Source organism: Hyla sarda, chromosome 3 (assembly GCF_029499605.1).
Source record: "Hyla sarda isolate aHylSar1 chromosome 3, aHylSar1.hap1, whole genome shotgun sequence".
Lineage (NCBI taxonomy): Eukaryota > Metazoa > Chordata > Amphibia > Anura > Hylidae > Hyla > Hyla sarda.
In genome coordinates this window covers 360,884,767-360,956,855 of record NC_079191.1, presented here as the reverse complement: position 1 = coordinate 360,956,855, position 72,089 = coordinate 360,884,767, and positions in this window count along the sequence as shown.

Genomic DNA, 72,089 nt, shown 5'->3' with positions numbered 1-72,089 from the left:
TGAACTCTGTACCTATACAGTTGCATACATTAACTGAAAAGAGCCTATACTAATACAACAGTTATTTGGTATACATCAGATAAATCAGACAAAAAGTCTAGGGGTACGTTACTTTGTGAGCATTTCCACATGCATATGCCAAATGTAGTGTCCAATCATAACACAGTATATTTAGAGCCTAAGGTGAAATTATCCAATTTATATTGTATAATTGTATAATGTCAGGAACTGTCCAGGGCAGGAGAGGTTTGCTATGGGAATTTGTTCCTCCTCTGGACAATTTCTGTCCAGGTGTCAGCAGAGAGCACTGTGGTCAAACAGAAAAGAAATGCAAAAATAAAAGAACTTCCTCTGGAGCATACAGCAGCTGATAAGTACTGGGAGGATTAAGATTTTTAGATACAAGTAAGTCATAAATCTGTTTATTTTACACCAGTTATTTAAAAAATAAAGGTTTTCCACCGGAGTACCCCTTTAAGTGTGAAAAAATACCTTTCAGGTCCCTTCTAGCACAGCAGTGATTCCCAATCTCATTACAAAGATGAAGTCTTGTTTAATATTTAGCCCTTTTTTGCATCCAGGAAACATTGTAGACCTATATATTTTGTTAAATAGATTTTAATCAATAAAGAAAAGAAATAAGAACAATAAAAACAAGAGTTCTTGAGAAACAGGACAAGTAAATTTTTTTGATTACAAGTCCTAACCATTTAAGGAATCAGGGCGTATCTGTACGCCCTGAGTCCGCTCCCTTTCTATAATGCGGGGCCCTGCGGGTCTAACAACGGCCGGGACCTGTGGCTAATAGTGCGCAGCACTGATCGCGGTGCCTCGTGCTATTAACCCTTTTGATGCGGCGTTCAAAGTTGATCGCCGCATCTAAAGTGAAAGTAAACATATCCCGGCTAGTTAGTCGGCTGTTCAGGACCACCGCGGTGAAATTGCGGCATCCTCAACAGCTGGAACACACAAAGAGATCCAGGCAAGAGCAGTCAATCATCAGAATCATTGATCAATGTTATCCTACGGGATAACAATGATCAATGTAAAAGATCAGTGTGTGCAGTCTTATAGCCCCTTATGGGGGCTATAACATTGCAAAAAAAAAAGTGAAAAAATAAAAAGTTAATAAAGATCATTTAACCCCTTCCCTAATAAAAGTTTGAATCACCCACCTTTTCCCATTAAAAAACTGTATAAATAAAAATAAACATATGTGGTATCGTCTGAATTGTAAAAATATATAATTAATTAAACCGCACGGTCAATGGCGTACATACAAAAAAATTCCAAAGTCTAAAATAGCATATTTTTGGTAACTTTTTATATCATGAAAAGATGAATAAAAAGTGATCAAAAAGTCTGATTAATACAAAAATGGTACCGCTAAAATATTCAGATCACATCGCAAAAAATTAGCCCTCATACCGATTTGTACGCGGAAAAAATACAAGTTATAAGGGTCAGAAGATGACAATTTTAAACGTATTAATTTTCCTGCATGTAGTTATGATTTTTTCCAGAAGTACGACAAAATCAAAACTATATTTTTAATCGTATGGACCTACAGAATAAAGGGAAGGTGTCATTTTTACCAAAAAATGTACTGCGTAGAAACGGAAGCCCCCAAAATTACAAAATGGCATTTTTTCTTCAATTTTGTTGCACAATGATTTTTTTTCCTCGTTTCGCTGTAGATTTTTGGGTAAAATGACTGATGTCACTACAAAGTAGAATTGGTGGTGCAAAAAATAAGTCCTCATATGGATTTTTAGGTATAAGTTGAAAGAATTATGATTTTTTAAAGGGAAGGAGGAAAAAACGAAAGTGTAAAAACGGAAAAACCCTGAGTCCTTAAGGGGCTAAGCACATGCCTCACATAATTTTCCAGGATTAAACAGTGGCCCACCTGGCCTCAGGTTGTGTGTGGTATTACAACTCGACTCCCCTCACTTGAGTCCAACTGAATCGCAATACCACACACAACCTGATTATAAGTGTGGTGCTGATTCTGCTGTTGTTTGCTAATCAGACATAATCTCTTTAAAGCAATCTTGTCATGTCCACTATGATATCCTATCTGAGGGCATTATAGGTAGATGGGGGTGGGTTTGGGGGTATGCTAAATACATGTATATGATTTTCTATGATTTGTTTCAAAATATATTTGGATACTGAAGCACAGGTATGGACAAAGTCCAGTAAGTGAGTGTGGGCAAGTATCCTTTCTGACAGCACTCATTTGTGCTCTCACCTGTCTGATAGTACTCATCAGTGCTCTCACCTGTCTGATAGCACTCCTCTGTGCTCTCACCTGTCTGATAGTACTCCTCTGTGCTCTCTGCTCTCTCCTGTCTGATAGTACTCCTCTGTGCTCTCTCCTGTCTGATAGTACTCCTCTGTGCTCTCTGCTCTCTCCTGTCTGATAGTACTCCTCTGTGCTCTCTCCTGTCTGATAGCACTCCTCTGTGCTCTCACCTGTCTGATAGTACTCCTCTGTGCTCTCTCCTGTCTGATAGTACTCCTCTGTGCTCTCTCCTGTCTGATAGCACTCCTCTGTGCTCTGTTCTGTCTGATAGCACTCCTCTGTGCTCTCTCTTGTCTGATTGTACTCCTCTGTGCTCTCTCCTGTCTGACAGTAATCCTCTGTGCTCTCTCCTGTCTGATAGTACTCCTCTGTGCTCTCTCTTGTCTTATAGCACTCCTCTGTGCTCTCTCCTGTCTGATAGGACTCCTCTGCTTTCTCCTGTCTGAAAGTACTCCTCTGTGCTCTCTCTTGTCTGATAGTACTCCTCTTTACTCTCTCTTGTCTGATAGCACTCCTCTGTAATCTCTCTTATCTGCTAGCACTCTTCTGTGTTCTCTCCTGTCTGATATTACTCCTCTGTGCCCTCACCTGTCTGGTAGGACTCATCTGTGCTCTCTCCTGTCTGATAGCACTCCTCTGTGCTCTCTCCTGTCTGATATGACTTCTCTGTGCTCTCTCCTGTCTGATAGAACTACTCTGTGCTCTCTCCTGTCTGATAGCACTCCTCTCTACTCTTTCCTGTTTGATAGTACTCCTCTGTGCTCTCTCCTCTCTGACAGGACTCATTTGTGCTCTCTCCTGTTTGATAGTACTCCTTTGTGCTCTCTTCTGTCTGACAGGACTCCTCTGTGCTCTCTACTGTCTGATAGTACTCCTTTGTGCTCTCTTCTGTCTGACAGGACTCCTCTGTGCTCTCTCCTGTCTGATAGTACACCTCTGTGCTCTCTCCTGTCTGATATTACTCCTCTGTGTTCTCTCCTGTCTGACAGGACTCCTATTTGCTTTCTCTTGTCTTATAGGACTGCTCTGTGCTCTCTCCTGTCTGATAGGACTCCTCTGTGCTCTTTCCTGTCTGATAGTACTCCTCGGTGCTCTCACCTGTCTGATAGGACTCCTCTGTGCTCTCTCCTGTCTGATAGCACTCCTCTGTGCTCTTTCCTGTCTGACAGGACTCCTCTCTGCTCTCTCCTGTCTGATAGCACTCCTCTGTGCTCTCTCCTGTCTGATAGCACTCCTCTGTGCTCTCTCCTATCTGATAGCACTCCTCTGTGCTCTCTCCTGTCTGGTAGTACTCCTCTGTGCTCTCTCCTGTCTGATAGTACTCCTCTGTGCTCTCTTTTGTCTGATAGGACTCTTCTGTGCTCTCTCCTGTCCTATCAGACCCTCACTTACTGGACTTTGTCCATGCCTGTGCTTCAGCAGGGACAAAGCCATGATTTTATTAGCCATGATTTCCATAAAAAGGAAATAACATTTTCTTATGAAGTATATTAGAAAGGTCAATGTTTTGCCAAGACGTACTACGTATAAGAAGTTTTTGTATCTGACAGCGCCCATTTTATCATAGTCTACGATTAAGTACTGTTAGTGTGAAACATGTCAACCATTTTTACTGTTCCTGTTTGCATCCTTCAAGCAATATTGATCCTAAATAAAGCCAAGACACTGTTTTCTCTATACCCATGTGCTGGACAATATTTATTCTATCGTGGAGATGCTTTAAAGCTGGAGGCAGTGCTGTTAGTTCTTGTGCACATGTGATTGGAGTGTGATAGGGTGAGCTGTTTGTTCTACTAAAAGGTGCCTCTGACACTGTTCAATCAAATCAGTGCTGACAGTGACAAGCTATGTAGGGATACACCCCTTTGACCAGAGGAATGGTAACACCTAATTGTAAATGTATGACCACATTTCTAAAGTAATACCAGAAGACTGGCAAATCATGCTCCATCATTAATATTTCATGAAGGTTACAAGCAGATGTCAGTATTGGCAACAGGTGTTCTTTAAAGGGGTTATCCAGGAATAGAAAACCAGAGCTAATTTCTTTCCAAAACAGCTCCACGTCTGTTCCCAGGTTGTGTATGGTATTTTAAAGGAAAACTGTCAGCTTGCTCCCCCCGCACTAACCAGCGGTACTGGCTGGTAGTGCGGGGGACGCTGATCAGTTTGATGCTTACCGTGCTCGGATCCGCCGTGCCGTTTGGCCGTAATCTTCTATTTCTGGTATATGCTAATTAGGTGCTAACTTGCACCGGCTGGGCTAACTAGCAGTCTGACGTCAGCATTTTTGGCTGCAGCGCCGCCCAGCTCATCTATATTACTCCCCTCCCTCCGCCTCTCCCTCTTCATTACAAAGCGGGGAGAAGAGGGAGAGGCGGAGGAGGGATGGGAATATTGATGAGCTGGGCAGTGCTGCGGCCAAAAACGCTGACATCAGAGTGCTAGTTAGCCCGACCAGTGCAAGTTAGCAACCAATTAGCATATAATGAAAATAGAAGATTACGGCCAAACGGCACGGTGGATCCGGGCACGGTAAGATCAAACTGATCAGCTTCCCTCGCACTACCAGCCAGTACCGCTGGTTAGTGAGGGGGAGCAAGCTGACAGTTTTCCTTTAACTTGGCTCAATTCACTTCAATGGAACTGAGATGCAGAACCACCCCCAACCTGGGGACTGACAGGGAGTGTTTTTTTAAGGAAATTATCTCAACTTTTTTGATTCCTGGATAACCACTTTAAGCAGCTTTTTACATGAAAATGCTCAATAAAACATTCCTAAAGCTCAGTGCTGTCCTAAAATGGGATATTTGAGAGATCTTACATAACCACTTTAAGTCACATGTATAAAGGCTGTCTGTTTTAGTAGGTTTTATTTATTTCTGACAGTTCTCAATTTGTTAGTGTAATTCAGATGTTGCAAAGCCCAGAATAGATGTATGCAAGCAAAAAAAAAATTTCATTCATTTTGTCACGTTTTTGTGATATTTTAAGTTTTAGTTAGCACTAAAATCTAAAATGTCCACTTGTAATATTGGAAATATATTCTGGCTTTAAAAAAGAAAAAAAAAATATGATTGAAATGGTCCTTTCAGATGATCATCTTGGACCACTTGTAGATATCATTATGGTTCAATGAAACCTTCAAGTATGGGGTAGTGATAGGCTCCAATAGAAGTATATGGGGGCCCTACTGTATCTCTGTATGCTTAAAGGGGTACTCTGCCCCTAGACATCTTATCCCCTAACTAAAGGATAGGGGATAAGATGTCTGATCGCAGGGGTCCTGCTGCTGGGCCCCCGAGATCTCCCTGCTGCACCCGGCGCTCGTTTAGAGTTCGTTTGGGTGCAGCGGTGGAGGCTTGTGACATTACAACCACGCCCCCTCGTGACATCACAGCCATGCCCCCTCAATGCAATTCTATGGAAGGGGGCATGACATCCGTCACGCCCCCTCCCATAGACTTGCATTGAGGGGCCTGTCTGTGACATCACGAGGGGCGTGGCAGTGATGTCTCAAGCCTCCAGCCCCACATCGCCAGTCATCCGGCATGGAGCAAAGTTTGCCTACTGCACCGGATGACTGGGGTGGCGCAGCCGAGATCGCGGGGGTCCCCAGTGGCGGGACCCCTGCGAACAGACATCTTATCCCCTATCCTTTGGATAGTGGATAAGATGTCTAGGGGTGGAGAACCCCTTTAAAATGTCTTACAGAGGCATACTTAGTTTTTGTTCTGAACCTGGTAAAAAAAATATATATATTGACATTAGCAATTGCAAATTAAAAACATTGTTTCTAATTCTCTTTGGGATCCCTGTTTAGTATCCTCTGCATTATACTTGTGTACAAGCGGGCGGCCGTATTACACACAAATGGCACCATATGCAGCTCCATTACAAGAATAACTCTTAAGAGGCTAAATCTCCTCTGTGGTTATACTAAAAACAGGAAAACTAAACAAGCGTCCTGTTTATTTTGTCCATCTTACCATTGTTCTGTGTTTGAAGTGTTACTGGAAAAGGTTAATTAATGGGACATTAAACAGACTGAATGGCACTTACAGCCCGTAACCTGTGCTACTCATTTCTAAACATTTTGCATTAGTCAAAGAGTCATTTTTATGCAAAGCCATTTGTTCTCCATTCCCACTAAATATACACGAGCAGACAGTTATGCCAAAGTGAAATTAAAGTTGACACTAATGCAAACATTTACTGTGCATTTATTGCCCTGAGAATTTCCATGATGCTTTGGTTTTAATTAAGCCTTCAGATTCCATAATTATAAGTCAATGAAGGATGAGGAATATTTAACTAGAATGAAATAATAAACACCAAACCTTAAACTGCTGTGTGCCTATTCGCCTTCATCAAATCTTCCATGGTTCAATGTATATAGACTTTACCTTTCACTTTATTAATAACATCTATTCAAATAAAGTTTTTCAAATAAAGTTTACAACAACAAGATAAGTCACAGTTCTCCTTCCTTTGGAGCTAAAGAAGAATGTGATACAGAAACAGAACGTCATTTATTATTGCAAACTTTCCCATATATACAGTACATTGGGAAAGTTTTCAGACCCTTTCACTTTTTTTTTACAGTTTGTTATGTTGCAGCCTTGGGCCAAAATACAAAAAGAAATATCAAAAAAGATTTCCCCCATCATATGCAACAATGACAAGATACAAAAAGAATTTTAGACATTTTAGTAAATTTATTAAAAAGGAAAAACTTTAATTTTGCATGGACATAAGTATTTAGACCCTTTGCTATGACACTCGAAATGTAGCTCCGGGGTCTCCAATTTCTTTTGATCATCTTTGAGATGTTTCTAGACCTTGATTGGAGTCACCGGTGTAAATTTAGGGGATCGAACAGGATTTGGAAAGACACAACCCTGTCTATATAAGGTCTCACAGCTGACAATACATAGAGCGAAAACCAAGTCATGAGGGGTGAAGAAGTGCCTGTTGAGCTACAAAACAAGATTGTGTAAAGGCAAAGACCTGGAGAAGGGTACAAAAAATGTGACACCAATTTGGGCTTTATAGCAGAGTGGCCAGAAAGAAGTCTCTCCTCATCCTCAGGTTTTCAAAAAAACACCTAAAGGACTTTTAGACTATAAGAAACAAGATTCTATTATCTAATTAAACCATAATTGAACTTTTTGACCTCAATTCTAAGTGTCATCTCTGGAGGAAACTAGGCACGGCTTATCACTTGCTTAATGCCATCCCTACAGTGAAGCATTGTGGTTGCAGCATCATGCTGTGGGGGTCATTTTTTGCGGCTGGCATAGGAAGACTGGTCAGGGTTGGGGGACAACTAAATGGTCTAAAGTTCTCTGGACCTCAGACTAAACCAAAGATTCACCTTTTAACAAGACAATGGGGAAGATTCATCAAAACTTTTGCAAAGGAAAATTGTCCAGTGACCTATAGCAACCAATCAGATCACTTATTTCTTTTTTGAAATGGCCTCTGAAAAATAAAAGAAGCGATCTGATTGGTTGCTGTGGGCAACTGGTCCACTTTTCCTCAGCACAGGTTTTGATGGATCTGCCCCAATGACCCTTAGCACACAGCCAAGACAACACAGGAGTAGCTTAGGGACAACTCTGTTAGTGTCCTTGAGAGGCACAACGAGAGCCTTGACTAAGTCGAAATCTCTGGAGGGACCTATAAAAAGTCCACCAATGGTCCCCATACAACCCTACTGAACTTGAGAGGATCTGCAGAGAATAATGTAAAAAAAAAAATAATCCAGGGGTTATCAGATTTATCAAAACCTGTGCAGAATAAGAGAGGTGCAGTTGCCAATCAGATGGCTTCTTTAATTTTTGAGGCCTGAGAAAAATGAAAGGAGAAATCTGATTGGTTGCTATGGGCAACTGAACCATTCTTCCGCTACACAGGCTTTCATAAATCTCCCCCATGATCTTACCCTGAGTCCCCAAGGCAACTTGGTTAAAAATGTTCGGATTTTGACCTCTGTGGACCCGCTGTCACTCATTCCAAAATGGTCTCACTTCCTGGTTTGGGCAGAGCACTGTGCATTGCCCAAAACTACAGATCCCAACATTCCCCACTCGTCTTTCTGAGGATGTTCGGGCCCAATATATGTAATCACTCCCCCAAATGTACACAAGACATGCTCAGCCAATCCCAATACATATTTACAAGGTGGGATGGCCGACCTCGCAAGCGGGAAAAAGTGCCTTAGTCACATGATACAGTGACCTGTCAGGCCCAAAATGGTCATTGGAGCAAGAAAAGCGGTGGTCATCAGTCAGCATGAATGGAATGAACAACAATACTTCTGTCTGACCACACATACTGTAAACGAAAACATGAGCATGCGTTCTACATATGTGATAACTGTATATTAGAAAGTTATATACAGGGGTCAAGTCTTGGGAAAAAAGTGTGGGAACTCACCCAAGAGTTCCGCTCAAGGGCTGATCCTGCAGGACTACTGCTAATGGGGACAGTGTTCCTGCTGTGGAAAAAGTGCAGGAACTACGTTCCCATGTGTTCCTGCAGGACTAGAGCCCTGGTTATATAACTTTACATGCTGCAGCTGATTAAATGCATTTTGATTTATTGGACTTCCCCTTTAAGTCACTACTGTCTTAAGAGATTATATTATAACATTATTATTATATCACATTGTCATTATTATGACAATATTATGCTAGAACATTTTTATAAATGATTAGAGGGGTAGTGGTAGTGAGGAGTCCCTTAAAAGAACTCCTCTAACTAGACTTTGACATTTGGGAGGAGCATTGGGGGGGGGGGGGGATTTAAATCTCTTTCTGTTAGTTATATTGGGAGCAGCTGACCTATAGATAACAGATCAAGGCTTGGCCCAGATGTCCAGTTAAGCTGGATCTTTATATTGGGAGCTCCTGGCACCTGCTACTGTAATCTTTTCTAGGCATTTCAATGACATGACAGAGATACTTTAAGTGGGTTCAATGTACCCACATTTTAATCTGGGGGTACTACGGTGGACAACTTTTTTTTTAATTAACTGGTGCCAGAAAGTTAAACAGATTTAAACGTCTGTTTAAAAATCTTGATCCTTCCACTACTTATCAGCTGCTGTATGCTACAGAGGAAGTTGTTTTCTTTTTTAATTTATTTTCTCTGACCACAGTGCTCTCTGCTGACACCTCTGTCCATGTCAGGAACTGTCCAGAGCAGGAGCAAATCCCCATAGCAAACCTATCCTGCTCTGGACAGTTCCTGACATGGACAGAGGTGAGCACTGTGGACAGAAAAGAACAACTCCACTTTCTCTGTAGTATACAACAGCTGATAAGTACTGGAAGGATTAGAGCGTACCTGTCAGATCCAACAAAAACATAAAAAAAAACATATCTTTTTTTTTTTTTACATATTACTCAGTACCTAATCCTGACAATGTACATCTCATTTTTACATGTCTAGCACCTTTATTTTTTTATTACACTTTTATTGTAGCTCAGCAGCTTAACCCCTTAAGGACCGGGGTTTATTCCGTTTTTGCATTTTCGTTTTTTGCTCCTTGCCTTTAAAAAATCGTAACTCTTTCAATTTTGCACCTAAAAATCCATGTTATGGCTTATTTTTTGCGCCACCAATTCTACTTTGTAATGACGTCAGTCATTTTGCCCAAAAATCTACGGTGAAACGGAAAAAAAAATCATTGTGCGACAAAATTGAAAAAAAAACGCCATTTTGTAACTTTTGGGGGCTTCCGTTTCTACGTAGTACATTTTTCGGTAAAAATGACACCTTATCTTTATTCTGTAGGTCCATAAAATTAAAATGATACCCTACTTATACAGGTTTGAATTTGTCGCACTTCTGGAAAAAATCATAACTACATGCAGGAAAATGTATACGTTTAAAATTGTCAACTTCTGACCCCTATAACTTTTTTATTTTTCCGTGTATGGGGCGGTATGAGGGCTCATTTTTTGCGCCGTGATCTGATGTTTTTAACGGTTAAATTTTTGCATTGATAGGACTTATTGATCACTTTTTATTCATTTTTAAATGATATAAAAAGTGACCAAAAATGCACTATTTTGGACTTTGGATTTTTTTGCGCGCACGCCATTGACAGTGCGGTTTAATTAATGATATATTTTTATAATTTGGACATTTCCGCACGCGGTGATACCATATATGTTTATTTTTATTTTTATTTACACTGTGTTTTTTTTTTTTTATTGGTAAAGGGGGGTGATTCAAACTTTTAATTGGGGAGGAGTTAAATGATATTCATTCACTTTTTTTTTCCACTTTTTTTTTGCAGTGTTATAGGTCCCATAGGGACCTATAACACTGCACACACTGATCATTGTTATCCCATAGGGACCTATAACACTGCACACACTGATCTTCTATGTTGATCACTGGTTTCTCATAAGAAACCAGTGATCAACGATTCTGCCGCATGACTGCTCAGGCCTGGATCTCAGGCACTGAGCAGTCATTCGGTGATCGGACAGCGAGGAGGCAGGAAGGGGCCCTCCCGCTGTCCTGTCAGCTGTTCGGGATGCCGCGATTAGCCGCGGCTATCCCGAACAGCCCGACTGAGCTAGCCGGCAACTTTCACTTTCACTTTTAGCCGCGACCGGCGCTGCGCGCTATTAGAGGCGGGTCCCGGCTTCACTATGACGCCGGGCCCGCCATGATATGACGCGGGGTTACTGTGTAACCCCGCGTTATATCAGAAGAGCAGGACCAAGGACGTACCAGTACGTCCTTGGTCCTTAAGGGGTTAAATTCCTCTCCAAAGGAGGGGGCGTGGCCTCACTCTGCAGGCCTCAGCCCCCTCCCTCAGGTATGCTGTCTGCTTGCATCTCCCCTAGCTAGAGGTGAGCGGTGAGTGATTCGATTTGTCACAAACTTCTCGGCTCTGCAGTTGATGACTTTGCCTGCATAAATTAGTTCAGCTTTCAGGTGCTCCGGTGGGCTGGAAAAGGTGGATACAGTTCTAAAAGAGAAACTCCTAGGACTGTATCCACCTTTTCCAGCCCACCGGAGCACCTGAAAGCTGAACTAATTTATGCAGGATAAGTCATCAACTGCCGAGCCGAGAAGTTCGTGACGAATCGAATCACTATAACTTTGCTCATCTCTACCCCCTAGCATTAGCAAAACTACAACCCTCAGCATGTCCTCAATGTCATGGCATGCTGGGAGTTGGAGTTCTGCTAATGCAAGGGGAGATGTGAGCAGGCATCTGCCCAAGCATTAGCAAAACTACAACTCCCAGAATGTCCACAGTCAGGGCATGCTGGGAGTTGTAGTATTGCTAACCCTTGTTATACAGTATCAGTGCCACACGGGATAAGTAACATGAGGGAGACCAGCATCAGGGAGATGGGGTGTATGGGAAGATGGGAAGCATTTGATATACCGTGTTTCTCCGAAAATTGGACCGGGTCTTATATAAATTTTAGCACAAAAAACACACTAGGGCTAATTTTCAGGGTAGGGCTTATTTATCTATGGTATGCACATTGAACAACATGGCGGTTCCACTGTATTTACCCCCCCCCCATTATCATCATGTGATATGCGCAAGCTGCGCATATCACATGATGATAATGGGGGGGGGGGGGTGTAAATGCCCCCCAATGTCCCTAACCCCCCCCACCCCGCCGTTTTATCAGCCCAGAGCTGCACCCCACAATCCCCACATTGGGGTACTGATCATTTGTCACCCGCGAGCGCAGCTTCTCTCCCCCCCCTGCCAAATAATTATCAGCCGCTGCGCTGTATCTATTCCTGTGCCCGGGCTGCAAATATTAAAAAGCAATCTTTAACTTACCTTCGTCCTCTGTTCCCTCGTTGCTAAGGCACCGGCCTCATGGTCCCTCCGCTGTTCTTGCTGCTTCCTGGTGTTGTGACGTCTCAGAGCCTTCAGCCTATCACCGGCCGCAGCGATGTCCCACCTCGGCCGATGATAAGCTGAGCCGACTGTCATGTAAGAAGCCGGCCGGCGAGCGAGAACAGCGGAGGACAGCGAGGCCGGTTCCTTAGCAACGGGGGAACGGAGGTCGAAGGTAAGTTAAAGATTGCTTTTTAATGTTTGCAGCCCGGGCATTGCCTAGGTCAGTGGTCTTCAACCTGCAGACCTCCAGATGTTGCAAACATTTACAACATCTGGAGGTCCGCAGGTTGGAGACCACTGGTCTAGGTCTTATTATCGGGGTAGCTCTTATATTGCAGCCCATCCCGATAATCCGGCTAAGGCCTATTTTTGGGTAGGTACTATTTTCGGGGAAACACGGTATGGAGGTGGGGGAACATGTGAGTGCAGCAGAGTGTAGGTGATGACAGCTGGACACGGCTGGACTGGTATGTGTCTAAGCAGGCAGGGGGGCAGTTTTTTGACTGGCTCTTTTGGCATGAATTAGTGAAAATGTACCTAATGAAAGCAATTGCAAAACTTATTGTTTTACAATGATTTACAGCATATCAAAAAAATGTTTTTATCTGACATTGCCCATTTAAGATTTTTAAATAGAAGTCATTTACAAATCTGTATAACTTTCTGGAGCCAGTTGATTTGAGCAAAAAAATAAATAAAAAAATGTAGTTTTCCACCTGAGTACCCCTTTAACGTTTCCTATTCTATTTCTTATTGTGGACCTGTGAACATCATCCAAGACTAGATAAAGGTTGTTATTTTTTAGATTATTTTCTTAGATGCATTATTGCATGATGTGATTTTCACAGGTTGGCCGCTCCTGACAAGTCCAAAACTATACACTTTGCCAATTCAGAAGTTGGTGAACTACAACTCCCTGGTTTCCGTGCGCTGGTCTTGCTTGGTGTCTGGAGTGGCACAGATTGGTGTCTGGCCAATGATGGATATGCAGTGGAAAGATGGCAACAGTCCAGCGGTGAGTGTGAGCAGATTGTGTCCTCGTGTGTGTCCAGCGCTACAGAGTGCACGTCTGAGCGGTGGGCTGCAAATTGGGATGTTCCAGTGGTTTCAAATGCTGGAAATGCTGGAAGTAGTTGTTCCTTCAGGGTGATCTGTATAGATAGGGTAGGTAGGTATGCTAAATGCATTTTGGGGTGATCCCTTCCTCAGTAGCAATGTAATGGATACCCCATCTCTCTTTGAGTCTTATATACGGTAGTACGTATTTGATGATGTGGGTTAATTTTGGATGACGTGGGTTAATTTTTCGGTCTCTTGGTAAGATGTGGACTGGGTTCTTGAATTGGGAAAATATGGACTGGATTGTAAATAAATAACATCTGTAAAACTATCTTGTAAATTTAATATGCACAATTAATATGTACAATATATATGTGTATGGTGCAATAAACTGTGTATATGAGAGTAGGAGAATATTAAATAATTAATTGAAGGATATAAATAAAGTATATAAAATAAAGTGGAAACAGAAGTGATGAAAAACTTGAATTGCCATTAAATAGTGGAATAGATATCATGGAAATATAAATGTATAGTAGATAAAAATTAATTAAAAATATTGGCAAAAAGTGTACTGATACAACATAAATACAATAAAGATGAGCGTAAACATGAGTTCTGTGTGTATATAAATGCAAATGATGTGATTGGTGAAAAAAATAAAAAATTTAAAATATATGTAGTGTGGACATAAATGTAAATATAGACATATCGGAAGGGTCTCTATATGAAACCAAACATTTCCAATTCGGAATTTAATCCTTTTGGTTCTATCATTTCTAGTTCATGTATATTTTTTTATTTAACAGACTAGTATGTTTTAAAATGGGTTGAATAACTTTGTTCTTGAAATAAAGGCAATAAAAAAAATCAAAAACGTGTTGCGTGTTTACGTCAGTTTTCTTTGTTTAATTATTTTCTTTGAAAATACTTTATTAATTTTTTTAAATAATAAAGTGGTCAAATATTCAGTTAAAAAAAGGTTTTGAATTATTTTTTTTACAGCATTTCCCGTTTTCTTCATCTTGTACCTATTCTCCTTATACTTTTTAGAAATAATTTTATATCGAATACCCACCAACCTGGAATAATTATGCAGACTCACATCAAAGCTTTTCAGAGAAATTCTCTTTAACAATAATCCTTACCATTTGTCTGCTGCACTGCCTGGCTTATAGATTGCTACGATATCATGGCTACTAAATACATGATACTAAAAGAACACATGACCTCCATGAGGTTACATTCACTTCCATGGTTGGAGCCTTCTTCTGGACCCATGAATGAACAGTAAATCTGGTAACTTACTCTCTATAACCCCTATACAAGCCCACCTTCAAACCAGGAATGCAACCAGATTTCTTTGGTTATTTTCTTGAAAGACAATACACTGGTCCCACTTATATGAGGGGTGGGGATGATGGCTACAATACAGCCATTCTCAAACATTATACTCTACATCCTTTTTTAGTATTCTTGAGTAGTGTTGAGCGGCATAGGCCATATGGACGAATATTCGTCATATATTCCCTAAATTTACATATTTGTAATATTCGCGTTTTATTTTCGCATATCCGAAAATTAGCATATGCAAATTTTCACATATGCGAAAATTCGTACGCCAGTCTCACACAGTAGTATTAGAGCCTTCTTTACACCACACAAGCTGGAAGCAGAGAGGGATGATCACTGTGATGTGTACTGTGAAAAAAAGAAAAAAAAAAAAAGAATATTCGTAATTGCGAATATATAGTGCTATATCCGCGAATATTCGCGAATTCGCATTGTGAATATTCGTGAGCAACCCTATTCTTGAGCACTGTCTTCTTTCTTTTGGCTGAAGCATGAAAAGGTAAGACAGGTGTTTTTTTTTTTCACTGTGCTTTGGGCACTGTGACTGGTTCTGGAGTACTTTAGCAAACTGTGGTTGGCCCCATCATAGAGCACAGTAAAACCTAAGAAGTTTGCCTTAATACACTATGAACAATACACATCTCAGGTACAGTGCATAACTCACTTATGAGACTTGGACCAAGCTTTGTGTGATGTAGAAAAGAATAAGGTACGATAATCAGGTATTGAAGACCATGTCCATTGAGCAGAGAGAAGGACTCTCCTGTTTTATGGCTATGCCCAATGCGCACTCCTACAGGAACAACTTTTGAAGGGGAATTCCACTTCTGAACTTCTTATCCCCTATCCAGAGGACTGCTGGGACCCCTGCGATCTTCTGATTAGTACCACAGTGATCCTCATGCACGGATCCACCACTGTTTCGTTCAAAGAGTGGTGTCAACCACGCACAAACCGGTGATCGACATGTCCCCTCCATACATCTCTATGGAAGAGTCGAAGATAGACGAGTACATCATTCATGGGGAGCACTTACCTGGCGTCCTGCCACTGCAGGACTACTATGTGATTCTCTGTACCGACATCTTGGCATCCCAGCTGCATTTATCCACATTTGCATTTGATGATAGACCTTTGTATATGTGAGTATCTTCTTTTTAACCCATGTGACGGCTGCAACCATCTGCTAATCTTCTGGACAGAGGTACTATTATGTATTTTTCTGTTTGATTTTAGGAGTGGTAACATCATGGAGTAATGACTTGTGGAGCGGTACTGTATTTATTTAGCCTATCTATATAGCGGCCCAACATATAGGAGGGGGCTATTCCCTAAATTATCACCTTTGAACTAACTGTGTGATACACTCCAGAGTTGGGCTGTTGGGCATTATTGTATTACTGATATTCTCTAATCAGCACTCAATATGTGTTTGGTGACTACTTATGTTCCCCTGAGGATGCCCCGGGTAAAACCTAGGGGATAGAAACGTATGTTGGGAACTCCTTGGAATCTTAATGTGATATGTGCTGATAAGTGTTGCAACTATATATACTGAATAATTTTTAATAGACGTTAATGTTATTTATATGAAATTTATTCTTCCTTACATCATGTACATAACAGAATCATTTGCTGAAGTAATACCAAATATACCCTAATAGCATTGTACTGGGTTGTTGCTGATTTATTTACAGATCAGCTTTATAAAGACTGTATTATTGCCAATATTTTTTAGCTCACTCGGTTGGGGGAAATCTTTTCACCGTTGTGTTTGGCTGATTAGATATTTTAATGCATACCAATAAACTGTATGTATTAATAGGCACTCCCCCCCTTATTGTTTCTACATCGTTTATGTAGCCAGCTCTCCCACAGACTGTTCATGGGGGGAAGGTGTGCATGAGGAGAACTGATGTCTTAAAAACATATCTTCAGAACATCAGGATGCCGTGCACGAGATCGCCCAGGCTCCCAGCTGGTTGGACCTCGCGATTAGACACTTATTTCCTATCCTGTGGATTGGGGATAAAAATTTCAGTACCAGAGTTCTCCTTTAAATTAAAGGGTTATTCTTGGCTAAAACATCTTATCCCCTATCCAAAGGATAGGGGATAAGATGTCTGATCGCGGGGATGTCTGATCGCTGCTGGGACCCCCCGCAATCTCTCTGCAGCACCTGCATTCTATGCGGGGCTGCATCTCCAGTCTCGGAAACCTCCGGGGATGTCACGCCACGCCCCCTCCATTCATGTCTATGGGAGGGGGCGTGATGGACGTCACGTCCCCCTCCCATTGGCTTAATTGGGGGGGGGGGGGGGGGGGCGTGACGTCCCCAGTCCCAGAAACCCGGAGGTTTCTGAAACTGGAGATGCAGCCCCGCATAGAATGCGGGTGCTGCAGGGAGATCACGGGGGGTCCCAGCAGCGGGCCCCCCACAATCAGACATCTTATCCCCTATCCTTTGGATAGGGAATAAGATGTTTTTGCCGAGAATACCTTTTTAATCTCCTAAGCTACTGATTGCAAACATGGCTATATTCAGAACCTCCTTTACCATGAATATTACTAATATGGTGATCAAAAGTTATGACTTATATTCTTGTTTTTTAATAGCATTTTTCGGTTGTTAATTATTTACATTATTAATATTTACTGAAAATCCTCACTAGACAAGAAAATAAGCTAAACAGAAGGATAAACATTGGATAAACCTTTTAATACCGCCAATAGAAGCACAGAGTGAAGCCAATTCAATGGATGACTCATACAAAAGGTAATTTTAGACAATGCAAATTTGTGGGAGATATTATTAGAAAGACAGGTTTCCTTACACATTCTTCACATTTTATGTTCTTTTTCAAGCTGTCTTAATGGGTCACATCTTTATGAGTTTCACACTGGACACGGGTTGGATTTGTTTTTCAACCTTTTGGAAAGGTATTACCCATTGTTGATGAAGAAGTAACTGTGATTGTCAATGACAGATCCTTAAGCTACTGAGTAAACAGTATTATAGCGGTGGAAAAAGCTTATGAGTAGTAATAATAACCAGATCAATAGTATTACCAGATCTTCTGCATGAAACCTTTTATAAATTGTATTCCTACACTCTCCAAAAACAATCATTTGTATTGAATCTTTCAATAAGTAATACAGAAATAGGTAATACAGAAATAGAAAATATTAACTAAAGAATCGCACGTAACAAACTTATTTATTTGGTAATTGTCTGTTTTTTCCCATAGCAACCAATCATTGCTGATCTTTCACTTAACAAGAGCTCGTTAAGTTAAGAAAGATGAGCTGTGATTGGTTGCTGTGGGAAAATCCAGACAATTAGGGTTTCAGGCTGATTGATAAATCTCCACCTATATGCATATTTGTAATATATATTGGTTAAAATATGCGTATATTTTTAGCCCCTGAAGCTATTGTCTGCGTGTCTCTGTGAGGAGACCAAATATAGGAAGTGTGGGTGGACAAGCAGGGCTCTGTACACTGTGGACAAGCAGAGCTCCATACACTGAGGACAAGCAGTACTCTGTACACTGAGGACAAGCAGGGCTCCGTACACTGAGGACCAGCAGGGCTCCATACACTGAGGACAAGCAGGGCTCTGTACACTGTGGACAAGCAGGGCTCTGTACACTGAGGACAAGCAGGGCTCTGTACACTGAGGACAAGCAGGGCTCTGTACACTGAGGACAAGCTGGGCTCTGTACACTGAGGACAAGCAGGGCTCTGTATACTGAGGACAAGCAGGGCTCCTTACACTGAGGACAAGCAGGGCTCTGTACACTGTGGACAAGCAGGACTCTGTACACTGAGGACACGTAGGGCTCTGTGCACCGAGGACAAGCAGGACTCTGTGCATTGAGGACAAGCAGGGCTCTCTACACTGAGGACAAGCAGGGCTCTGTACACTGAGGACAATCAGGGCTCTGTGCACTGAGGATTAGCAGGGCCCTGCTTGTCCCAACCACACTTCATTTATTTAGTCTCCCCACAGAGACACACAGGCAATAGTTGCAAATATACACATTTTTTAACCAATGTATATTGCAAATATATATATATATATATATATATATATATATATATATATAATGGTATTATCTACATTACATAGACACTTTTGCTACACTTTCTATTGGTTGAATCAGATAAATATGATTTGTTTGTTAGCTCATGGAAGATAAAAGACAGATGTGGCATGATATTAACATTTAGAATGCCAGTAAATACGCCATATATTTTAGGTAGCACAGTATTCTAACCCTTTATGATTACAGATGAGAGTTGCATTTCGCAAACTAAGCAACTTAAAACCCATAATATACTGTATGGACTACAATACTTATTTCTATTGACTTCTTTCCAAATTGTGCACCTGAGAATCCAGACTATGCAGTGCTTAAAACAACATGAAGTGTTATGGCGTCATCCTCATCTCCAGATGAAGCATGTTGACGAAATTCACTCCTTGTTAGTCAATATATCATTATGTACCTTAACCTTATTTTAAAGTGGCAAGTGGGAAAGTAGATGAAATAAATGACTTACAATTGCCTAGATTTGGAAACTTGCCCTTTTGTATGTCATCTAATTTACGACAGTTACTTAAATTCTATTGCAAAAATACATTTCCTAGAAGGCTACTGAATTACAATCACTAAGTATATACTTTTGATTGAGAAATAGGTGGATGAAAGGGGTTTTATTGTATACACAGTTGTATACCTATGATTCACATAAGGTCTATAAAGCCTGCAAAATTATACGTAGCTTTCTTACACACAATATTAGTTATAATATTTCTCCTTTTATATAGTTGTTTCTGTCAGATCCTGACAGCCTTATCTTGTCTTTGTCTAATTAGCAACTAAATGGTAGGAAATTTCTAATGAAGACTATTTGGATATTTGCTATTTTTGCGTTCAGAAAACAAATCCCATACAAAACTTGACATGTCTGGAGATACTTTTGACATGTCTGGAGTACAGCGCTTGTGTATCTCCACCACTCCCATAAAGTATGTATGTGCCGACATTCTACTCCAGTCATAGAAAAAGATGATGCCCTGTTTTGGATATCATGGGTGATCAGATGCTAATTACCTGTGGATAGGAGATAAGTACTGGTATACACCTTTAGGGTATGTTCACACAAATGCAGATTTGATGCACAGGATTTGATGCACAGGATTTTCTGCTGCAGATTTTAATGTTAACTGAATGACTGAGCACAGCTTCTAATCGGCAGTTACAAATCCTGCTGTGGTGGCCCGGTACCGTATTACATACCATATCTAGTGTAGAGGTCCCCAAAGTCAGAGTAACTACGCTCAGGTAGGGTCCCTCAGGTGGGACAACCCCTAGTCGCCTCTTCTTAAGTCCAATTGTCTAATGTTAATATATGTATATATTTAATAACAGTATATATCTAGTATAAGGTATAGTACTTACCTTGTTTAGCGTTGCAGGACCTTCGGTCATGTGACCATGTTAATCTCCTCTATGGTATGTTGGAGGACCTTAGGAGATCCTTGGGTCACGTGTTACCCGCAAATCTTTGTAATGGTGATTGACATCAGTAATGGACCAATTAGCACTAGTCCAGCCCCTGCCCATATAAGGAAGCTGTAGCCAATTATCACTTTCTTGGGTTGCTGCTCTCGTAGATGCCGGACTAGCAGGACGGATCTGAGCAACTTTCAAAGACACGCTAGGCCTGAAAAACCTACCGGCCTCAGCAGAACTAAAACCGTGATTTCTAAACTACCCCTATAAGAATCGGGGGAGTGACATAATACTTAACTTTTAATAGTAGACTGATAAAAGTACACACAAAATATTTTGAGAGGGTAGACAGCCTGATAAATGCTGTCTAACAATAGATGCTCCAATGTAACACAGACTGTTAATATAAAACGCACAACTGCACGAGGTATGCAGTGTGCTGTGGTACTATGTAAGGCTATTTAAGCTAGGTACATACTTAGACCCGACGCGTTTCGGTCCTTAGTCACAGACCTCATCAGGGGTCAAAGCAATCTGGTAGTATGTGCCCAAAGCCTATACAAGGGGATAAGAAATCAAGCACAGTCCCCTAATAGTAGGATAACAAAACAGAGGTGGGGGTCATGGATACACCTGACCCCCCACTGTATATAAACGTGTACCCCTATGTCATCAGGGGCACACTGATCCGTGGTGCAGACAGTCCCAGGTAGGTAACCGGTTTCGGCGTCCGCATGAAGGTTCCTGTGCGTACCCTCAAGTAGCGGGGAGCCGTGCTGTCACCGCCGGCTGCCAAGCGCACATGTGTGCTTGGCAGCCGGAGGTGACATCACGGCTCCCCGCTACTTGCGGGTACGCACAGGAACCTTCATGCGGACGCCGAAACCGGTTGTTAACCTCAATCCTTACTAATGTAGTGTGGTAGTGCTACATTAACTCTTTGCCTGCTCGTGATTCTGAGAGGGGTAGAGGCTCTAGGCGAGGAGCAGGATGACATAGCAAGAGTTTCATCTGAGCTGTGACACTTATATTGCTTTAAAGTTTGTTTTCTTCTTCACAGACTTTCTGCAACATTCAAGAAATGTGCCTAGCAGGTCTGTGCTAAGACTGTTCAAGTTGTAACGTAACCATCAAGATTTTGTTCCTGGTCCTTAGACCAAGAGACTCCTAGCAGTAGGAGATTTGTAAGTGTGTGCCCGGTTAGAGCTGGTAGCCGTGAAGTTTAGACTCTTAGTGCAGGTGGACTGCTGATCCTTGCACGCTTGTTTACATGTATATACCTCAATAGTAACGCAACATTTTTGCGGAAAATTGCACTTATCAGGTGAATGCACCTGAACCCTGTTGGAGTGTTTAATAAATATTTGTGCTAGAGTAACAAAATGCAAATGGTTCTTGTACACAGAAAAATTAGCCTTGTACATGTGCACATAAAAAAGAATGTAAATAATTGGTGTTGTAGTAGTTGCTAGTAGGTGGCTTCTTCAGCTCCTCTGAGGAATAACAGTTTTGTCACCCATCACTAACACCGTCTCAAAGGTCCACTCAGGGAAAACTACCGTATTACATACCGTACCTAGTGTAGAGGTCCCCAAAGTCAGAGTAACTACGCTTAGGTAGGGTCCCTCAGGTGGGACAACCCCTAGTTGCCTCTTCTTAAGTCTAATTGTCTAATGTTAATATATGTATATATTTAACCCCTTAAGGACCAAGGACGTACCGGTACGTCCTTGGTCCTGCTCTTCTGATATAACGCGGGGTTACACAGTAACCCCGCGTCATATCATGGCGGGCCCGGCGTCATAGTGAAGCCGGGACCCGCCTCTAATAGCGCGCAGCGCCGATCGCGGCTAAAAGTGAAAGTTCCCGGCTAGCTCAGTCGGGCTGTTCGGGATAGCCGCGGCTAATCGCGGCATCCCGAACAGCTGACAGGACAGCGGGAGGGCCCCTTCCTGCCTCCTCGCTGTCCGATCGCCGAATGACTGCTCAGTGCCTGAGATCCAGGCATGAGCAGTCATCCGGCAGAATCGTTGATCACTGGTTTCTTATGAGAAACCAGTGATCAACATAGAAGATCAGTGTGTGCAGTGTTATAGGTCCCTATGGGACCTATAACACTGCAAAAAAAAAGTGCAAAAAAAAAGTGAATAAAGATCATTTAACTCCTCCCCTATTAAAAGTTTGAATCACCCCCCTTTTCCAATAAAAAAAAAACACAGTGTAAATAAAAATAAAAATAAACGTATGTGGTATCACCACGTGCGGAAATGTCCGAATTATAAAAATATATAATTAATTAAACCGCTCGGTCAATGGCGTGCGCGCAAAAAAATTCCAAAGTCCAAAATAGTGCATTTTTGGTCACTTTTTATATCATTTAAAAATGAATAAAAAGTGATCAATAAGTCCTATCAATGCAAAAATGGTACCGTTAAAAACTTCAGATCACGGCGCAAGAAATGAGTGCTCATACCGCTCCATACACGGAAAAATAAAAAAGTTATAAGGGTCAGAAGATGACAATTTTAAACATATTAATTTTCCTGCATGTAGTTATGATTTTTTCCAGAAGTCCGACAAAATCAAACCTATATAAGTAGGGTATCATTTTAATCGTATGGACCTACAGAATACATATCAGGTGTCATTTGTACCGAAAAATGTACTACGTAGAAACGGAGGCCCCCAAAAGTTACAAAACAGTGTTTTTTTTCAATTTTGTCGCACAATGATTTTTTTTCCCGCTTCACCATAGATTTTTGGGCAAAATGACTGACGTCATTACAAAGTAGAATTGGTGGCGCAAAAAATAAGCCATCATATGGATTTTTAGGTGTAAATTTGAAAGAGTTATGACTTTTTAAAGGCAAGGAGCAAAAAACGAAAATGCAAAAACGGAAAAACCTCCGGTCCTTAAGGGGTTAATAATAGTATATATTTAGGATAATGTATAGTACTTACCTTGTTTAGCGTCGCAGGACCTTCGGTCATGTGACCATGTTAATCTCCTCTATGGTATGTTGGAGGACCTTAGGAGGTCCTTGGGTCACGTGTTACCCACAAATCTTTGTAATGGTGATTGACATCAGTAATGGACCAATTAGCACTAGTCCAGCCCCTGCCCATATAAGGGAGCTGTAGCCAATTATCGCTCTCTTGGGTTGCTGCTCTCGAGGATGCCGGACTAGCAGGACGGATCTGCGCAACTTTCAAAGACACGCTAGGCCTGAGAAACCTACCGTCCTCAGCAGAACTAAAACCGTGAGTTCTAAACTACCCCCGCTAATGCTAGCGTGACTACTGGACCGCAACTAATCCCCTAAATCCAGTGGAACAGCGCATAATACTTAAAGAGTCTAACTTTGCATCAAATCTGTGCAGGTTCCTGTACGTGTGAACATACCCTTAAACTGTAGACCAGGTCTAAAGTGTTTTTTTTAATTTTTTTTTATTAAACTGTCCTGCAAAAGGGGATGATTTATTTAAAATCACACAAAAGTGGCCATTTTGTGGGGCATTTCTAGGTAGTTTGTGGGCTGTTCTGTGTGGTCTTTGTATATTTACATTGAATTATTATGAACACCAGGATCCATAAGTGTGCACTCAAGGAAAGAAAGGGAAACTGTGATTCGGAATGTTTTTGCTCCCGATAAACACACATCAAAACTATTTTTCGAAACACTCAACAAGGCCATCATAAAGACAAGCTTAACCACTTTATTTCTAGCTTTATGCACAGATTTGACTCTTTCTTAAAAGCTCAGTGAATCGACAAATAAGGAGGTAAAGAATAGTAGGAATGTGTATCAAGTCCTTCCACTTCTTCCAGAGTTCAAAGAAAGGTGATTGTCATTGCTGTACCAAAGAATGATTAGTATCCCAACTATGAATGAGGGATTAACATTTCTGAAAGAGTGTCAGCAAGACCATAGTCAGTTTTAAAACAAGATCAGTATAAAGAAAACAGGTCTATGTGTACAGTATGCATGCAGATGCCTGCAAGATCTTGCTGCCCACTTGTAAGTAAAGAATTCAGCAAACAAGCAAATAACAAATGTAATAGGTGGCAAAGTATGACAAAGTGTAAAAAATGGCAGCAATAATAATATTATAGGATATAACTTAAAGGGGTACTCCGCTGCCCTGCTTCTGGAGCTCCCCTCCCCAGCGTCCGGAAGTTTATTGTTCCGAACGGTGTGTGCGGGCTTCCGTGTTCAGGGAAGCCCCTCGTGGCATCATGCCTGCCCCCTCGTGACGTCACGCCTGCCCCCTCGTGATGTCACGCCCGCCCCCTCAACGAAAGTCTATGGGAAGGGGGCGCGACTGCCGTCGCGCCCCCTTCCCATAGACTTTCGTTGAGGGGGCGGGCATGACGTCATGAGGGGGCGGGCGTGACGTCACGAGGGGCGGCCCTGAACACGGAAGCCCCCACACAGCGTTCGGAACAATAAACTTCTGGACGCTGGGGAGCGGAGCTCCGGAAGCAGGGCAGCAGAGTACCCCTTTAACTTTACATTTATTGAGGATCCCATAATGAGACCACTTAGACCCCTGGGTACATAGGCACAAACACTTTATGTCTGTACTTTATGGGTCCTGCCCAACTCCTATGTAGTGAATAGTGTTGAGCGGCATAGGCCATATTCGAATTCGCGAATATATGGACGAATATTCGTCATATATTCGCGAATATTCGCATATTCGTTATAATCTCGTTTTATTTTCGCATATGCGTATATTCGCGTATGAGAAAATTAACATATGTGAATATTAGCATATACAAAATTAGCATACGCAAAAATTGGCATATGCGAATTTTCGCATATGCAAATTTTTGCACGCCAGTCTCACACAGAAGTATTACAGCCTTCTTTACACCACACAAGCTGGAAGCAGAGAGGGGTGATCACTGTGATGTGTACTGTGAAAAAAAAATAAAAAAAAAATAAACGAATATTAGTAATTACGAATATATAGCGCTATATTCGCGAAATTCGCGAATTCGCGAATATGCGATATTCGCGAATAATATTCGAATTGCGAATATTCGTGAGCAACACTAGTAGTGAACTGCAGCCCAGCTTCTTTTTTGAAGTTTAATCCAAACCAATCAGAAAATGATAGCATCTCCCTTTAACCCCTTAAGGACACAGCCCATTTTGGCTTTAAGAACACTGTCAAATTTAATTTTGCGTTTTTTTTCTCTCCTCTTATTTGAAGAGCCATATGAGGGTATGTTTTTTGTGAAACCAATTGGGCTTTGTAATGACACTGTCACGATGCCGGCTGGCAGGTAGTGGATCCTCTGTGCCAGAGAGGGATTGGCGTGGACCGTGCTAGTGGATCGGTTCTAAGTCACTACTGGTTTTCACCAGAGCCCGCCGCAAAGCGGGATGGTCTTGCTGCGGCGGTAGTGACCAGGTCGTATCCACTAGCAACGGCTCAACCTCTCTGACTGCTGAAGATAGGCGCGGTACAAGGGAGTAGACAGAAGCAAGGTCGGACGTAGCAGAAGGTCGGGGCAGGCAGCAAGGATCGTAGTCGGGGGCAACGGCAGGAGGTCTGGAACACAGGCTAGGAACACACAAGAAAACGCTTTCACTGGCACAATGGCAACAAGATCCGGCGAGGGAGTGAAGGGGAAGTGAGGTATAAATAGGGAGTGCACAGGTGAACACACTAATTGGAACCACTGCGCCAATCAGCGGCGCAGTGGCCCTTTAAATCGCAGAGACCCGGCGCGCGCGCCCTAGGGAGCGGGGCCGCGCGCGCCGGGACAGGACAGACGGAGAGCGAGTCAGGTACGGGAGCCGGGATGCGCATCGCGAGCGGGCGCTACCCGCATCGCGAATCGCATCCCGGCTGGAGACGGTATCGCAGCGCACCGGGTCAGTGGAGCTGCCCGGAGCGCTGCGGTAGCGAGAGAGAAGCGAGCGCTCCGGGGGGAGCGGGGACCCGGAGCGCTCGGCGTAACAGTACCCCCCCCTTGGGTCTCCCCCTCTTCTTAGAGCCTGAGAACCTGAGGAGCAGACTTTTGTCTAGGATGTTGTCCTCAGGTTCCCAGGATCTCTCTTCAGGTCCACAGCCCTCCCAATCCACCAAAAAGAACTTTTTTCCTCTGACCGTCTTGGAGGCCAGTATCTCTTTCACTGAGAAGACGTCAGAAGAACCGGAGACAGGAGTGGAAGAAACTAATTTGGGAGAGAAACGGTTGATGATGAGTGGTTTAAGAAGAGAGACATGAAAGGCATTAGGAATACGGAGAGAAGGAGGAAGAAGAAGTTTGTAAGAGACAGGATTAATTTGGCACAAGACTTTGAAGGGACCAAGATAGCGTGGACCCAGTTTGTAACTGGGGACACGAAAGCGGACATATTTAGCGGAGAGCCATACCTTGTCTCCGGGAGCAAAAATGGGGGGAGCTCTTCTTTTCTTATCGGCAAACTTTTTCATGCGAGATGAAGCCTGTAAAAGAGAAACTTGGGTCTCTTTCCATATGGTGGAAAGATCACGAGTCACTTCATCTACCGCGGGCAAACCAGAGGGCAAGGGAGTAGGGAGGGGGGGAAGAGGGTGACGGCCGTACACCACGAAAAATGGGGATTTGGAGGAAGATTCAGAGACTCTAAAGTTATACGAGAATTCGGCCCATGGTAGAAGATCTGCCCAATCATCCTGGCGGGAGGAAACAAAATGTCGTAAATAATCACCCAAGACCTGGTTAATTCTTTCTACTTGTCCATTGGATTGAGGATGATATGCAGAAGAAAAGTTTAATTTAATCTTGAGTTGTTTACAGAGAGCCCTCCAGAATTTTGACACGAATTGGACGCCTCTATCCGAGACTATTTGTGTGGGCAACCCGTGAAGACGAAAAATGTGTACAAAAAATTGTTTAGCCAACTGAGGCGCTGAAGGAAGACCAGGAAGAGGGATGAAATGTGCCATCTTGGAGAATCGATCAACGACCACCCAAACAACAGTGTTGCCACGGGATGGGGGTAGGTCTGTAATAAAATCCATACCAATCAGAGACCAAGGCTGTTCAGGGACAGGCAGAGGATGAAGAAAACCAGCGGGCTTCTGGCGAGGAGTCTTATCCCGAGCACAGACAGTGCAGGCTCGCACAAAGTCCACGACATCCGTCTCCAGAGTCGGCCACCAATAGAAGCGAGAGATGAGTTGCACAGATTTCTTGATGCCTGTATGACCTGCGAGATGGGAGGAGTGACCCCATTTGAGGATTCCGAGGCGTTGGCGTGGAGAGACGAAGGTCTTTCCTGGAGGAGTTTGCCTGATGGAGGCTGGAGAAGTGGAGATCAGGCAGTCAGGAGGAATGATGTGTTGCGGAGAGAGTTCAACTTCCGAGGCATCCGAGGAACGAGAGAGAGCATCGGCCCTAATGTTCTTATCGGCAGGCCGAAAGTGAATTTCAAAATTAAATCGGGCAAAGAACAGAGACCACCTGGCCTGGCGAGGATTCAGCCGTTGGGCAGACTGGAGATAGGAGAGGTTCTTGTGATCGGTGTAAATAATAACAGGAAATCTTGATCCCTCCAGCAGATGCCTCCATTCCTCAAGTGCTAATTTAATGGCTAGAAGCTCTCGATCCCCGATGGAGTAGTTCCTCTCCGCCGGAGAGAAGGTCCTAGAAAAAAAACCACAAGTAACAGCATGCCCGGAAGAATTTTTTTGTAGAAGGACCGCTCCAGCTCCTACAGAGGAGGCATCAACCTCCAATAGGAAGGGTTTAGATGGGTCAGGTCTGGAGAGCACGGGAGCCGAAGAAAAGGCAGACTTGAGCCGTTTAAAGGCGTCTTCCGCTTGAGGAGGCCAAGACTTGGGATTGGCATTTTTTTTGGTTAAAGCCACGATAGGGGCCACAACGGTAGAAAAATGTGGAATAAATTGCCTGTAATAATTGGCGAACCCCAAAAAACGTTGGATAGCACGGAGTCCGGAGGGGCGTGGCCAATCTAAGACGGCAGAGAGTTTGTCTGGATCCATTTGTAGTCCCTGGCCAGAGACCAAGTATCCTAGGAAAGGAAGAGATTGGCATTCAAACAGACATTTCTCTATCTTGGCATAAAGTTGATTGTCACGAAGTCTCTGAAGAACCATACGGACATGCTGGCGGTGTTCTTCTAGATTGGCAGAAAAAATCAGGATATCGTCCAGATATACAACAACACAGGAGTATAAGAGATCACGAAAAATTTCATTAACAAAGTCTTGGAAGACGGCAGGGGCGTTGCACAGGCCAAAGGGCATGACCAGATACTCAAAGTGTCCATCTCTAGTGTTAAATGCCGTTTTCCATTCATCCCCCTCTCTGATGCGGATGAGATTATAAGCACCTCTTAAGTCCAGTTTGGTAAAGATGTGGGCACCTTGGAGGCGATCAAAGAGTTCAGAGATGAGGGGTAGAGGGTAGCGGTTCTTTATCGTGATTTTATTAAGACCGCGGTAGTCAATGCAAGGGCGTAGAGAGCCATCTTTTTGGACACAAAGAAAAATCCGGCTCCGGCAGGAGAGGAGGATTTACGGATAAATTTTCCTGGATGTACTCCGACATAGCAAGAGTCTCTGGGGCGGACAGAGGATAGATTCTGCCCCGGGGTGGAGTAGTGCACGGGAGGAGGTCAATAGGACAATCATAAGGCCTGTGAGGAGGTAGAGTCTCAGCTTGTTTTTTGCAAAAAACATCCGCAAAGTCCATATAGGCCTTAGGGAGACCGGTTACAGGGGGAACCACAGAGTCACGGCAAGGGGTACTGGGAACCGGTTTTAGGCAGTCCTTGAAACAAGAGGGCCCCCAACTCTTGATCTCCCCAGTGGACCAATCCAGGGTTGGGGAATGGAGTTGAAGCCAGGGTAGTCCAAGGAGGATTTCGGAAGTGCAATTGGGGAGGACCAAAAATTCTATCTTCTCGTGATGAGGTCCGATGCACATTAGAAGGGGCTCCGTGCGGAAACATATGGTACAATCCAATCTTTCATTGTTTACACAATTGATGTAGAGGGGTCTGGCGAGACTGGTCACTGGGATGTTGAACCTGTTGACGAGAGAGGCCAAAATAAAATTTCCTGCAGATCCGGAATCCAAGAAGGCCATAGTAGAGAAGGAGAAGGCAGAGGCAGATATCCGCACAGGCACAGTAAGACGTGGAGAAGCAGAGTAGACATCAAGGACTGTCTCACCTTTGTGCGGAGTCAGCGTACGTCTTTCCAGGCGGGGAGGACGGATAGGACAATCCTTCAGGAAGTGTTCGGTACTGGCACAGTACAGACAGAGATTCTCCATGCGGCGTCGTGTCCTCTCTTGAGGTGTCAGGCGAGACCGGTCGACCTGCATAGCCTCCACGGCGGGAGGCACAGGAACGGATTGCAGGGGACCAGAGGAGAGAGGAGCCGGGGAGAAAAAACGTCTTGTGCGAACAAAGTCCATATCCTGGTGGAGCTCCTGACGCCTTTCAGGAAAAACGCATGTCAATGCGAGTGGCAAGATGGATGAGTTCATGTAGGTTAGCAGGGATTTCTCGTGCGGCCAGAACATCTTTAATGTTGCTGGATAGGCCTTTTTTAAAGGTCGCGCAGAGGGCCTCATTATTCCAGGATAATTCTGAAGCAAGAGTACGGAATTGTACGGCGTACTCGCCAACGGAAGAATTACCCTGGACCAGGTTCAACAGGGCAGTCTCAGCAGAAGAGGCTCGGGCAGGTTCCTCAAAGACACTTCGAATTTCTGAGAAGAAGGAGTGTATAGAGGCAGTGACGGGGTCATTGCGGTCCCAGAGCGGTGTGGCCCATGACAGAGCTTTTCCAGACAGAAGGCTGACTACGAAAGCCACCTTAGACCTTTCAGTAGGGAACTGGTCCGACATCATCTCCAAGTGCAGGGAACATTGGGAAAGAAAGCCACGGCAGAATTTAGAGTCCCCATCAAATTTATCCGGCAAGGATAGTCGTAGAACAGAAGCGGCCACTCGCTGCGAAGGAGGTGCAGGAGCTGGCGGAGGAGATGATTGCTGAAGCTGTGGTAGTAGCTGCTGTAGCATCACGGTCAGTTGAGACAGCTGTTGGCCTTGTTGCGCTATCTGTTGTGACTGCTGGGCGACCACCGTGGTGAGGTCGGCGACAACTGGCAGAGGAACTTCAGCGGGATCCATGGCCGGATCTACTGTCACGATGCCGGCTGGCAGGTAGTGGATCCTCTGTGCCAGAGAGGGATTGGCGTGGACCGTGCTAGTGGATCGGTTCTAAGTCACTACTGGTTTTCACCAGAGCCCGCCGCAAAGCGGGATGGTCTTGCTGCGGCGGTAGTGACCAGGTCGTATCCACTAGCAACGGCTCAACCTCTCTGACTGCTGAAGATAGGCGCGGTACAAGGGAGTAGACAGAAGCAAGGTCGGACGTAGCAGAAGGTCGGGGCAGGCAGCAAGGATCGTAGTCGGGGGCAACGGCAGGAGGTCTGGAACACAGGCTAGGAACACACAAGGAAACGCTTTCACTGGCACAATGGCAACAAGATCCGGCGAGGGAGTGAAGGGGAAGTGAGGTATAAATAGGGAGTGCACAGGTGAACACACTAATTGGAACCACTGCGCCAATCAGCGGCGCAGTGGCCCTTTAAATCGCAGAGACCCGGCGCGCGCGCGCCCTAGGGAGCGGGGCCGCGCGCGCCGGGACAGGACAGACGGAGAGCGAGTCAGGTACGGGAGCCGGGATGCGCATCGCGAGCGGGCGCTACCCGCATCGCGAATCGCATCCCGGCTGGAGACGGTATCGCAGCGCACCGGGTCAGTGGAGCTGCCCGGAGCGCTGCGGTAGCGAGAGAGAAGCGAGCGCTCCGGGGAGGAGCGGGGACCCGGAGCGCTCGGCGTAACAGACACCTTTCATTTTACAACGAAAAGCACAGCACAACCAATGATCATATGCTTTTCTGCTTTTGTCCTGCTTTTTAAATATGGCAATCTTTTTTTTTTTTTAACAAAATAGAAGTATATTTAAAATTGCCTTATTCTGCATCCCTATAAATTTCTCATTTTTCTGTATACATGGCTATATGATGGCTCATCATTGGTGCATGGCGCACCGCTGTATGCTATACAGAATCCTGTGCTATACAGCTCATGCTGGGCAGGAGATATACATTATACATCTCCTTCCTAACAACAATAAACAGTACCTGTACAGTATCTGTAGATATTGCTGCTATAACTGTAAACACTTGCTGGGCTGAGCGCTTTGCACTGGCTCAGAAAGGGAAGAGTAAACCAGGCGGTCTGGGAATGATGGGGGTGGTAGTTTTGCAATAGTTGAAGGCTCCCTGTTTGGGAAGACACTGCTTAATGGTTGCTCTTCCCAGGAAGAGGCAAAAATGTACAAACCAATTTTTCGTGTTTTTCTTTTCTTCTCGTTTTAGATCCATGTATGCAGAGGACAACGTCAGATTTGGTAGACTACGTCGCATTTGGGAGAGTTTTTTAAACATAAAATAATTTTTCATGTGTTATGTTTTTTATAATTAATTTTTTAGGTTTAGTAGTGAAAGCTGTCGTAAAGATGAAATCCATTAGTAAGACAGGGCTAAGCGTAAGCCACAAAAACAGCTAGTGCAAACTCTTAAATATTATCCCCATACCCACTGCCACAGGGGGACAGGGAAGAACCAGTACCAACAGTCCCGGAGCTTCAAATACGGTGTTTCTGGGCCTAGGAGGCCAAGCAGGCATTATTTAGGCTGGGACAATCGCAACAGTCCTCACCCACCCTGGTAATGTCAGGCTGTTGCTGCTTGGTTGGTAGTATTTGGCTAAGAATGAAAAAGCAGGGAAATATTTAGGGGTTAACGCTAGCTGTTTTTTTGGCTAACGCTAATCCCTGGTATGATTTATGTCTATAAAACGGCTTTCACTACTGAACCTGAAAATTAAATGATAAAAAACACATTGAAAAATAATTTGAAAAAATTGCAAAACTGCTAAATTGCATCAAAATGCAGTGGTCAGGGGAAAAAGCGCTGGGCAGTTGTTTGGGCATTTGTTGGGCAAAACCTCCCAAGAAATCAAAGTGGAAATCCAGCCCTGTCACTATTTTTAAATGTTTCTCAATACATTATATAGTACATTAAAGCGTGCCATTAAAAATAAAACTTGTCCCAAGCCCTTATATGAGTAAGCCAAAGAAATAAAAATTGGTTCTTGGGAGGCAAGGATGAAAAAGTGAGAATGAAGGAGTGAAAACTGTCCTGAAGGGATTAATATGAGTGATCAGGATTCAGATTTATTTTGTAGCTTGTATAATACTTTGTGGATTCTGACTTCTTAAATAATTGATATATTTAATTATTTATCTCTGTAAATAATCTGATATTGTAATAATTTAGACTTTACCATATGCAGAAGTATCTTTTGTATTAATTTTCTTTATTAATTTATTTTTTTTATATCATAAATGGGAAAGGAGGTGTTTTGCACATTTTTAACCGCTTAACGACGAAGGACGTATATTTACATCCTCCGCCGACTCCCGCGATATGCCGCGGGGTAACGCGGTGTCCCCGCGTCATATTGGGTCGGTCCCGGCGGCTATCAACGGCCGGGACCCACGGCTAATACAGGACATCGCCAATCTCGGTGAAGCTGACCGCCGTGTCTGAAGTGAAAGTGACCCGGCTGCTCAGTCAGGCTCAGTCATCGCCGATCGCGGCGTCCCGAACTGCTTACAGGACACCAAGAGGGCCCTTACCTGCCTCCTCGGTGTCCGATCGACGAATGACTGCTCCGTGCCTGAGATCCAGGCAGGAGCAGTCAAGCGCCGATAACACTGATCACACTTGTGTTAATACACGCCAGTGATCAGCATAGGAGATCAGTGTGTGCAGTGTTATAGGTCCCTATGGGACCTATAACACTGCAAAAAAAAGTTAAAAAAAAGTGTTAATAAAGGTCATTTAACCCCTTCCCTAATAAAAGTTTGAATCACCCCCCTTTTCCCATAAAAAAAATAAAACAGTGTAAATAAAAATAAACATATGTGGTATCGCCGCGTGCGTAAATGTCTGAACTATAAAAATATATAGTTAATTAAACCACACGGTCAATGGCGTAGACGTAAAAAAAATCCCAAAGTCCAAAAAAAAGCGTATTTTTGGTCACTTTTTATACCATTAAAAAATGAATAAAAAGTGATCAAAAAGTCAGATCAAAACAAAAATGGTACCGATAAAAACTTCAGATCACGGCGCCAAAAATTAGTCCTCGTATCGCCCTCTATGTGGAAAAATAAAAAGTTATAGGGGTCAGAAGATGACATTTTTAAACATATACATTTTCCTGCATGTAGTTATGATTTTTTCCAGAAGTGCGACAAAATGAAACCTATATAAGTATGGTATCATTTTAACCGTATGAACCTATAGAATAATGATAAGGTGTCATTTTTACTGAAATAGGCACTGCGTAGAAACGGAATCCCCCAAAATTACAAAATGGCGCTTTTTCTTTGATTTTGTCGCACAATGCTTTTTTCCTGGTTCGCTGTGAATTTTTGGGTAAAAGGACTAATGTCCCTGCAAAGTAGAATTGGTGATGCAAAAAATAAGCTATAATATGGATTTTTAGGTGGAAAATTGAAAGGGTTATGATTTTTAAAAGGTAAGGAGGAAAAAAGAAAGTGCAAAAACTGAAAAACCCTGCGTCCTTAAAGGGGTACTCCGGTGAAAACCTTTTTTCTTTTAAATCAACTGGTGACAGAAAGGTAAACATATTTGTAAATTACTTTTAAAAAATTACTATTATTACTATTAAAAAATCTTAATCCTTCCTGTACTTATTAGCTGCTGAATACTACAGAGGAAATTCTTTTCTTTTTGGAATGCTCTCTGATGACATCACGAGCACAGTTCTCTCTGCTGACGTTATTATAATAATAATAATGCTTTATTTATTGTTGTCCTTAGTGGGATTTGAACCTATGTCCCCAGCTCTGCAAGATAGCAGTGCTAACCTCTGAGCCACCATGCTGCCACTATGCATGGTTGCTAAAATGGACAGAGATGTCAGCAGAGAGCACTGTGCTTGTGATGTCATCAGTGTTCCAAAAAGAAAGGAATTTCCTCTGTAGCATTCAGCAGCTAATAAGTACTGGAAGGATTAAGATTTTTTTTAATAGAAGTAATTTACAAATATGTTCAACTTTCTTCCACCAGTTGATTTAAAAGAAAAAAGGATTTCACCGGAGTACCCCTTTAAGGGGTTAATATTTGCATTTATCTATATTTTTTAAATTTCTAAATTAACTTTAACTTGCAAAAAGACTGGTGATATGGCCTTTAAGAAATACTAATTGTATTTTTCTGTAAATGTTCTTATTATATTATGTATCTATTGTAGTGTGCAGAATATATATCATGTTACATTGTGCCACTGTATTCTCAGGTCTGACATGTCGGGCTGGTGGTCCACAGTATATATCAGCACCCTCATGCCCTGTTGGAGTTTCGTGGCAGCAGGAGAGTAATTTCCTGAATTCCAGCTTGCAGGAGAAGGTGCCAGTGTCAGAATAGGCTCAGGGAGGGCCCAATACTGGTGAAACTGTTATACAGGGTGGGCCATTTATATGGATACACCTTAATAAAATGGGAATGGTTGATTATTTTAACTTCCTGTTTGTGGCACATTAGTATATATTAGGGGGGAAACTTTCAAGATGGGTGGTTACCATGGCGGCCATTTTGAAGTCGGCCATTTTGAATCCAACTTTTGTTTTTTCAATAGGAAGAGGGTCACGTGATACATCAAACTTATTGGGAATTTCACAAGAAAAACAATTATGTGATTGGTTATAACGTAACTTTATTCTTTCATGAGTTATTTACAAGTTTCTGACCACTTATAAAATGTGTTCAATGTGCTGCCCATTGTGTTGGATTGTCAATGCAACCCTCTTCTCCCACTCTTCACACACCGATAGCAACACCGCAGGAGAAATGCTAGCACAGGCTTCCAGTATCCGTAGTTTCAGGTGCTGCAGATCTCGTATCTTCACAGCATAGTCAATTGCCTTCAGATGACCCCAAAGATAAAAGTCTAAGGGGATCAGATCGGGAGACCTTGGGGGCCATTCGACTGCCCCATGATGACCAATCCACTTTCTGGGAAACTGTTCATCTAGGAATGCTCGGACCTGACACCCATAATGTGGAGGTGCACCATCTTGCTGGAAAAACTCAGGGAACGTGCCAGCTTCAGTGCATAAAGAGGGAAACACATCATCATGTAGCAATTTCGCATATCCAGTGGTCTTGAGGTTTCCATTGATGAAGAATGGCCCCACTATCTTTGTACCCCATATACCACACCATACCATCAATTTTTGTGTTCCAACAGTCTTGGAGGGATCTATCCAATGTGGGTTAGTGTCAGACCAATAGCGGTGGTTTTGTTTGTTAACTTCACCATTCACATAAAAGTTTGCCTCATCACTGAACAAAATCTTCTGCGTAAACTGAGGGTCCTGTTCCAATTTTTGTTTTGCCCATTCTGCAGCACCTGAAACTACAGATACTGGAAGCCTGTGCTAGCATTTCTCCTGCGGTGTTGCTATCAGTGTATGAAGAGTGGGAGAAGAGGGTTGCATTGACAATCCAACACAATGGGCAGCACATTGAACACATTTTATAAGTGGTCATAAACTTGTAAATAACTCATGAAAGAATAAAGTTACGTTAAAACCAAGCACATCATTGTTTTTCTTGTGAAATTCCCAATAAGTTTGACGTGTCACATGACCCTCTTCCTATTGAATAAACAAAAGTTGGATTCAAAATGGCCGACTTCAAAAGGGCCGCCATGGTCACCACCCATCTTGAAAAGTTTCCCCCCTCACATATACTAATGTGCCACAAACAGGAAGTTAATATCATCAAACATTCCCATTTTATTAAGGTGTATCCATATAAAGGACCCACCTTGTAGTGCTGGAACACTGCACCACAACACAAGGGGGCAGAGCCAAATGGATTTTTTGGCACAGTGTGGCACTAGATGATGGGTTTGTGGAGGAAAATCACATAAAGACAATGGGGAGTATTCAAGAAAAGTGCTTTAGGTGAAAGTCTTTTTACTACATATATTAATTCATGTGGTTGAAACTGTGTTCCTGCACCAAATAAATTTTTATTTATTTTTAACCTGTATGACAAATGTGTGACTTTTTATTAATGCTGTCCGCAGTCAGTTTTGTAAGTCAAGTAATGTCTGGTGTAGATTTGCACCTCATTTAGTGCAGTTGCACCAAACTATGCAACAAACTGAAAAGTCGCACATCATACTGTAAATTCCTGACCACTGTATAATATCAACTGAAATCACCACTTGGTATGTTCTTTAAAAAAAAAAGTCTTCTAAAGCAAAACTCACAATGAAAAATCTCTAAACAGCATCTGAGACAAACTGTGTGACAAGTTTACCCCACAAAACCAGGGTAAAGCCTAATATGTTGAGATAGGGTCGGCACTTGTCCACATAGTGCACATATAGATACGTTTTATTAAAAGGTAATAAATCTCGTCACTTGATTCACATAATGAATATGTGACGCGCATGTTGCATATTCTTTATGTTAGTATAGCATAAGAAGTTATTGCAGCATTAGTAAACAGAGTAACAAAGACCAGGGGCACCCGCTGGAGCTTCTGTGCTGAATCGGAGAGGGGAGGAACAGTTTTTATATATTTTTTTTTATCGCATTTCAGCCTCTTTTAAATATTTTTTTATAAAGGTTGGGTAATCGCTTTAAAGTTTTAGTACCCAAATAAATAACAAAGTGAAAATTAGATTGAACTGATTTTGCTAGTTTTATGTCCATTGGGAAAGCATAAGATCAGTCAATGTTTTTTCAATTATTTATTTATTATTATTATTTTTTTACAAAGAAAATGTCAAAAAGTAGTGCGAAGGGTGTGAAATGAAGCAGTCAAAACAGTGGAATATAATATCAGTTTGTGTGGACAGAGCTCATGAGACTTTTGGGGATTAAGAAAAATAGAACCAGATAAAAATAGAAAAATAATAGAACAACTAATGCAGATTGATGTAATTTTATGTAACTGTTTTCCAATCAGTTTGAACCAGTTACATATAAATTACAAAATAAAAACCTAACAGTAAAAAGAATACTGTGTAAGCATACCCAAAATGAGGTTTACTTTTTAGATCAGGTGGTTTAACATCAAAAATTGTGTACCTGCTAAAAAATGAAAACTATTTGAATAGCTATCAATTTGTTAAAATATATAGATTTTTGGTACAAATATAACAAAATTATTAAGTGTAGACTTTGTTGGGAAGAAAACCTTTTGATCCTCTTTGAATTAGCATAGTGGTTGATCTACCTCCAAAACAATGCAAAAGAAGACATTTCTAAATTAATTGAAATTTATACAATTCTCTTCCTTGGTGATCCGCCTTAAATCCATCTTTGATGATCTTTGATCTATGCCACAAACAGTGTGTGCAGTGTTTGCTCTTAGACAGTTGTGCTACCTAATTCTTTAAGCAAGCATGGATCAGGGTTCATTTCTCATGGAAATTAAATGGGTTTGAATTGAAGCTCCTTATTTCTGGAAATTTAGAGGATATTGCTCATTCTTAAGAATGACTTTTGTAACCTCTATGTGCTGTGTGATATATCCCAGGTCTACTATCAATAGAATTGATCCTGAGGGTCCAAAAATTTGAGATAATTGTAACAATGTGATAAACTCTTATGATTTAAACATGTTCATGATTTAAACATCTCTTACAAATCCTCATTTATTTAACCCAATCTAAGTCGATGTATAAATTATTTCAAAAAAACTGTAAGATGTACTATATTTAGTCAGCCACCAATTGTGCAAGTTCTCCAACTTAAAAAGATTGTAGAGGCCTGTAATTGTCATCATAGGTATACCTCAACTATGAGAGACATAATGAGAAAAAAAAATCCATAATCACATTGTCTGATTTTTAAAGAATTTATTTGCAAATGGTGGTGGAATATAAGCAAGATTTCTGGCTCTCACAGACCTTTAACTTTTTCTTTAAGAGTCTCCTCTGCCCTCCACTCATTACCTGTATTAATGGCCCCTGTTTGAACTTGTTATCAGTATAAAAGACACCTGTGCACAACCTCAAACAGTCACACTCCAAACTCCACTATGGCCAAGACCAAAGAGCTATCGAAGGACACCAGAAACAAAATTGTAGACCTGCACCAGGCTGTGAAGACTGACTCTGCAATAGCCAAGCAGCTTGGTGTGAAGAAATCAACTGTGGGAGCTATTATTAGAAAATGGAAGACATACAAGACCACTGATAATTTCCCTCGATCTGGGGTTCCATGCAAGATCTCACCCCATGGTCTCAAGATGATCACAAGAAAGGTGAGCAAAAATCCAAGAACCACAGGGGTGGGGGGGGGGGGGCCCTAGTGAATTACCTGCAGAGAGCTGGGACCAAAGTAACAAAGGCTACCATCCGTAACACACTCAAATCATGCAGTGCCAGACGTGCCCCCCTGCTTAAGCCAGTACATGTCTGGGCCCATCTGAAGTTTGCTAGAGAGCATTTGGATGATCCGGAAGAGCATTTTGAGAATGTCATATGGTCAGAAGAAACCAAAGTAGAACTTTTGGGTAAAAACTCAACTCATCGTGTTTGGAGGAGAAAGAATGCTGAGTTGCAAGTAGAACCATACCTACTTTGAAGAATGGGGTGAAAACATCATGCTTTGGGGCCGTTTTTCTGCTAAGGGACCAGGAAAGGAAAGAATGAATGGGGCCATGTATCGAGAGATTTTGAGTTAAAACCTCCTTCCATCAGCAAGGGCATTGAAGATGAAACGTGGCTGGGTCTTTCAACATGACAATGATCCCAAACACACCGCCTGGGCAACGAACGAGTGGCTTCGTAAGAAGCATTTCAAGGTCCTGGAGTGGCCTAGCCAGTCTCCAAATTTCAACCCCATAGAAAACCTTTGGAGGGAGTTGAAAGTCTGTGTTGTCCAGTGACAGCCCCAAAACATCATTGCTCTAGAGGAGATCTGCATGGAGGAATGGACCAAAATACCAGTAACACCTTGTGAAAACTTACAGAAAACGTTTGACCTCTGTCATTGCCAACAAAGGGTATAAATAACAAAGTATTGAAATGAACTTTTGTTATTGACCAAATACTTATTTTCCACCATAATTTGCACATACATTCTTAATAAATCAGACAATGTAATTTTATGAATTTTTTTTCTCATTCTGTCTCTCATAGTTGAGGTATACCTATGATGAAAATTACAGGCATCTCTCATCTTTTTAAGTGGGAGAACTTGCACAATTGGTGGCTGACTAAATACTTTTTTGCCCCACCGTATGTATATATATATATATATATGAATGTACTGACTGATGGGATCTATTCCATCCATCACAAATAAATATTTCTTGTCTAGGGACATCACTATAACTAAAGTATGTAACCCATATTAGGAGAGAAGTTCTTAGCAGATTTTATGCTAAATATTAGGTATGGAAACACAACATAACATAAATGCACTGGTGTGGTGGATGTAACAATGACATTAGCTAACTCTCAAAACTGATGTAAAATTGAGACATTAGCCAGTATATCCTTATATGAAGGACATACCTGAGCCCGCATACCAACGCCAAGGTTTCTCAAGTGATGCGGGACCTAACCTAAACCTGCCTGTGGATGATAAGCAAGAAAACAGGGGCAAAAGCGCAATTACAAAAGCTTTTGGTCTGACTTACAGACTGCTCCCAGTATCAAATCCAGTGTGTGGGCACACAAACAATGGGAGGGAGGAAGCAGGCTATAAGCCCCACCCAAGTAGGCTGATGAGTTGCCGGCCTCACAGGTGCATCTAAATGCTACCTATACATGATAATAAAGGCACATTGGTATATTATTACAAAACAAACACAACAAGAACGTGGTCTAAAATGTCAGGAAGTGCTGGAGCCCAAATGCTGATGTGCATTTATAGGGAATAGCAAGTCCTGCACTTGTGGTCCGTTGCTATAGGCAATCCCCAGCAAAACATGCATACAATGGAGGATGTCTGCAACCGACCACAAGGACCAACATATATCATCCTTACCTGATGAATAGTGTTGAGCGGCATAGGCCATATTCAAATTCGCGAATATTCGCGAATATATGGACGAATATTCGTCATATATTGGCGAATATTCGCATATTCGTAATATTCTCGTTTTATTTTTGCATATGCGAAAATTAACATATACGAAAATTTGCACATACAAAAATCAACATGAACGTAAATTCGCATATGCGAAAATTAGCATATGCAAATTTTCGCATGTGCGAAAATTCGCACGCCAGTCTCACACAGTAGTATTACACCACACTAGCTGGAAGCAGAGAGGGATGATCACTGTGATGTGTACTGTGGGAAAAAAAAAAAGAATATTCATAATTACGAATATATAGTGCTATATTCGTGAATATTCGCGAATTCGCGAATATGCGATATTCGCGAATAAAATTCGTATTGCAAATATTCGCGAGCAACACTACCGATGAATGGGTGTGTGGATGTGAACATAGAGAAGTACAAAAACACAACATAACATAAATGCACTGGTGTGGTGGATGTAACAATGACATTAGCTAACCCTCAAAACTGATGTAAAATTTACATCAGTTTTGAGTAGTGTTGAGCGGCATAGGCCATATTTGAATTCGCGAATATTCGCGAATATATGGACGAATATTCGTCATATATTCGCGAATATTCGTTATATTCTCGTTTTATTTTCGCATATGAGAAAATTCACGTATGCGAAAATTAACACATGGGAAAATTAGCATATACAAAATTAGCATACGCGATAATTCGCATATGCGAAAATTTTCTCACACAGTAGTATTACAGCCTTCTTTACACCACACAAGCTGGAAGCAGAGAGGGATGATCACTGTGATGTGTACTGTAAGAAAAAAAAAATGAATATTCGTAATTACGAATATATAGCGCTATATTCGCGAAATTCGCGAATTCGCGAATATGCGATATTCGCGAATAATATTCGAATTGCGAATATTCGCGAGCAACACTAGTTTTGAGGGTTAGCTAATGTCATTGTTACATCCACCACACCAGTGCATTTATGCAATGTTGTGTTTCTGTACTTCTCTATGTTCACATCCACACACCCATTCATCGGGTAAGGATGATATATGTTGGTCCTTGTGGTCGGTTGCAGACATCCTCCATTGTATGCATGTTTTGTTCAGGATTGCTCATAGCAACGGACCACAAGTGCAGGACTTGCTATTCCCTATAAATGCACATCAGCATTTGGGCTCGAGCACTTACTGACATTTTAGACCACATTCTTGTTGTGTTTGTTAAATATTAGGTAGGAACAGAAGACAGACAAGGTCAATGTAAAATGTTGGAACTTTATTTATTGCTGCAATTTACTTGAGGGCATGATCTGAACACTGATCATCCATGTCGTGGAGTCAATGAAAGGCAAATATAGGCATGTGGAGGTGAAAAGACAAGCAAAGGCCATTCTCACTTTTTTCCTGGATAAAAGGATTTCCCTGCATAAGACAATCACAGAGCTTTCTGACTGATACGGGGGAAGGAAAATAACATGAGCAAAGTTAATGTCAATGACAGAAAAATAAAACACCATTGCATTCTACAAAGATTTGTGATGCAACCACCTGATATAACGTCAAATCAAAAACTAATTTCAGACCTAAATGTCATTCCAAAATGGCTGGCCAACCATCTATGCTCTAATGTAATCCATCTTCCCATAGCAATCACTGAAAGATAAAAATCAATAGAAAACTAGAGCAATCCAGCCCCCACCTAGTTAAGGGGTCATTCAATAAGCTTTATTTATAGAGCAAACAAAGGTATATCATAAGTAATAACTGTGTTTATTATTCCAGAGGAATACACCTTGTCCGTTCAGCACAACTTGCTACAGAAGTTCCAACTCTGATCGAACCAGCATAAATTACAAATAAAAACACCACATCTAATCCAATCACAAATACATGTATTGTATAATAACATTCTTCCAATACCATCATTTCAATATAATAAACAAATGTTCACTTTTCACTTCTTTTTAAGTAAAAATCGTGTTGAAATATTTGCAAATACAAATATTTGGAATGTATCACCTACAGTAGTTAAAGATTATCGCTGTTACTATTCATCCAAACTGGACCACAGGGTTCCTACCAACCAATCAGAATGACCTATTATTTGGAACACAGGGTTTACTACTCCCACCTTTACTCTTCTCTTAGTGATGGAAGCAGTAGGGGGAGCATATTGTACTTGGCATATTAGAGTGTGGAGATGGAGGATGCACTATTTGCTTTCTACTTCAAACACTGACAAAAAGTATGGAATCACCACACTTTGAAGTCATCCCCAAGCTTTTTTTTTTAACTTTCTCGCAAATGCTCAAGTCCTTAATAAGAAAAGCAGTATTTTACCCAACATTCTGAACATTCTGATTTCATGAAACATACCTCAAACACATTTGAGTAAATCAGGGGTGTCGCTACAGACTCATGGGCCCTGGTGCAAAAGTTCATCTCCCCCCTCATTCAAACAACATCTCTTCATTTTAGATGAAGGGTTAAAGGGGTATTACGGGAATTTATTTTATTTGACTATGCAACGGGGTGTCACGATTCGGCTTACGGGTTGTGGATCCGCTGTGTCAGCGAGGGATTGGCGTGGACCGTGCTAGTGGACCGGTTCTAAGAGGCTACTGGTTTTCACCAGAGCCCGCCGCAAAGCGGGATGGTCTTGCTGCGGCAGTAGCAACCAGGTCGTATCCACTAGCAACGGCTCAACCTCGCTGACTGCTGAGAAGGCGTGGGACAGAAGGACTAGGCAGAGGCAAGGTCAGACGTAGCAGAAGGTCGGGGGCAGGCGGCAAGGTTCGTAGTCAGGATGGATAGCAGAAGTTCAGGTAACACAGGCTTTGGACACACTAAACGCTTTCACTGGCACAAGGCAACAAGATCCGGCGAGGGAGTGCAAGGGAGGAGATCAGATATAGCCAGGGAGCAGATGGAAGCCAATTAAGCTAATTGGGCCAGGCACCAATCATTGGTGCACTGGCCCTTTAAGTCTCAGAGAGCTGGCGCGCGCGCGCCCTAGAGAGCGGAGCCGCGCGCGCCAGCACAAGACAGCAGGGGACCGGGACGGGTAAGTGACCTGGGATGCGATTCGCGAGCGGGCGCGTCCCGCTGTGCGAATCGCATCCCCGACGGCCATGACAGTGCAGCGCTCCCGGTCAGCGGGACTGACCGGGGCGCTGCAGGGAGAAAGACGCCGTGAGCGCTCCGGGGAGGAGCGGGGACCCGGAGCGCTAGGCGTAACAGTACCCCCCCCCTTAGGTCTCCCCTTTTCTTTGACCAGTAACTGCCTCCCCTGGGATGAGGACACCAGGAAAGAATGGAGGGTTTCCTCAACGGCAGGCAGTACAGCAGGAGTGGGAATGGGGAGGGAGGGCAGAGGGCGAAGCCTGGCACGGGGCAGTGTGACACCAGGACGGGGGCCATGAGGAGGCACTGAGGTTTGCCTGACGGGACTGGGAGGGGAGGAGAGGCACTTCCTATGGCAGGCAGAGTCCCAGTTCTTGATCTCCCCGGTGGTCCAATCAAGGGTGGGGGAATGAAGCCGGAGCCATGGCAGACCGAGGAGGACCTCAGAGGTACAGTTGGGTAGGACGAAGAGCTCAATCACTTTGCGATGGGTTCCGATACACATCAGGAGGGGTTCTGTGCGGTAACGCACAGTGCAATCCAGTCTGACTCCATTGACCACGGAAATGTAGAGCGGCTTGACGAGACGGGTCACCGGGATGCAGAATTTATTCACAAAAGATTCCAAAATAAAATTCCCGGAGGCACCAGAGTCCAAGCAGGCCACGGCTGAGAGGGAGGAGTTGGCAGAAGGAGAAATCCGCACGGGCACCGTGAGACGTGAAGAAGCAGACTTAGAACCAAGAGACGCCACACCCACGTGAGCTGGGTGCGTGCGTTTCCCAGACGTGGAGGACGGATAGGGCAATCCACCAAGAAATGCTCGGTACTGGCACAGTAAAGACAGAGATTTTCTTCCCTACGGCGATTCCTCTCTTCCTGGGTCAGGCGAGACCGATCCACTTGCATGGCCTCCTCGGCGGGAGGCCCAGGCGTAGATTGCAACGGATGCTGTGGGAGAGGTGCCCAGAGATCTAAGTCTTTTTCCTGGCGGAGCTCTTGGTGTCGCTCAGAAAAACGCATGTCAATGCGGGTAGCCAAATGGATGAGTTCTTGCAGGTTGGCAGGAACCTCTCGTGCGGCCAGCACATCCTTGATGCGCCTGGATAGGACTTTTTTAAAGGTCGCGCAGAGAGCCTCGTTATTCCATGATAACTCGGAAGCAAGAGTACGAAATTGGATGGCGTACTCGCCCACTGAAGAATTACCCTGGACCAGGTTCAACAGGGCAGTCTCGGCAGAAGAAGCTCGGGCTGGCTCCTCGAAGACACTCCGGACTTCAGCGAAGAAGGCCTGGACTGTGGCTGTGGCAGGATCATTGCGGTCCCAGAGCGATGTGGCCCAAGACAAGGCCTTTCCTGAAAGAAGGCTTACTACGAACGCCACCTTAGACCGTTCTGTAGGAAACAAGTCCGACAACATCTCCATATGCAGGGAACACTGAGACAAAAATCCACGGCAGAGTTTAGAGTCCCCATCAAATTTGTCCGGCAGGGACAAGCGAAGGCTAGGAGCGGCCACTCGCTGCGGAGGAGGTGCAGGAGCTGGAGGAGGAGATGGTTGCTGCTGTAGCAGAGGCAGAAGTTGCTGTAACATGGTGGTCAACTGCGACAGCTGCTGTCCTTGTTGGGCAATCTGCTGCGATTGCTGAGCGACCACCGTGGGAAGGTCAGCGAGACTTGGCAGCGGCACCTCAGCGGGATCCATGGCCGGATCTACTGTCACGATTCGGCTTACGGGTTGTGGATCCGCTGTGTCAGCGAGGGATTGGCGTGGACCGTGCTAGTGGACCGGTTCTAAGAGGCTACTGGTTTTCACCAGAGCCCGCCGCAAAGCGGGATGGTCTTGCTGCGGCAGTAGCAACCAGGTCGTATCCACTAGCAACGGCTCAACCTCGCTGACTGCTGAGAAGGCGTGGGACAGAAGGACTAGGCAGAGGCAAGGTCAGACGTAGCAGAAGGTCGGGGGCAGGCGGCAAGGTTCGTAGTCAGGATGGATAGCAGAAGTTCAGGTAACACAGGCTTTGGACACACTAAACGCTTTCACTGGCACAAGGCAACAAGATCCGGCGAGGGAGTGCAAGGGAGGAGATCAGATATAGCCAGGGAGCAGATGGAAGCCAATTAAGCTAATTGGGCCAGGCACCAATCATTGGTGCACTGGCCCTTTAAGTCCCAGAGAGCTGGCGCGCGCGCGCCCTAGAGAGCGGAGCCGCGCGCGCCAGCACAAGACAGCAGGGGACCGGGACGGGTAAGTGACCTGGGATGCGATTCGCGAGCGGGCGCGTCCCGCTGTGCGAATCGCATCCCCGACGGCCATGACAGTGCAGCGCTCCCGGTCAGCGGGACTGACCGGGGCGCTGCAGGGAGAAAGACGCCGTGAGCGCTCCGGGGAGGAGCGGGGACCCGGAGCGCTAGGCGTAACACGGGGGCTGTAAAGTTAGTGTAGTTCATAATTAGAGATGAGCGTACTTACAGTAAATTCGATTTGTCACGAACTTCTCGTCTCGGCAGTTGATGACTTATCCTGCATAAATTAGTTCAGCTTTCAGGTGCTCCCGTGGGCTGGAAAAGGTGGATACAGTCCTAGGAAAGATTCTCCTAGGACTGTATCCACCTTTTCCAGCCCACGGGAGCACCTGAAAGCTCAACTAATTTATGCAGGATAAGTCATCAACTGCCGAGCCGAGAAGTTTGTGACGAATCAAATTTACTGTAAGTTCGCTCATCTCTATTCATAATATAGTGTCTGTACCTGTGTGTGATGGTCTTCTCACAATTCTTCTGTGACTTTCACCTCACTATTTTTACCAGCATACAAAATGACTGTTGTCTCAGATTTTTTTCCAGGTTGCAATGCGGCCGAGACCTTACTCACTAGTCAGCTGATGACAGGGAGCCTGTTTGCTTCAATGGGTGGAGGGATCGCATTGAGGGAGAGGGATCCGTCTGCAACTAATGCAACAGCTGTAGGCACCCTGATTGAAAACCACAGGTCTGCAGCTCATTTATGTTTCAATGGGTGGGGTGGGTGATGTGTGGGAAGGAGGAAAATAGAATGGTGGGATTTGTAGTCAAAAAAAGAAAAATCTAACAGGAAATACAAGTTCACAAAAAGTTAGCCACAATATTATGGTAATCTTACAGCATAGGCACTTAGCCCCAAGACAAGCGCAGATCCTTCCTAAGCATCTCCATTACTGCCTGCCAGGTACGTACTAAAATCCCCTTATGGTGGAGAACCTTTTTAATGCTGCATCCTTGGGTTCCAGTGGTTACACACCTCTTCAGACCTCAGCATTTTCCTGATTCTAACCTCCTGTGGACTCCTGTGGCAGGTGGTGGAAAGGGACTGAGCACCACTGAAACAGCAATGGGGGATTGTGGCAGTTTTTTTTTTAAACAACATTTTTTGGCCTGGCCACATTTGAAGGTAGAAATACATTGCTGGGCAATTCCTTTAAAGAACTACCAAAAAACTTACATTGAAGGGTGCAGTTTTTAAAAATAGACTGCTTTATGGTGGGTTTGTAATATATAGGCCCCTCAAAGCTATCTCAGAACTAAAGAGGTCCCTAAAGACTGGTAAAGGGGTACTCAGTCGAAAAACATCTCATGCCCTATCCAAAGGATAGGGGATAAGATGCCTGATTGTGGGAGTCCCACTGCTGGGGATCCCCACGATCTCCCTGCTGCACCCGGCATTCGTTTAGAGCATTGGGCGCAGCCATGGAGGCTTGTGACATCATGGCCACGCCCCCTCAATGCAAGTCTATGCAAGTCTCCATGCCGGATGACTGGCGACTACAGCCAATAGTAGCCATCACGCCCCTTCCCGTAGACATGAATGGAGGGGGCGTGGCGTGACATCACGAACGCGGAAGCTCAAAGCTTTCGTGCTACGGACACCACCGCTGCCAGCCGAGAGATCGCGAGGGTCCCCTTTTAAACAATTAAAGAGGGTTTAATAATGTTCTTGAAAATAATAATACTGCCTTACATGCTAAACATAACATAGCATAGGATTAAGGTTAATGTTAATTCTTTACTATAATGTGTGGGATGACTATATGTCATAATACTAAGAAATTCACAAAATAAGCACAAAATGTTGGCCAAAATTTTAAATCACTTGATAAATAAATATATTACAGTGAATACTACATAAATTGACACATGAGATTTTAAATAAAGTTAAAACTGTGTGTATCTTTAAGTGTTAAAACAAATTTCGTTTTGTGTCATATCTGTTGTTTTTATATTTGCTGTAAGTAAAAAAGATGGGTGAACATCCTGTAAGTCTGCTGACACCAAAACTCAGTATTCACACCAGTAAGTGGTTGTTCATTACAGTAAAACACATGTCTCTGAATCTAAGGTTAAAGCGACCTTAATAGTATCACTTCCCACTCTGGGTTATGTATTATTTTGTTATTGTTGAGCTGTGAAAATACAGTAAGAACTTTAGTTACTTTGCAGTAACAGTAGAGGATAAGGTGACCTACTTCTTAAGTAATGCTGGCTAATTATTGACTATTGCATTTTAAGCTACTTAAGCTCTTGCGATAATGTTAGCATTTGATCACTTACTATTGGAATGTTCCTTCAAAGGTAAATACATTGATATATAGGAAAAAATTTATGTAATTCTCAGACAACAAGTCAAAGTAGTTTCCTGATTCCATTAGTATATGAAACCTAATTTGCAATTGTCTTATCTTTACACAACACATTACCGTATATACTCGAGTATAAGCCGACCCGAATATAAGCCGAGGCCCCTAATTTCACCCCAAAAACCCAGGAAATGTTATGGACTCGACTATTAGCCTAGGGTGGGAAATACATCATCCCCCCATGTCATCATCAACCCCCCGTCATCATCACCGCCTGTCAATCCCTTCTCAGTGGTTTTCAACCTGCGGACCTTCAGATGTTGCAAAACTACAACTCCCAGCATGCCTGGACAGCCATCGGCTGTCCGGGCATGCTGGGAGTTGTAGTTTTGCAACATCTGGAGGTCCGCGGGTTAAAGACCACTGAGAAGGGATTGACAGGCGGAGATGGACGGCCGGGACCATCCCCTCACAGCTAAAGCCAGAAACATTTTTTTTGTTCACTCGAGTATAAGCCGAGGGGGGAGTTTTCAGCATGAAAAATCCTGCTGAAAAACTAGGCTTATACTCGAGTATATACGGTATTTGTTAATTATTTATTTAAAGGAAAACTGTCAGCCTGTTCACCCACACTAAACCTTATACACTGGGTTATAGTATGGGCGAACAGGAGTCCGAGGGGTCACTTACTTAAATATGTCCAGTAGGTCCTGAAATATGTCCCCCAGAAGATCCACTGCTGAATTCAGTGAATCGCGCAGTGTTGGGGGGGCTTAGTGACTCCACTTCACTAGAGTATGGAGTCACAATCAATATGTATATTAAGCCTATGAAGCCCCGCCCCTGTGAAGCCCCACGTCCACTGCACGATTCACTGAATTCAGCAGTAGATCTTCTGGGGGACATATCTCAGGACCTACTGGACATATTTAAGTAAGTCTGTATGGGGGAAAAAAACAAGAGACCAGAGGGGGCGCCTCGTGTGATACCGTTTAGGTGGTATAGGGAAGGGGAAAAAGGAGAGAGGTGTGGGCTTGCAGGCCCCTTAGGTAGTAGCTGCTCACCTTGGAGCAAGTATTAAACTTGCATATGAACCCACATATGGGGTTACAAAATATCCGGAAACGCTGCTGAGCCTGAGGTTGCAGGTGAGGTATAACCGTCTCCTGGAGGAAGTAGATAATCGTGGAAAAGCAAAAGAACCTCCAAATGGCGCTGCTGGTTCTGTAGGACGGTGGAATAAACCAAGTCCAGAGTGAAATGAGGTAAGAACTTGTGGATTTTATTGCATAAGGATAAAACCAATAAAAGCAATAAAAAGCGATACAAGACAGGATTACGCGTTTCAGGGGAGCCACCCCCTTCTTCAGATCAGTGTGCAGACTGTACAAACAGTGATTCTATAAATAGGGGCAAAAAGGGCGCCAGGTACATTAGGGGGAGGAGTCATGCAAATTACAATCAGGTAAAACACATAGAAATAGCATAAAAACAAGATATAATGACATCATATAAACCATATTCAGGTAACAGTATGGGCCGTATGTATTTGTGCAAAGAATTATGTGAGTGACATAATTAGATGGAGATTGGTGCCTGGCGGTGTATGGCCGCACATTCAGACAACAGATGTAAACATCCGGGGTCCAGATGTGAGCTAGCGAGACTCTGGCAGCGGCCGGCTGATGCGCAATGCGAGGGCGCATGTTGGCAGAGAGTTGCCACGGACGTATTGCTAAGGTGCGAGCGTCACGTGGTTACTGCGGCCAATCAGGAGACAGAAAACACAGAGAGCTGTCAGTAGTGAGCTGACAGCTCCGTGCAGTATATCTGTCTGTGGGCAGCTCCGTGGTGGCTAGAGTATAAAGTATAAATAAAGTAGCACAAAATGTGTGAATGCAAGGAGAGAGGGATGGTAGGATATACGCTTAAGTAGTGTATTAGTAACAATAACCGGGTGCTGTAGGTCCGGCAGGGAATAAGGTAGGTAGCTGGCATAGTAGGTGTCTGGCACAGAAGTAGGAGTGCTGACTCGGGCAGAATAAATACATGTATTAGGACAGAATAGGAATGGAATGTTAAGGCTGAGGGGATAAGCAGTTGTTGGGAATTATTAAGTCTAGTAGGGCATGGGGGTGAATACAAATATGCGCATATTGGCAAAAATGTTAATGCATTCAAAATGATATATGCATGCATACAGGTTATAAATATACAAATATCCATGCCAAGGTGCACATCAGTATGCATATAAACCTACAAAGGTGTATATCAGTAAGGTGCTTTATTGAAGGTATATGGGAATGGTGGATGCATCGGAGGGTGTATGTGACAATGGATATATCAGGGGGTGGATGTATCATAATATGTAACTGGGAATTAAATGCAAGGGTAGTTAGAAATTAAGTAGAATTACTGAAGAGTTATGTGATCAATTAAAGTTAGATGGTCCGGGAAGTGCGTGGATGAGTAAGTTAGAGATTGCATTCAATCATTTCATTAAGACCCCCAGGTGTGATGGTACGGAGGGTATAAATCGAAAAATTCTTGCGTCTTCTGAGAGTACTGTATCTCTGGTAGACATCCTTGCTGAAATGCTCTATAGTGTTAGCTCGAATGTTGCTGAAATTCCCCTGGTGATGCTCAATGAGATGATACGAAACACTGTGTAATAGGAAACCACGCGTCGTATTACTACGGTGCTTATTCAGGCGTTCCCTAAAACACGTATGGTCCTACCCACATATGGCCACTTACAGGAACACTGCAGGAGGTAAATGATGTACTGAGAGCCACAGTTGAGGAATGATTTGATACTGAACGTTTCGTTGGTAATAGAAGAGGAGAATGCTTGACAGTTATGGGTGATATGTGAGCAGCACTTACAGTGTGAGAGACCGCATCTGAAACTGCCAGTTAGTGTAGGAATTATGGAGGGGTTGTTGCGTAGTGATGTGGATTTAAGTTTGCTGGGAGTGATGATATTCCGTAATGTCCGGGCTCTACGGAAGGTAAGTGGAGGTTTGGATGGAAGAGTACTTTTGAGGTAAGGATCTTGTAGGAGGAATGGCCAATGTTTGGTAAGAATTTTTCTGATATCCTTATGTTCTTAACTGTATGTGGTGATAAAATTAGAATTATTACTTGGTCCAGGAGGAACTCACCTCTCTGGTTAATAGTGTTGAGCGGCATAGGCCATATTCGAATTTGCGAATATTCGCGAATATATGGACGAATATTCGTCATATATTCGCTAAATTTGCATATTCATAATATTCTCGTTTTACGCGTATGCGAAAATTAACAAATGCGAAAATTTGCAAATACAAAAATTAACATAAGTGAAAATTTGCATATGCGAAAATGCGCACGCCAGTCTCACACAGTAGTATTAGAGTCTTATTTACACCAAACAAGCTGGAAGCAGAGAGGGGTGATCACTGTGATGTGTACTGTGAAAAAAAAAAAAAAACGAAAAAACGAATATTCATAATTACGAATATATAGTGCTATATTCACGAATATTCGCGAATATGCGATATTCGTGAATAACATTTGCATTGCGAATATTCGCGAGCAACACTACTGGTTAACTCTGGTCTATCACAAGGAGTACTATCTAAACTTGAAAGGGATTATATCCTCATTACAGAACCTGTTCTTCCGCTGTTCTATTATCTCCCAAAAATACATAAAAACACCCCCAACCCCCCAGGTCGACCAATTATATTCGGCATTAATTCAATTTCATCTAACCTTTCTCACTATATCGATTTACTCCTGCAGAACCATGTTACCTCCCTCAAATCATATTTGAAAGATACCACAGATTTCATCAAATCAATCCTGGAAGTTGAATAGAAACCGGAATATCTGCTTGTCACTATGGATATCACTTCACTATACACCGTTATCAAACACGAAGCAGGAATTAAGGCCGTCTCTCATTTCATCTCCAAAGACCCGTCTATGCCTGTTGCACAAGTGGACTTCATCCTTAAGGGACTCCGCTTTATTCTTACACACAATTACTTTGAATTCATGGGCCAATTATACATACAACACACTGGGAACGCTATGGGGTCCAAAGAGGCCCCTAGCTTCGCTAACCAGTTTGCGGGCCTTTTTGAGGAAATCTTTATATATCCCCATCACCTTTTTTCCAATTACATTTTCTACAGGCGCTATATAGATGATATCTTTATTGTCTGGAAGGGAGACAGATCCAGTTTGAACAACTTCATCACTCATCTGAATTCCAACGACTGGTCACTCAACTTCACCCAATCTGTCTACAACAATAATGCCGAATTCCTGGATGTACTGGTTTCACACGATGGTCACTCAATTTACACCAAGACTTTTTTCAAACCCATAGACAGTAACAGCTGTCTCCATTTGACAGTGGCCATTTTAAAAAACGGCTCACCAATGTACCCTATGGACAGTTCAAGAGGATTAGGAGGAACTGCACCAAGGACAGCGATTTTATTTCACAAAGTAACATGCTAAAGGCCCAGTTTAAGGCAAAGAGCTATCCCAGATCGCTGGTGCAGTCCTCCTACAATAGGGCTTTCTCCCACAGTCAGAACTCCTGCCTACTCCCTAAACCTGGACCAAGTAATAATACCACGGAACAGACCTCTAATTTTATCACCACATACAGTAAAGAACATAAGGATATCAGAAAAATTCTTACCAAACACTGGCCAGTCCTCCTACAAGATCCTTACCTCAAAAGTACTCTTCCATCCAAACCTCCACTTACCTTCCGTAGAGCCCGGACATTACGGAATATCATCAATCCCAGCAAACTTAAATCCACATCACTGCATAACAACCCCTCCACATTTCCTACACTAACTGGCAGTTTCAGATGCGGTCTCTCACGCTGTAAGTGCTGCTCAACTATCACGCATAACTGTCAAGCATTCTCCTTCTCTGTTACCAACGAAACCTTCAGTATCAAATGATTCCTCAATTGTGGCTCTCAGTACATCATTTACCTCCTGCAGTGTTCCTGTAAGCGGCAATACGTGGGTAGGACCATACAGTGTTTTAGGGAATGCCTGAATAAGCACCGTAAAATATGACACGTGGTTTCCTATTACACAGTGTTTCGCATCATCTCATTGAGCATCACCAGGGGAATTTTAGCAACATTCGAGCTAACACTATAGAGCATTTCAGCAAGGATGTCTACCAGAGATACAGTACTCTCAGAAGACGCAAGAATTTTTCGATTTATACCCTCCGTACCATCACACCTGGGGGTCTTAATGAAATGATTGAATGCAATCTCTAACTTACTCATCCACGCACTTCCCGGACCATCTAACTTTAATTCATCACATAACTCTTCAGTAATTCTACTTAATTTCTAACTACCCTTGCATTTAATTCCCAGTTACATATTATGATACATCCACCCCCTGATATATCCATTGTCACATATACCCTCCGATGCATCCACCATTCCCATATACCTTCAATAAAGCACCTTACTGATATACACCTTGGTAGGTTTATATGCATACTGATGTGCACCTTGGCATGGATATTTGTATATCAATAACCTGTATGCATGCATACATCATTTTGAACGCATGATCATTTTTGCCGATATGCGCATATTTGTATTCACCCCCATGTCCTACTAGACTTAATAATTCCCAACAACTCCTTATCTCCTCAGCCTTAACATTCCATTCCTATTCTGTCCTAATACATGCATTTATTCTGCCACAGTCAGCACTCCTGCTTCTGTGCCAGACACCTACTATGCCAGCTACCTACCTTATTCCCCGCCAGACCTACAGCACCTGGTTATGGTTACTCATACACTACTTAAGCGTATATCCTACCATCCCTCTCTCCTTGCAATCACACATTTTGCGCTACTTTATTCCCCTGCAGCCTCGGCTAGCCACCACGGAGCTGCACACAGACAGATATACTGCACGGAGCTGTCAGCTCACTACTGACAGCTCTCCGTGTTTTCTGTCTCCTTATTGGCCGAAGTAACCACGTGATGCTCGCACCTTAGCAACGCGTCCGTGGCAACTCTCTGCCGACAGGCTCCCTCGCATTGCTCATCAGCCGGCCGCTGCCAGAGTCACGCTGGCTCCCATCTGGACCCCGGATGTTTACATCTGTGGTCCGGATGTGCGGCCAGACACCGCCAGGCACCGATCTCCATCAAATTTTACCACTCACATAATTCTTTGCACAAATACATACGGCCCATACTGTTACCTGGATATGGTTTATATAATGTCATTATATCTTGTTTTTATGCTATTTCTATGTGTTTCACCTGATTGCAATTTGCATGACTCCTCCCCCTAATGTACCTGGCGCCGTTTTTGCCCCTATTTATAGAGTCACTGTTTGTACAGTCTGCACACTGATCTGAAGAAGGGGGTGGCTCCCCCGAAACGCGTAATCCAGTCTTGTATCGCTTTTTATTGCTTTTATTGGTTTTATCCTTATGTAATAAAATCCACAAGTTCTTTCCTCATTCCACTCTGGACTTGGTTTATTCCACCGTCCTAAGGAACCAGCAGCGCCATTTGGATTATCTACATATTTAAGTAACTGACCTCTCGTTGGAGGGGATTAATCCCCTTTTGTACTGGCAGCATTGAAAACATATATTGTCTCTTACAGATTTGTTTAGGTCAACCATTAATCACATGGGTTTAATAGTTCTTCAATAAAGTTTGTTGGGAGTGTATCCCACTTCTTTTGGTGAAGAATCATCAATCCATCTTGCGCTGTATGGATAATGTACCATAAAGTTGTTAAGTTTCACTTTTCTTGTGTAATAGCAGTGGGTAAATATAGAATAGAACCCATGTACTTACATGCATTCACATTCACTTACATTCTAATACTTTCTGCTCTCTACTAACACCTCTGATGAGACAGCATTACTATTAGTTAAAATCTAAGATTCTATAGTATTCTCTGAAATTCTCCAGAATAGGTGGGGTTACTATAATTAAGCTTCTTTTGTAAGACTAGCTTTCCTAGGCCACACTGACTCCAGACTGACTTCAGACTTAGCCAGGTAGGCCACATGGTCTGAAAAGAAGGAATTGCTGCTGTTTGTGTAACAATAGGGAGTTAGAGCAAGTTGCTAATGCTTACTCAGGTATTGTCTTCCTTGGACTCCTTCAATATTTGTGCTTCCACTATTATTAAGATGTTCAGTAAAAGTTACCTGTTATGCTGCAATACTCTTTTAGACCTGGTATCTTGGTTTATACTGCATGCAATAGAACAAATTCTCTGATAGGGTACCCAGGGTTTTTATCTCATGATTCCTATTCCCTTTAGGGTTTACACCCCTCAGGGACTAACTACCTATACTGGGGACACCCCTTTAAAATATTTTATTGTCACCTTGTTAAAATTCTATTTCCCAATAGTGTGCATACAATTGATTCAAAAAAAATGTGTATTAAAAATACAATACTGGATATTTGTTGTATATTGTTGTTTGAACAATATATCTATCCTCTGTATTCAATTCTATAACTCCCTTTCTAATATCAATTCCAGTATTGTTATTTAAAAGACAATACACACTTGCATCCCCCAACGTTTCACCAGTATACCGGCATAGTATCCAGTACCTTGATAAAGCCGGTTGCTACCAGCAAAATGGGAACGACACTAGTTCAATTCCAGGATTGTGTTTTAAATACACATTTTTTGTATTATGTATATGCACAGTATTGGAAAATAGAATTTTAAGGTGACAATAAAAGTGATATTTTAAAGGGTGTCCGTAGTATAGGGAGCTAGTCCCTGAGGGGCAAACTATATGCACCACAAAAGCCAGGATATTGTTTTCATGATGCAGCCCAGGGGATGTACACCCGTGCAGGTCCTCACCCTTGTAAAAATAAAAGTAAAAAAAGTAAAAAGAAAAAGTAAAAAAATGTGAAAAACCCCCTCCCCCAATAAAAACGTAAATTATCCCATTTTCCCTATTTCACCCTCAAAAAGTGTAAAAAAAATATTTTATATACATATTTGATATCGCCGCGTGTGTAAATATCCAAACTATTAAAATAAAATGTTAATGATACCGTACGGTGAACGGCGTGAACTTAAAAAAAAAAGTCCAAAATAGCTGCTTTTTTTTTATAACATTTTATTCCCAAAAATTTATAAAATTTATCCCAACAATTTATAAAAAAATTTATTAAAAGTTTTGTATATGCAAATATGGTATCAATAAAAAGTACAGCTCACAGCGCAAACAATGAGCCCTCATACCGCCGCTTATACGGAAAAATGAAAACGTTTTAGGTCTTCAAAATAGGGGGATTTTAAATGTACTAATTTGGTTAAAAGGTTTGCAATTTTTTTTAAGAGCAACAGTAATAGAAAAGTATGTTATCATGGATATCATTTTAATCATATTGACCCAAAGAATAAAGAACACATGTCATTTTTACCGTAAATTGTACGGCTTGAAAACGAAACCTTCCAAACTTTACAAAATTGCGGTTTTCTTTTTAATTTCCCCACACAAATAGTATTTTTTTGGTTGCGCCATACATTTTATGGTAAAGTCAGTGATGGCATTACAACGGACAACTGGTCGTGCAAAAAAAAAGCCCTCATATTTGTCTGTGGATGAAAATATAAAAGAGTTATGATTTTTTGAAGGCGAGGAAAAAACTAATACGTAAAAATTTAATTGTCTGAGTCCTGAAGGCCCAAATTGGCTGATTCCTTAAGGGGTTAAGGGGTTAATATATATATTATTATAGAAATGTGACATGGTTAATTCCTAACATGACAGATTTAGTAACACCCCTTTTGTCTTCTCCCCAGGCTGTCCTTGAAAGTCTGGCACTCTACCTGCCCCTGCAAAACTACAGGAATTGTAAAACATGCACAATACATTTATAAAGGTGTGTGTTTAAAGCCCAGGATCACATGCTTTATATTGGTCTTAAACAGGTTAATGCATGAATGAAAATCTTGTTTAATGTATATCTCATGGTAAAACATCAACATTTATGACAAAAAGACTTTAGCTTTGAACAATGTTAATGGCAGAGTATGACAGTGGCATGGAGCACTGTGGGAAAAAAAAGTCCCAGAAAGAGCGGAGCAGAAAAAAAGTGCAAAAAAGAGACATGCAAATTTTAGTCAGTAGTACATTTGCACAACTGATTAGCTGATGGATTGATAATCTTCTTGAATAAGGGCTTAACAGCCTATGTAACCCAAATCCAGACGCTGTGATCATAGATTTCAAGATAGTTGTGTAAGCTCATTGAGCAGAAATGACAGAACTTCTACAAAAGAGACCTGAATACGTAGGATTCACGACAGACAGAAGACTAGCCAGATGGAAACAGGAAGATAAAGACAGATACTGCTGGAGAAGTAAACACTGGAAAATCATTTGGATTCTTATAATTCCAATTATTAGATGTACAGTAAATGGCCACAGTGATTGTTCATTGAAGTTGCTCTCTTCAAATGTTTTTTTTTTTGTTGTTGAAAAAATAAATAAATAAAAATCCCATAGGCTAAAACTGTGGTAAAAAAATAAATAAAATAAAACTCACCTATAAATTTGCCGCCACTTCGGAGAGCAGAAGGCTCTGTTAGTTATGTAGTAAAAAACGGAAATAGTCAGCACCTACATAAAAGATGAACAGATATATGGAGTAAGGCACATGTGCACTATGAATATAGAATATTCTGAATTGCATTACTCCTATATTATCTAGTAACTACAGATTCAAATTTGAGGCTCTTAGTGCACCTTTTGATCAAAACATGCCCCCCATCCACCACCATATCTACAGTGCTCATGTGCCTTAGTGTTTGCAGAGTGCTGCTGCAACTCTTCTTTTTTATGTATTGTATATGCCATGACGGCATCTATCTACACATTTGTCTTCCTCATTTTAATGGCGATGGTACCTGTTTCTGTTTTTGCAGTGTATGTATGGAGGAAAGGCAACCCAATCTAGCTGTGCATTCCAATCCATACCAATAGGGGTTTTATTCAGATAGCTGGATCCTGCATGCACTCAGTTTGCAGACCTTGGGCCCTTGAGAGGTAAGTAAATAAAATGTTAGGGTCCCATGTGAAATGAAGCCACCTCCACATGGTGGAAAGGGGACATGCTTCAATCAAAAGTTGTGCTAAGACTCTCACATTTATAGTTAATATAGCAGTAATGCAATTTAAAATGGTCCATATGTACAGTGCTCATGTGCCATAGCATTTTTCCAGTGCTGCTACAACTTTTCTTTTGTATGCTAGTTATGTTAGCAGCTGAGATCATATTCAATTCAATGGTAGCTGAGCTGCAGTCCCAGCACATCCACTATGCTATGAATAGCGCTATCTGCTTCCAGCTCTGTTCACCCTGTAGTGCACATGCTGAACAGTTGATTGGGTGGACTCCAGGTGTTGGCACTCCGCTCAACAGATTTTTGTTGGCACTCCGCTCAACAGATTTTGATGCCCTATCCTGAGGACAGGCCTCAGTTCTGCAAGAGAAAAAACTTTGTTTCCACCAAGACAATATTTCCACAAGTAAAGCATCATATGATGGAGCAGAACAATGCTAAGCAGTAGTAAGATACTCCAGCCTCTGTTACAGTATATCTGTGTCTCTCTCTCCCCTTCCTTCCCCCTCTCTATCATCATCTGTCTTTTTCCACCAGCTTCCTCCTTCCCCTTCCCTCTCCATAGACTTCTATGGACAACAGCCAACCTGATCCCTCAGTGAGCTTATATTCAATTTCATCTCTCAAGTTGGATTTTAGCAGTGAATTGAAAGTAAATAATGAAGTACAAGAGGCAGCAGGGTGGGGAAATAGTGGCTCATAAGTGGAGAAAGGTATTTTTTGTCTATAAAATATATTACAAAGTTTCTTATTTTTACTTGTACTATTTATTTATACAAGGGTGGTTGAAAGTTAAAGCCAAAACAAGGAAACAAAATTCATGGGCACATTTAATGCTCAATCCAATAGAAAATGATCTCTTCTTGGACTTTACATTTTTAACCATAAAAATATTTATTTAATTTTATATAAATGTTTTTTTAATGTTCAATACCTGTGTCATTTTCTTGAACAACACATTTTTATCTTGTCATGATAAATGTTATTTTCAGATATATTTTTTATTTTCATTTGTATATTCCCAAGAGTAGTTATGGATGAATTGTAACTCTCATTAAGAAAAGTAATAACATTCTATCATTGCTTCATTATCATTATTTCTATAGTATTTCTGCAAATTCTTCCATAAGTCCATTTGAAACATGATCTAAGGATCTACAACTTATAGATGAAGTTACTGTAGAGAATTCAATGATTTTATTTTATGCCATAATTAAATAAAAAATAAATAAATCAGAAATTTAAGTTAAAGGGGTGTTAAATAAAAAAAAAAAAAAAAAAAAAAAAAAAATGTAAGTTAAAAGCATGCTATTGTCTATGTTAGTATATGAAGAACTTCACAAAGCATTTGAAGAGCACATCAGACATTCTTAATATGGGAAACCTGATCCCTGTAGAAGATCAGGGCATTATCCAGGCATTCTACCACAAACCTGTATTATCCCTAAAAATGTAGGCAATAAATTCCTTGATGTGCACTGGAGATTTTCATAAAGGGTATCACTGGTATTTAAAATGGCTATAAGGAGTGTTAAAAGGATATTTTTCTCAACATGACATGAAAGTCTGGCACAGGTAAGAATGTCAAATGCAGTAAAAGTAAGACCAAATAAGAAGCCAAAGTGTGAACAGGGTCAAAGTAGGCAGTAAAAAGTTTAGTCATATGGGCACCAAGGAATGAGATAAGAAGGTGAATGTATAGCTACTCGGCTTAAAGTGCAGAAATCCAAAGGTCAAATGTCATATGTTGTCTTACTTTAAATACTTTCACTGGCACTCATTGCCAGATAATCTCATTGTACAGGTAGGTTAAACAAACTGGGGGGAAACGTGTGCAGAGTAACAATGGAGCAGTTGCCCCTCAGCAACCAATCAGATTTTAGTTTTCACTTTTAGAGGCCTTTTTTTTTTTTTTTTTTTTTTTAGAAATGAAAGAAACAATATGATTGGTTGCTATGGGCAACTGCTCCACTGTTCCTCTTCTAGTGCATTTGAATGTTTTAAAGAGGACTCGTCTGTTTCAGATTCTCATAAGCTAGAGTGGAGAGTGGGTACAGACTGTTGTCCCTTTCTAGAGAACCCAACTCATCTGTGGCCCTCTGATTTCTATGGATGCTTTATTGTGCTATAGTTTGGACTTGTTAGAGGATTCTTCTCACTATTGATTGTATTGGGGCGCTGGTGTAGTGTCCCAGTACAACTCTTTTAACCACTATCTTATGAAACTTATGAGGTGACTGAGAGTCGAAAGTTTGTATAGATGTATATGAGGTACTGAAGAGTTAATGCAAATGTATTTATGTGCATTATATACAAAGGGTTAACAAAACAGCATTTACTGTACACAAAAGAATGATTCGTTGGTCACATTATCCTTCCAACCAATGGTTTCAGGAGGAAGTCCCTAGTCCAACCGTTCTATACGCAAGAAAAGGTGGATCCAAACCTGTTAGAACCAGTTGACACCTGGACTTACCCAGTGTCACATGTGCATCTCCTAACTCCACTATTACTAGGCATACCTACACCGAGGCCACATGTCTTCAACCTATCTACAATCAAATCACTGTTTCGGCTTCTGTTCCTCTCCTTGCTGTGAGGTTAAAAATGCTAGAAGTTCTACATTTCTGGGAGGGAAAATTCTACACTGGAGAGAACACACGAAACACAGCTATATAAAAAAAAAAGTCTACATAAACAAAAGTCTACATTTTGCACCACAGTAAGCCAATCTGTAATAATCCTCATCAGGCGTTTCAGTAATTTTGCTATAAGAACCTGAGAACATACATCAGTATTGGACATTACACATTCAAGAACCATTAAGATTACCAAATTCACTAAAGCTGCTAAAAAGCATCAATTAAAGGGACAGTGACCAAATATCAATTCCATTCCATCCATTGTACCAGAAGTTTGAGTATAGTTGTTCAAGTTGTTTCACATAGGCATATGGGAATTGCTTTCGTTCGTAGTTTGGTCATAAAGGAACACCCTGCCACTATGACATACTGTATATCAAGGACTACTAAACTCCCTCCCTCATCACTTTTTCCTGGATCACCAAACTAGCAATGGATTTTTCTTGATCAGATCAGAGTTGTTGAGGGGCTTGCAGAAAAGTCCAGTACAAAACTAAAACCAGGATTCATCCTGCACATGGTTTGACACAAAGGAATTGCAAAAAGGCAAATATAAATTGACAGTGAAAGTATTGTAGCTGTTACAATCGCTGATGTTTTAACAAAAACCATACAATCCTGGAACCAAACAAACTTCTTCCAAAAAAGCAGAGGGGAAAATGAAGGGGGAGAAGAAGTGGGAAGGAAGTGGAGGTGTATTAATGGTCAAGCAATTATCAAAGAGATAAAACCAATCCAATAAAACAATGTTTTGCTGGATTTTCTTTTTTTGTATCATTTTCTTGTGACATTTACATACCCACTTTGAAGGGAATCAGACTGGTTTCACAAAATTGGAATATAAGGTATCGTCCAAGCAAATAATTCTGGTATCATCTCCCTCTTAGTGAAGAGTGTCTGTGTAGGAAAAACATTAAAACACTGTTCACAATAATAAAAAAGAACATCTGTGGTTCTAGTGTAATGTCCCAGTACAAGACATGGCCCTGTAGTACTTTAGGCCTGTCAGTTTGGGATCCTCAGTGACCTCCGAGCTCCCTGCATGGTCTCCCACTGTTGTTTCCAAAATGTTGTGTATATTGCTTTAATGCCTAGACAGTCTGCTAATGTATAGGTAGTACAAAGGAGCTGTGGGAGGTCTAAAGAACTTGTGTAAATCTGTCACATGTAATGTTATGCAGTCACATGATTTGTTGTCACATGTTCTCCCAGGGAGCACCAGCTTAACCTATGGGCTTTAGTCCAGCCCCCCCACCTATATAAAAGGGCGGGCATTACAATTATCACCCTTCTGCTGCAAGCAGCTCATTGAGATAAAGACTTTGGTGAGGAACAGTTAACACCAGAGATCTCAGTGCAAGTGATCTGCATCTGGAAGACCCCAAAAGCTACAGTCATTCCAGTAAGTCTCAAGTCTATGTCTGCTGTCACGGAAACTAGTCAAGTCCTGCATATAGTCAAGTCAAGTCCAATCTCGGGTCAAGTTAATTAGAAGTACATTGGTCCAGCAAGCTGCGAGGTCCTTCTGGGAATCTGGCCTAGCTGTGAAGATAATACCATCTGTCTTAAACTCAGTAACACCTCCATTAAACCATACTGGTTATGGACTCTCCTTTCACTACTAGCCATTGGAATAGCAGAGATACCGTTTGTGTGGTTCCGGTACAAAAAAACACTCTAGCGTCACGAACACTAGGGGTTAACAACATCTTGCCCCCGGGGTTAATACCATCTGATCCCGCTACCTACACCGCTACACCCGTGGTACCGCCATACACCGGGGGTCCACCACACTAGGATCATCAGTGGTGAAACCACAGCGAGACAGACATAGAATTCTATTGCAGAGAGAACAGAATTTATACTAAAAACTGAAGCAGTGGTCCCATTGGGCCTGAACAAATGGAGTGATATAAATGTATCTCCGTCAGTCTGAATTATGCCGTAGTATAGAAGTAGCTAGCGGCACTTACGGGGAGTAAGTTAAAAAGACTGCTTGTTTGATGTCTGTCTATTCTACTTGCTGGTAATATCTATAGTGTGCATTGATCCTCTGTAATGATTTTAACCCCTTAAAGAAGATATCCCATGCAGCAAAGAAAAAAAAAATACCTAGCCATTCCATAGTATATTCACCTACCACCTCTCTGACATGTTTGTGATTTTTTTTCCGCCCCCCATTCACTGGCTATTCAGCTCATAAATTGCAGTTACTTCCTGGTTATGGTGGCTATGCCTGTGATCTCAAAGACTACATTTCCCTGCATGCACTGCTCACATTTCCTGCTCTCAGCTGCCTGAGCAGAGAGCTTGTTACCACCCCTAACTTATGTTAGTCACTCCCACATAACACTGAGCTCCAATCATAGCCCTATACAGCAGGGTGGCCACATAACACTGAGCTCCAATCATAGCCCTATACAGCAGGGTGGCCACGAGGAAACAAAATGTAATCTCAGTGCTCAGAGAGAGGGACCCTGGAGTGGAAGCTGCAGTTTTACACTGTAAAATCACTCCCTCCCCCTCCTCCTCTCAGTGAAACAGCTTTACAGTGGCACAATCACCTCCCCCCTTCTCTCTCCCCTGTGCTCAGTGTGATAGCTCCCTCCCCTCCCCCCTCTCCTCCGTTCTCAGTGTATAAACATTAGCAAGGAGAGGGGAGAGAATCAGCCTGTTTGCTGACTCTGCTATGATCTGAATCAGCCGGCATATAGGCAGTGCTGCTCAGCCAATCACTGCAGAACAGAGGGAGGACAGTGTGGGAGGGGCTAAGCCCGAGCTCAGGCAACTCTCTGCAGCACAGGGGTTTTCTGGGTAATTGTTCCGTCACGGCCCCTGGATGCTGCTGATAACAGCCTGAATAGGGGGTCGAAAGTCATGAAAACCTGGAACAGCTGAATTTCCTGTCAGACAGAAGAATGCAGATAAAGCTTGTTTCTAAGCAGCACTGGTAATGGAAGTGATTTACAAACCTATATAACTTTACCTTCTGCACTAAAAGCTGAACAATTGTTTACTGTGAGACTTGTCCTTTAAGGACACATGACGTACTGAAACGTCATGTGTCCGCTCCCGATCTATAACGTGGGGCCACGGGCCCATAGCGGGTCGGGCCCGGCCTCTAACAACAGCCGGGACCCGTGGCTAATAGCGCGCGCCATTGATCGTGGTGCCGCGCGCTATTAACCCTTTGGACGCAGTGTTCAAAGTTGAACACCGCGTCTAAAGTGAAAGTGAAAGTATGCCGGTTAGCTCAGTGGGCTGTTTCTGATAGCCGTGGCGAAATCGCGGCATCCCGAACAGCTTACAGGACAGCAGGAGGGTCCCTACCGGCCTCCTCGCTGTCCGATCGCCGAATGACTGCTCAGTGCCTAAGATCCAGGTATGAGCAGTCAAGCGGCAGAATCATCGATCACTGGTTTCCTATGAGAAACCAGTGATCAATGTGAAAGATCAGCGTGTGCAGTGTTCTAGGTCCCTATGGGAGCTATAACACTGCAAAAAAAAAGTGGAAAAAAAAGTGAATAAAGATCATTTGTCCCCTTCCCTATTAAAAGTTTGAATCATCCCCCTTGTCCCATAAAAAAACACAGTGTAAATAAAAATAAAAATAAACATTTATGGTATTGCCGCGTGTGTAAATGTCTGAATTATAAAAATATATCGTTAATTAAACCGCACGGTCAATGGCGTACGCGCAAAAAAATTCCAAAGTCCAAAACAGTGCATTTTTGGTCACTTTTTATATCATGAAAAAATGAATAAAATCAATTAATCCTATCAATGCAAAAATAGTACCGCTAAAAACTTTAGATCACGGCGCAACAAATGAGCCCTCATAAAGCCCCATACGCGCAAAAATAAAAAAGTTATAGGGGTCAGAAGATGACAATTTTAAACGTATACATTTTTCTGCATGTAGTTACAATTTTTTCCAGAAGTAGGACAAAATCAAACCTAAATAATTAGGGAATCATTTTAATCGTATGGACCTACAGAATAAAGAGAAGGTGTCATTTTTACCGAAAAATGTACTACGTAGAAACGGAAGCCCCCAAAAGTTACAAAACAGCTTATTTTTTCAATTTTGTCTCACAATGATTTTTTTTCCTGTTTTGCTGTAGATTTTTGGGCAAAATGACTGATGTCATTACAAAGTAGAATTGGTGCTGCAAAGAATAAGCCATCATATGGATTTTTAGGTGCAAAATTGAAAGAGTTATGATTTTTTAAAGGCAAGGAGGAAAAAACGATAATGCAAAAATGGAAAAACCCTCGGTCCTTAATATCTATAGTGTGCATTAATCCTCTGTAATGATTTTAATATTAATGACATAGATTTAGATTAGTAGTTTTATGATTAAGTGTTTAAATAAAGTTTGCTCTATATAAGGGAGGGGGGGGGGGGGGTCACCTGTGATGTCAAAGGTCATGAGTAAGCACCCTGGGCAGTGTGAAATGGCCCATTGGCCATTTGTATCTGAGACCCATGCTGTCTGAATAAATTAAAATAAGCAAAGCTACATGGTGAGTGCCAACTTTCTTTCTAAATAAGAAGGGAAAAACATTGAGATCTGTAAAAGGATTTGTTTCCTCCACCATTGTAGACTAAAATGCTAAAGAGAATTCCAAGACAAGAAGATGAGTAAAATGGATCCCTAATGTTCTTTGTTTGGGGTAAAATTAATATGTACCCCCAGTCCCATTTCAACAAAAATGCTGGAAGCTTAGCAGATTTAGGACAGAGGTGTTTACTAACGGAATAAGTGTTTTTAAAGTGTGTGCCAGAAAGGACCCTTTCTGACAATATTAACTGGGTGTTAAATCTGTCCTACACCCAGGGTTCCAATGAGGAGAGAAGGGAAAGGACGACCCTATTACTCTGGGTGACATTGTAGCTAAATAGTCCAGTTCTGACCTGAGTAATAGGCCCAGTGATCAGCTTACGCTCATTCATTGGCTGCTTTCAAGTATGTTAATAAACCATCATTTGTAGGTCAGACGAAGTGAAGGGCCAAGCAAACAATCCTTAAACAATCTACTTGATCAGTGTTCAATTGGGCACAAGTCTAATTGTGAAGGCCTGCATTTCTACTTGGCTTTTTCTTTTTGGGAAACTGCCATTGCAGTTTTTGAATCAAAGCCAGAAATGTATTCAAAAGGAATGGGAAATCAGTCTTCCACAAAACACCTACCAAGTGAAAACGCAACCCTTAGTTGCAACTGTTGCCCCCATTAGGCAAATATGGAAATTCTCCTAAATCCATTGTGTTTATAAAGCCAATATTACTTTGGAGACCCTTTAGTGACACCTGAGTATCCTTCTACTCCAAGGAGCTTATGTTTTTTATGCCTATACCTATCTAACCCCCAATAATTTGTGTCTAGGTAGCAGAAGAGAGACTAGAGGATCTGGTGGCTCAAAAAATCTTAAAGTGTACCTGTCAGATCCCACAAAAAAAAAACAACAAAAAAAAACAACAACAAAAAAAAAACAAAACATGTTATTCAGTACCTAATCCTGACCATGTACATCTTATTTTAATGCCTCTAAAAATACCTCTTTTCATTAGCTCACAGTGTTAAAAATCCTCTCAGGGGAAGGGGGTGTGTCCCTCCTTGTGGTGGTGGGAGTTGAATGGTGTGCATGCTCATGCAGCCTTGTCCATGACTCATGGACAAGCCTGATACTGCTGCAGGACTGATTAGTGTCCCAGTAGGTATGGGGACTAATAGTGGTAGGATTTTCATTGGCATTTTTCATAATGAAATATTTAAAGTATGTTACACAACCGTATTACAAAAGGTCTTTAGATTTCATCAGTAACAACATAAAATGTTTTTGGTTCTGACAGTGCCCATTTAAGAAGCTAAGAGGCAAAGTATCTTGATCAGGATGGCCTGGAGGTGTCTGGCTCCTTTTTTTTTTTTTTTTACAATTAGGAAACATTGGTGCAGCTGCGCATTCATTGTTAGATATTGTTATCACCTCGCAGTAACATTCAATAGTAACCTGAGGCTATGATGCAACAATAATTTATCTCCAATGGTAATTTACCAAGGTGTTGTCATGATCACATTTCACATAGTACAGTTGAAAAGAAAACTATGTAAATCATTTTCTGAAAGAGGCTGAGACCTGCCCCGGCTTTTATAAAGTCATCGAACGTGTGTATTTAAGACGTTAGACCTTCAGGAATGTTTTTCATGCAGTAGTGTAGTGCATTGAAAACATAGAAACCACCTTAATCTTTGTAAAACTAACAAAGATAAGGAATAGCATTAAGTTGGCTGAAATTAGCAAATGGGTCTGCTACACAATGCCCTTGTTACCATTAGCTATGACCGCTGAATGGCACAAGCAAAGTATGCTGGCAATGTTTAACAAACCATCCATCTTTTACCTGTTCCTGCTCAACAGAATCCTTTGTTTAAAGCATGCACCTATTCAGTAGTACTACTTTCTGTTATCAGCGAGATTAATCCACTATTTATCAATATATTTATTTCACAATGCTCCTTCATGTCAGAAAGCCACATATAACTGTTCTGTGTGGTCTTGGAGAACCGTGTTTTATGGCTGGATTATCATTAATAGATTAATAAATTATTAAATGAAATAATGTAAGCCACTATATAGAACATACACCGAGTAGTGACTAAACCAATAGTGGCATTGCTCAGCCAAGATGTGCTTTATAAGGCAGTTGTGTGGCAGAAAATATTGCTGAAAGTAATAGGGCTTGAGTCCGGTGAAAGCGACTGTTGCAAAAATTTCAAAAAATATAGCCATTTTCACACCGCAGTATTTTGGTTAGTGTTTGCAAGCCAAAACCAAGAGTAGGTCCAAAACATGTGGGAAGAGCAAATTCCATTCCATACATGTACATCATGGGTCAGATGAGGGCAATCCAGGGGAATCTATGCATCTCGGTGATGTAATCGCAGGGTGCCGTTGGGTTGCTGGGGAAGCCTGGGGCTTATGTGTCACTCAGTGTCTTCCCTGACAGTGATTGTTGAAGGCTGCCTTAGCCAGCCCTTAACAAGCGAGCACCAATGACATGGATCAATGTAAATTACAGTTGTAATGCAATTGTAATTACATTGATCTAAATAAGTCATCTTATTCCCTTAGGGAGGCAAAAAAATGCATAAAAAAAGTAAAATTATGTTTTAAAAAATATAAACTCCCTTTATTAAAATTTTAATCTTCCCTTTTTTTTCCATTTTTCTAATTAAACACTGTAAAAAAACATACAAAAACAAAACATATTTGGTATTGCTTCATGCATAATTGTCCGAACTATAAAATGATTTAATTCCTGGTCCTGCACGGTCAACAGTGTAAATGCATGCAAATTCCAAATGCCAAAATTGCAGATTTTGTATCATCTTTCCTTATAGGTCTTTGTTGTGCTGTTCCTCTGTGTTACCATTTTTGGTGTGTCCCTATACTGTCAAAAATTGTCAGCTTTGATTGGATAGACCCAGGTGGCTATTGATTTATGAGGAATAATAGAGGACTGGCACACCACAGAGCTATAAGATGTTATAAAAGTTTTAGAATTGTGATTTCATGAGTAATAAAAATATTTACCAAAACAGACACTGACGTTTTTCAGAAGTGAACCCAGTAGGAAGGAAAAGTATTAATCTTTCCAAAAAACTGCCAAGTAAAAAACTGCTGGGGTAAAATGTCAGAAAAATATTTTGTGGTCAGACTGGAAAGAACTACACAACTTTCTCTGTAACATACAGCAGCTGATTACTACAGGAAGGATTAAGATTTTTATAAAGAAGTAATTTACAAATCTGTAAAACTTTCTGGCACCAGTTGATTTGAAAACATTTTATTTTTCACCGAAGTACCCCTTTAATGGGGCCATAATTCTTTTAATAGCTGCTGACCAAACACTCATTTGGCCACCAGCTATTTCAACTGTCCTGCCCATCTATGCTTGTTTTAACCAAGCATGCATGTCAATCACAAAAAGAGGGAATAAATTGCTTTCGTACACCCCTGGCAGCAGCTTATATCCTGAAAAAATTGGGCACTGAAATTCAACATACCTAATCCTTCTTTCCCCTGGCATCATTTTTGCTCATAGATGTCTGGGGAAGAAGGCATAACCTTTGAAACGTAACAGGAAGAATGGTTGTGATCCACTTTCTCTCCCATGGGAAAAAGTCTCCTGACGCCGCATGGATGGTGACTGAAAGCTTCATATGGAAGACTGGAGAAAAGCTTGTGTGAGCAGCGGGTCTCTAGAAGTGACAGTATACACCTCTTTTTTTAGAGAGACTTTAGACTCTAAAAGACACATATGTCATGTTATGAAATGTAACATGTGAATCTTTACATAGAGAACTGCATCTAAAAGTAGTGTGTAGCGTGTTATGTGACGCAAGAACTACTGAAGTAAAGCCATCGTTATTTGTTCACGTTCACAACCATCTTTGGCTTCTTTTATGTGCACCAACATCACGCTATTCCACTGTACCCAGACACTACATACCCAGGAGTGCCCTGGGGCCATAGACTATTCCTAAAAAGTGCAGACACTAACTAACTAAATACTGTTGTCGGTGCTAGGAAGTTGCCAAGGGCCCTGCCATTAACCCTCCAGTTACTGTTACATTAAGATTCCAGTCCGGAGAACTACAAGTACCAGCCTGTGTCTCCACAACAGACAGTATGTAACTTTTTCCTATGGTCATGGCACCCCCAGTAGGTAGACAGTTGCCCCTCAATAGGTAGATGGTTGCTACCAGTAAGTAGAGTGTTCCCACTTACCAAACAATGAATTAACAAATAAATACATTTGGCCTCATTTCCACTACCATGCTGACAGGGTTCTCACTTCCTATGCCTGGTGCACCATGACTACACACTGCCAAAGTTGTCAGGTTACATTTAACCTATTCTTGCTCCATTTTGATATCATTTGCTTAGATCATATTGAACATGTAGCAAAATCATATCTGCGAATATTTGTTTTTTTTTGGTTTGCATTATATGAAGTATATGTTTTTGTTTCTATGGTCAACTATTTGTCAAATGATCTGTATGGTTTTCTCTAGCTGCTGTGGGAATTCTGCATGAGGGAAGATATTAAGGCAGTACTTTAATATTTGAAAGTGTTCTCTAGAAATGCATTTGCATAGACATTTTTGAAATAGCAGCCAACATCCTGAGTAAGACAAAGTGTTGCCTACTAAACACCGACTTAACATACAAATGTCTGGCTTGGGCAAACATCAGCACATTGTGGACACCTGTTATGGTTTCAATGGAGTTCATTAGCATACTGTACTCCAGCTGTCTTTATCCCTTCTGTATGTCTGTATAGGGCACTGCAGAAACAATGACTTGTTGTGTTCTTATTACTAAAAAAGAAACTTTTTGGTCACCCTCAGTCTGTAAACTGTCCGTCCGTAACCATTAAAATAGAAATTATTGGTTTAGGTTTGTGTATGTGTGTTTGTCTAAGACATAGAGACGTTCACTGTGTGCTTGAATGAGCATGGACTTCCAGGAGTACTTTCTACACATAATATAATGACTCTATTTAAATGTATGATGAATGGTTGATGTTATCTTTCCAGATCCTGGAACCCCCCGTGATCCCCAAGCCGGTGCTGCAGTGTTCCGGTGTTCCGTCACGTCCCCTCCCATAGACATGAATGAAATTCCCAGGCTTCTGTGTTCATGAATGTCACAGCGCCACCCCAGAGATTGCATGGGGTCCCAGCGAACGGACCCCCCACGATCAGGGTTAACATGTCTAGGGGTGGAGTAACCCTTTAAAGAATGATAAAACATTATTATTATTATTGTTATTGTTGTCATCATTATTATTTTTATCACATAATTATAATTTCTATGATAGTATAAATCCAAAATGTTGCTGGTTATAATATTCTTCTTTGATCCTAAATCCTTTTTACATAATGCTCTTCTATAATTACCTCGATATAAGGAAATAGTTGATTTTCTCTTCATCATAACCTTGCTTGGTCAAAAATGCAGGAAACCCTAATTCAGATTAATAATAATAATTATAATAATAATAATAATGTGCCATAGTTTTTTGTGGCCATTGTTTGTGCAAATTTCACATTAAGCTGAAGAGATGAGTGATCCAACCCTATTAATCCCACCATAATGGTAAACTTTACCGGTGTCATTTCTCCCAGCAGTTGGTTGTAAACCTGGTTTCAGCTCCAGCACCATGTTTCATGCAGGATCTACAACATTAGGCTATGTGCCGTATGTTCACAAAAGCCTGTAGTGTAGCTAATCATATGTGGGGCATGACATTGATGAAAGAGTAGAAGGGTTAGGGATGCTCAGTTTACCCACTTTTGGTTGAGGAGGGTTTAAGCAGTTTGTGATTCATGAGATCTTGGCTGTCTGGCCTCGATGTTAAAGGGGTACTCTGGCCCTAGACATCTTATCCCCTATCCAAAGGATAGGGGATAAGATGTCTGATTGCAGGGGTCCCGCCGCTGGGGACCCCCGTAATCTTTCCTGCAACACCCCTGTCATCAGCTTCACGAAGCAAAGATCGCTTTTTGCCTGATGTCTCACAATATCACGTTCCACCCCCTCAAAGCAAGTCTATGGGAGGGGGTGTGGTGGCCGCCATGCCCCCTCCCATAGGCTTGCATTGAGGGGGCGGGACGTGATGTAACAAGGGGGCGGAACCGTAACATCACGATACTACTGACAGGGGTGCTGCAGGAGAGATTGCGTGGGTCCCCAGCGGCGGGACCCCCTTGATCAGACATCTTGGAATGGGATAAGATTACTAGGGCCAGAGTACCCCTTTAAAGACCTATTCATGATCAAATAAAGATAAAGGATTTTGTAGCCATACATATGTGATAGCTGTTAACTGAACATTTGTTTGGCCAACAGTTGTCTTTCCCAATGGCCCAACATACATGAACAAGTGGATCCAGGTAGTGGCTTCTTCAATTGGAATCCATAAAAATGGCATACAAAATTCCAGAGTGAAACCACAAAAGACTGACGGGTTTCTGGTATACTAGATGCTCTTACTCATTTATGGTCATAAACTAAAGCTAGTGGTAGCCATGTTATAATGCATGTGATGCATATCTGTATCACAATTAAGTAGCCAGGTTAAACAATTAAGCAAGTGTGCTCGTGT